Consider the following 72,089-nt stretch of genomic DNA (forward strand, 5'->3'; position numbering starts at 1 on the left):
TGCCTTCAGGGTAGGTTTACACGACAGCGGTCTACTACATTTTACACACAGATGACGGATCATCAAGATATCCCGGCTTAATCCCCTATCCCAGTTCTGTGCAATAGGCCCCAGGACTCATCAAACATGTGAAGTTTGGGGCAGAGCGGAAATTATATGAGTTACAACAACTTCCTGTTTCATGGCGAAACATTGAATTTTGTGCGGCCGCAACGGACACGCCCTCCAGCGAAAACTCGAGAGCTTTGCAATTTAACTTCACGAAAGCCTTTAGATTAGACTGACCAAATATGACATAGATCTGGTTAAAACTCTAGGTGGAGTTCATTAAAGTACAACATCTGGAAATTTGCAGAGAAAATTCTAAATATTTTTGTAGTTATTGCGCTGTTATATGTGTGATCTGTGTATGTTTATGACCTCAAAAATGTGATTAATTTGAGAGAAGAAGAAGAATATACTGAGCAATCACACCGTCGGTGCTCGGGCCCTTTTGAAAGACTCATTTATCTCTATATTTATATTGTAATCATTATGTTCACGATTTGTAATAATTACTTCAACAAACGGGTTGTTTTTGCTTAAATGAATACACAATATTATCTGACATCTTTCTGTAAAGCTAAGGTGAGAGCATATGTATTGTGAAAAGTGCTCTATAGGAATGATTATGTGAATCCAACAGAAAATAAACACACCCTTTATACCTGTGAATTTAACAGTAGATTCAGTCACACACCACCCCCCCCCACACACACACACACACACATGTTGGTCTATGTGGTTTACAGGGACTCTCCATAGGCGTAATGGTTTTTATACTGTACAAACCGTATTTTCTATCCCCTTACACTGCCCCTAAACCTACCCATCACACACACACACACACACACACACACACACACACACACACACACACACACACACACACACACACACTGTGAGTTCTGATGACGGCTGTGTTTTATTGAGGTCATAAACTAATGGCAAAGTGAAAGTAAACAGGGAAAAACGGGAGCACATTTGCTTCTTGCTGTTTTTTTAATTATATTTAAATATTAGTTACTGTGATTTAACGGACGAGTCTTCATCTCTGGTGAGTTTCTGTTCCCTCATTGAATACGATTATTATAACTCTCATATTAATCATGTGATAAAATCCCTCAGAGTCTGTTTAATTTGAGTCTGTGTGTGTTTCCTCAGGAATGATGTCGATTATCATCATCACTTTACTGATGAATCTCCTCATAGAGACTTCTGGTAAGAACAGGTTTGGATATAAGGCTTAAATATTACACACAAGCCCGATGAAATCAACAAATGTTCAGTTTGTATATGTGAACACTTTCTGCTGGTTATTACCATGTGGCATGGTTCACAAAACCGACGGTTCGGTTCGTATCACGATTTTAGGGTCACGATTTTCAGTTCTGTATGGTTCTTGTTGTTTTTTCTTTTAATGGTTAACTCTCCAGAAATTTACTTTAGCATATGATATATAGTTTAATTATCCACAATTTAAGATACAGTATTTAAAAAAAAGTTTCCTAACTGGCTGTCTCCTACTTACATTGTCCAACACATTGGAGTAACATTTTTCATGTAATCATGTCAATTTTGATCAGAACAAAGCATGTGTGTTTGGGACAGAGGGGAACACGATCACATTTGCAGTAGAAATAACTAATGCTGCCCATCATAAAGCCCATTATAAATTAAAGCAGGAGAATGACAGATTTCAGAGGAGAACACCAGAAAAGGTGACAGAATGGACGATATTTGTCTATATTTGCAATACACAAGCCACGGTTCAGCTGCGCGAGACAAACGCTCACCCTCCAACTCCGGCCAGCCCTTCTTATCTCTCCCACCTGCCATTTCTACATGTGACATGACTTGCAGACTCCACTTTTACTGTCTTTTACTTCTTTTACTGTATGTACACACACATCTCTTATTTCACACAAAAAGGACACCCACTGTTTGAGGTAACTTACACTAGGCTATATTGTGCATGTGTCGAACCGTGAGATGCACATGCTCCAAACCGAGACAAGTGAACCGAACGGTTCGTGTTTTTTTTTCATGTAATGTGCGTCCTCTAGTTATTACTGCACTGGATTAAATATTACACAGGCATGGGAGGTTACTTAGAGTAGGATCTTTGAGACACCATCTCAGTTTCACAGAGTCTAAAGTGCAAAAATATCCCTGTTTAAACATTCACTGTTTACAATCCTTGCATGTATGTCTAATGTGTGCAAAACTACAGCAGATTTAGAACCACTATAACAATTAAATATTATATAGGCAGTATATAGGCATACCAGGATCAGGGTCAGAACTGAACTTTTCCACTGATTTTGTAATGCTGTCGATAAACAGAATATATTACAAACGTTTGTGTTTGCGGAGTGTTAGGGGTTACAGTTTTGACCCATAGACCAGATATGCGAAATGAAGACCAGGAGTCAGGATGTTCAATCATCGGAGAGAATTTTACTGAAGAATAGTTTGCAGTTTCATCAGTAGAGTCAGCTTCAGAGTCTCTCAGGGCGGTGTCAGGCCAGACTCTACTCTACACAAAATTACCACACCAGTTATACCAATTTCAAGGGCATGATTTATATCATTACAAACACGTGGAATATTACTGATTGGCATAAAGTCTAAACAATGTGTCACACGAGAATAGATAGGAGATCTTGTTGTTGTTAATCAGGATGTATACATCAGACAATCCCAAGATTGGGGTAGTGTTGACTTCAGGGGAGTCCTAGAAAGACGCCAAGAGGTCTAGGGTGTGAGAAAAGCGGTCCAATCCATAGACCTGCACAGAACATGTAACACACACACACACAAGACTCTAGGGCACATCTCTCCTCCAAGGTTAGCGCAGCAGTGAGCTTATCAACAGGACAAGATATCAACACCACATGACAAACACATCTCCAGAAAGAAAAGTATGACTAATATCATCTACTTATTCTATAAAGAAATATAAAGACAAAAATGTATTTCTATCAATGGGAAAAATCCCACTATATAAATGGGAAGAAATCAAAATTGGGAGACTCAAATCCTCCCACCCCTTCCTGTCCTGGGGTTACTAACAACAGGCAGGATTCACCTCTTGGAAGTTCTAACTTTCTCTCCAAGGCCCTGTTGGTCAGGACCCAGAGATAGAGGTCAGGCTATCTATGTCAGGGCACATAGATAGGGGTCAGACTGTCTTTGTCAGACCGTCTCTGGAAAGGAAATTAGACACCATACAGCAGACATAGAGTCAAAATCATATTAAATAATAGTTAAATGTATTAATGATCACATAAAATTGATTGTCAAAATAATTCATTATTTTGAAAGGATAATAACTGATTATTTAATTCATGAGGTTATTAAAAATCATTCAAAAGGATAAGATGCATATGATGAAGATGCATATGATGAAGAGGCAAGGGTGTCGGCCCACTCCCCCCTTCAATCCCCCGTTTTAAGACCAATGTGGGGTCCAATACCGCCACGTCTGGTCTACAAGTGAGGTCTCTATGGAAGGTTGAGTGGTGACTCATGCTTCCCTGACGGGTCACACTTGTCTCTTCACCTCATCACGGACATGCTGGCCACTAAAAAGACCATTCCCCATTCCGAGGCTCTCACACCTTCCACTCACATTAGGGGTACAACATGTTTCTTTGCCAGTTTGCTTCTCAGATTGTTCGTTAGTGTCAGCATCCTCCTGTCCTCCTCGGCAGGATTCAGTTTGCTCCTCGGCAAGAGGACCTGCACAGATAGAAAAGACTAAAACGAACACACACATCCAAACAGTTATGTCAACGGTTAGTTTGAGCATGTGCAGATACATCAAGGCAGTTGCATCTGCAGTGCAGTTCTTCAACTGGAAAGCCTTTACCCATCTGGAGAACAAATCAACAATCATTAAGATGTATGAAAAGCCCCCACTAGGGGGTAGAGTGAAGTCAATCTGAAGATGGGTCCACGGACGCTGGGGACATGGGGCGTGACCTAAGGGGATATTTAGCTTAGCTGAAGAATTAACCTTAAAGCAAACTAAACATCTGCAAAAATCCCTGCAAGAAGCTCTCATCTCCGGCCACCACCATGTTTTAGAAATCATTGCATATAGTTTCTCAGGCCCAGCATGTGCCAACCCTTGATATAACGACATGAGCTCGGTTCGAGCAGAAACAGGGCAGACAAAACGTTCATTGAGTTTCCAAAGTCCATCTGAGTTCATCAGTGCACCAAGTTTTGTCCATTGCTCTGTTACTTCAGGATCTTTATCCTGTGCATAAATGTCTCGGGGTGGCTCACTCTCCTGGGGAGAGATAGCCATTACACTCACGCATGTCTCTGTCTGTTGTGCAGCCAGCCTGGCAGCAGCATCAGCAGCTTGGTTGCCCTTGGATTCTGGGGCGTTATCAGTAGAGTGTCCTGTTCTTTTGATAACAGCTCCTTCTGCAGAAAAATCACAGGCAGACATGAGTTTCTGTACCTGCTTTTGATGAGAGATGGGTAGGCCAGGGGTGGTAGGGAACCCCTGTCGTTTCCACACAGGTCCGAAATCATTGACCGTCCCGAAGGCCTTGCCGTATTGAAGTGTACGCATGAGAGTGACCAGATCTGCCACCTGAGCCCCTCCCCCTGAAAGAGAGTCACATTCAACAGTCTCATAATGTTCGTTTACCACAGCCCAGCCTGTGGAGTGTTGTCCTTGTTCATGAAAACTGGACCTGTCAACAGACAAGTTCATGGCATCAGATAATGGTTCGGCATGGAGAGGGCTCTGGCTGTCGTTCTCGATCAGATGGACACAGTTGTGGGCAGTTCCTTCTTCTGGAAGCAAGGAGGCAGGGTTTACAGCATTTTCATTGTCAATTTGAATTTCCACATTCTTACTCAGAAGAGTGGTTTCCCCCTTTGCCCGTCTTTGATTTAAAATAGAGCTCAAGCAAGTGTTTGTCAATAACTTCAAAATCTGATGTATTGTGTGCAGTATCACCTTTTGATGTGTCACAGTGTCCTCCGTGGTTTTCACAGCCCATTCTGCACAGTCACATGTCAGCAGGCAGGGGTGCTGACCTGCCATAGAAACAGGAATAGGAGCAGAATAATATCCTACCATTCCATAGGAATTTCGGCCTGGAACTCTCTGGCCGAGGGCAGCAGAGTATGATCGGGTTGCCACCCATGTCCAGAGGTGAAAAGTTTGGCTGCTGTCAGCATGTCTCAGTGCTGGGGAGGAAGTGAGAGTTTCATTGATACTCACGAACACCTCCTCCATCTTCTCCGTCCAGTCGATCAGGTCGGATCCAGGTGTGCCCCCTTTAAGAGATTCTGTGAGGGGTTTGGAAAGTTCAGTTTATTCAGGAACATACTGGTGGCAGTAATTCAGAAGATCCATTACCTGCCTTAGACCAGTAACCATGTTTGGCTTTGGAAGTTCGACGATGGCTTTGACTCTTTCTGGAGTGATTCGTCGGTTGTGCACCCCGACAATCTGCACTAAATAAGTCACTTCGGGCAGTGCCAGCTGTGCCTTTTTCATGTTGGCTCTGAATCCCCCGTTTTCCAGGGCATTCAAAACAGTTCGTACAGCAGTTAAATGTTTGAATTTGCTTGGGCTGGCAATCAGAATGTCATCCACATATTGTAGGACAAATGATCCATCATTTTCAAAAGTCTTTCTTACCGGATCAATGAAGGATGCCAGTACCTAATGAAACAGGGTTGGAGAGTTGCAGAATCCTTGTGGCAAGCGGCACCATGTCCATTGGCGACCCCTGCAGGTGAAAGCAAACTTTCCTGGGTCCTCATTGGCTAGAGGGCAAGTCCAGAAAGGGTTAGACATATCCAATGCAGTGAAATAACAGTGTTCAGACCCTATTTCATAAAGGATCATGGCGGGGTTCGTGACAAGGGGGTACATCTTTTCGGAAGCTGCATTTAACGCGGTGAAGTCTGTTGTGAGACCCCAAGAGTTGTCGCTCTTTTTCACGGACCATATCGGTGAATTTGTCGGAGAGGTGCATGGTATTATGATACCCTGTTTGCATAATTTGTCTACCACACTCTTCGCACCCTCTCGAGCCTCATTTCTTAAAGGGTATTGTCGTTTGGCTACATGCATGGGTCCTGGGATGCTCAGTGGCTGAACTTGGGCAAGTTCACAATCAAATGTATCTTTTGCTCAAACATCAGGAAATTTAGAAATCAAAAACTTCCACTCAGGTTGAGTTTCAGTCTCTTTGTCAACATCAGTCACTGCGCATCTCTGTTTACAATGGTGGCCAGATTGAGATAAGGGAAGCACGTTCAGGCTGCCTGTGCCTGATTCAAGGACAATGGAACAATCACAATCTTCAGGCTTACAGTTTACAGCACAGTAAGTTTCATAGGCTATGCGAAAATGGTCAGCATTTTCTAAAGGGCTTTCCCCTACTCTCTGTTTGACCTGGGTTACACTGGTCCAGGGGTATGACCCCTGACCTAACATTTCTTCAACCTCATACTTGTAAGTGGTGTAGGCCTCGCAGTACTCAGTCCAGTCTGAAGGAACGAAGGGGTGGGGCCTAATTGTTTGTACAGCTTTCAGTTTACTGGTAGGGATTAATCCTTCCACCAGTGCTTGTATGTCAGCAATGCCCAGATTTTGTTGTCTGGCAATGGCTTCTATCTTATCCCATAAAACTTTATTTGGGCTGTACAGTTTGAAAGGTTCTATCCCCACAAGCAAACTATTTTTCTCAGCTGGGGTTAGTCTGGTCAATGACCTATATTCATGCCCAGCCCCCATTTCAGTGTTCTGGTCGTCCCACTCCGAATGTCGGATTGGGGCGGCAAAGACTGTTTTTCTGGGTTCATATGCCTCAACAGAGGACAATCTGATATTCTTGACCTCTGTGGTTCATTTACTTTTTGCTTGTGCGGAAAGAACCTCTGGGTTGTACGGGGGAGGGATTTCAACCTGTGCATTCAATATTGGGCGTTCCTTTTCATGCGGTCCCTCCTCTCTGTTATCAGGAAGTGGGGCGGATCCCTGAGTGGGGGCCACCTGCACTTCCTGGTAAGAGTCAGTCGGGATAGAGGGAGGAAGAGACCTGGCAGCATTTTCTACTTTGTCACAAGACTTTCCCAGCCCCTTATTAAAACCTCCCAGATCATGGCCCACCTGCACTTCCTTTAATTTTGCTATTCTGTCACGTGCATCCAGGTCATGCCACTCATTAGCCCCATTAGGGATTGATTTCATTGGTACGCCTCCCATTTTACAGTGCGCGTAAACGGCTATAAATTTGGGTTTATCTGACGCCTATTTTGTTTCTAAACAATCTTTTCTTGATCACAAAAAAGGTTTTTAGCAACGTAAGGCAATGAATCTTATTTTTATCCTCAAATTAGTTTTTAATAGAATAGAAGTCAGTTCTACTCATGAAACCTCAAAGTAACTTTTTACTCCTGGTCACATATCCTGGTCCTTACCAATTTGGGTCTTATTTTATTCTATTTGGTATCGTTCCAGATGCACCCCTGGCAAACAACTCCTGAATCTATTTTACTTGTTTAAACAAGGGGATCCCTTTATCTGAATGGAAGAGACTGGCGCAGGTTTGCGATGCCTACTGGACTCACACACCGTTCCAGGGACGTACTCCTGTAGGGGTAGTGACTGCACTCAATGCCCACCGGGGACCCCTTTCTTAAGTACGCTTCAATGCACTGCCTTCTACCGTTAACCGTAACGATGCCATCAGCGACTTTTTTTTATACTATCACACAAGTATAATTAACTCCTCACTCCTATCGAAGTGAAGCTCTCTCGTTCCCCTTTACCAATCTTCCATTCAGATAACCTTATCCAAACAATAAAATAAATAAATACTACCTTATTTGTTGTTTTGTCAGAGGTGTCACCAAGGAATTATTGCCCGCATCCTCCACCAAAAACTGTTAGGGGTTACAGTTTTGACCCATAGACCAGATATGCGAAATAAAGACCAGGAGTCAGGATGTTCAATCATTGGTGAGAATTTTACTGAAGAATAGTTTGCAGTTTCATCAGTAGAGTCAGCTTCAGAGTCTCTCAGGGCGGTGTCAGGCCAGACTCTACTCTACACAAAATTACCACACCAGTTATACCAATTTCAAGGGCATGATTTACATCATTACAAACACGTGGAATATTACTGATTGGCATAAAGTCTAAACAATGTGTCACGCGAGAATAGATAGGAGATGTTGTTGTTGTTAATCAGGATGTATACATCAGACAATCCCAAGATTGGGGTAGTGTTGACTTCAGGGGAGTCCTAGAAAGACGCCAAGAGGTCTAGGGTGTGAGAAAAGCGGTCCAATCCAGTCCATAGACCTGCACAGAACATGTAACACACACACACACAAGACTCTAGGGCACATCTCTCCTCCAAGGTTAGCGCAGCAGTGAGCTTATCAACAGAACAAGATATCAACACCACATGACAAACACATCTCCAGAAAGAAAAGTATGACTAATGACTAATATCATGTATTAATGATCACATAAAATTGATTGTCAAAATAATTCATTATTTTGAAAGGATAATAACTGATTATTTAATTCATGAGGTTATTAAAAATCATTCAAAAGGATAAGATGCATATGATGAAGATGCATATGATGAAGAGGCAAGGGTGTCGGCCCACTCCCCCCTTCAGGAGAAACTGCATTTTCTTTTAGTCTGACTATGAATTAGTTTATTGATTGTTTACGCATTAGAAAATCATGTCTTCACATTGCTTATCTTCGTAGCATGAACAACCAAAGCTTTATTTAAATTGGGAATAAATTGTAACCTGCTGAAATTGAGCAAAGAAGGTTCCAATGTTCAGAATGTAAAACTGTTCAGGTAAAGCTTGGGAAAAGAGCACTTTTATTTGCTCATAAACGGCCGCATCACGTACCGTTCCACTGAGCTGGCGAACGATCTCAGCTTCAGCGCGGATAAGGAGCTCCGTGGTCTCAACTTGTGTCCAGTTTGAACACTCACTGCGTTTAAAACACAGACTAGCTCTTCTGGCACTGCAGGGTTGTATTATTTTATTGGGGACACTAAAAATATGATTAAAGTTATTCAACTTATTATACAAATAAAATATATGAATTAGGTCTTATTTAATTCTATAAACTATAATACTGATCTGCCAACATTGTCGCTATATGATAAATTAAAATAAGCTGATAACATTACTGTTTACTCCAGTACGACTGTACAGCCAAATCTAATTTTGTCGCAATATTATCCTGTTTGACACTGTGAAGCTGCTTTGACACAATCGTGATTGTAAAAGCGCTATATAAATAAAGTTGATTGATTGATTGATATTATTTTAATCGGAATGACAAAAAAGTGCAGATGTAAACATGGCTATCGTCAATAAAAGAGCCGCACTTGATCCAGATCAAGTTGATAGATTAGTGTTGCTCGTAGATATTCAAATATATTTGAATACATTGCTTGATATTTGATATCGGTTCGAATTAGATTTCTCTAAAAATGACAGCCCTACTTTACAGTGACTGATTCTAAACACAGCTGCCAGAATTGACTCAAAACGAGCCGGAGACAATTGTGCCCACATCGTAACCGAATCCTAACAAGTCCCAGAAAATTGTCCTTTGTAGAAGCATACACTTCTTGGCATTTAGTCTGAACCCCAACCGCTTTATGTGGGTGAGGATGACATCTCGATGCCGAAATGCCATCTCCTGAGACTCTGCTAGAATCAGCCAGTCGATGATACTGTATAAGAGGAGCCAGTGCTGCATCCATGTAGTTTATAAATGTGGGAGGGGATAATGTTAAGTCAAATGGAAGAACCCGATAGATACTGGTATACTTCTGAGCCGCAGCAATGCTTATGTGCCGGCATCAGAGTCCTGCAGCTGGTGTCAGGACGGCTTTCCCAAAGCCTTCCTGAAAAGAATGAGGTCTTCATTTGGGGAGGCTTTGAGCAAGAGTGTTGCTTTGACCCCCAAGTGGCTCGGAAGCCTGAAATTAAAACATATCTATAGCATGTTACAATCTGTGTTTCTCTCAGTGTTTTTCAGTAACATTTAAAGATGATGTAATAAACACCAAAGGTGCAATTACATTTTTTGTTGCTTTGCAAAATTTTGCGGGTGAAATCCAGTCAGTCCAATGGGAATCCATGTGATCAGGAAATATGGTTGAGGGCAAATTTTGCTCGTATTCAAGTTGGTCGCTTACATAGAAAAGAAAGCTGCTTGGTTTGAAAGTGGCTTAAGTTTGATCTATGCTTCCTACGTCACTATGTTATTGACAATAGACAATGGAATTGCTTTGCATGTGAAGTATTATAAAATATGCTGCAGATTTAGAATCACTGTGACTAGTCAGTAAAGTAAATAAAACAGTATAAACACTGCGGTTCGGCTGTGTGTGGGGTGTGGAAGGAAGAAGACGGGGTTGGCTTGACTGGGACTCGTAAATTTTTATTCAACTCTTTCAAGTTGTTACAAAACAGGCGCACATGGGCGCACAAACTCAAAACACTCGATGTGGCTCGCTCCAGTTCACTCTTGTTTCTTTCCGATTCTCTCTCTGTCTCTTGCTCCCAAGCAGTCGTTACGAGATCCCAGTCCAACTGTCTCTCCTCTCTCTCTCCGGTCCGCTTTATGCAGTCTCTCCACGCCAATTACTGCAATTAGACACAGGTTTTATTCATCTGCACTTGACTTACGCTCGGCTCTGCACTCTCTCCTTCCACAGACTCCGCAAACCCCCCCCCCCCCCCCCCCGCCACAAACACATGTTAAATACTAATGTAAAGTATATTTCACTGGGTGTGTCTTTCTCTGTCTCTCAGAGTCGTTCAGTGTTGTAGTTCCTGGTGATCAGATAGTGGCTCATGTCGGGTCTACAGTCATTCTGCCCTGCTGGATCTCTCCTCCGGAGAACGCTGAAGCTCTGGAGATCCGCTGGTACCGTCATGACCAGTTCAGCAACCCTATTCTCTTCTATAAGCATGGCAAGATCCAGGATCTCCAGGAGGAATCATTCAGGAACCGAAGCTCACTGACTCCGCGCTCAGATCTGTCTGGAGGACTGAAGGATGGAGACGTCTCTCTACGGCTGGAGAAACTCAGGATTCAGGATGAAGGCTCATTTAATTGCTATGTGAGTGGAGATAGTGCATATGACAGTGGAGAGATGGTTCTCAAAATCTATGGTGAGTCAAAAACTTAAATTCATGTTTTTATGGATCCTTAAAGGGGACATTTTATTGCAATGGGAAAACATAATTACATAAATGTGGTGTCGCAAGCAGCGGGGCGAGGGACTGCGAGAGCGGGCCGGTGATTAACGTTCAACAACATTTATTAAAAATAAATAAACAAAATGAAAGTAAAACCGCGGACAGCCCCTCACGGACGACTGCCCGCAAACACACACAAAATAAAACGTGGGCAGCCCCTCACGGACGACTGCCCACAAACATAAACAAAACTAAACATAAAATTCCAGGCCTGGTCCTCTCTCGTCTTCCGCTGTCCTTGCTCCTCCTTATATGCTCCCGTCACATGGCCGCGAGACGAGACCGGTGTGCCACGCAGCTGGCACTCGTGAACGTTAATCACCGGCCCGCTCTCGCGGTCCCTCGCCCCGCTGCTTGCCACACCACATACCCCCATCGCCCCTCGCAGGCCGGGGGGCACTCCCGAGACGGCGCTCTACTCCCCCTCCCCCCCTCTCCCGGGGGGGCCGATCACGGCGGCCGCGGCACCTGGGGGTAAGGACAGAGAGGCGAGAGAAATGTAGACGGGAGCACGAGGAGCCCACGGAGCCCGCGGACGAGAGAGGGGAGAGAGGGAAAAAAGAAAGAAGGGGGAAAAAAAAAATTCTGGTCCGGTTCCCAGACACACTGCCATTCGGCCCTCCGCCCGCCGAGAGGCTCTTCCTCGCGGTGCTGTGCGATGGCACTGGACGCCTGGTGGGCCGCTCGATCCTCCTCCGCCCCCTGGCGGCCGGCGGTGACTCCTCCTTTCGAGGGACCCGGCAGCGAGCCCCGCGCTCCCTGCTCCTCCCCTATCAGGCGGATGGCAGCAGGCTCCGGCCCCCGGCAAGCGCGGCGACTCCTCCGCTCCCTCTCGGACGGCAGCCACCCCACCTCGACCCAGGGGCACGGGAGCGAGGTCTCTGTCCCACCTTTCCCGCTCCAGCACCATAGCCTCGGGCAGCCCTCGCGGTCTTTCCTCATCCGCGCTGCCCGAACTCCTCAGCACCGCGATCCCCCTCAGCAGCGAGGGCTCTCCGACAGCGCGTCCCTCCTTCCTCCCGGGCTTCGGCACCAATGTAATAAAGTTCGTAGATGGGAAGGAAGGAGGCGGGAACCGGCGAACGTTTCAACAACATTTATTAAAAATAAATAAACAAAATGAAAGTAAAACCGCGGACAGCCCCTCACGGACGACTGCCCGCAAACACACACAAAATAAAACGTGGGCAGCCCCTCACGGACGACTGCCCACAAACATAAACAAAACTAAACATAAAATTCCAGGCCTGGTCCTCTCTCGTCTTCCGCTGTCCTTGCTCCTCCTTATATGCTCCCGTCACATGGCCGCGAGACGAGACCGGTGTGCCACGCAGCTGGCACTCGTGAACGTTAATCACCGGCCCGCTCTCGCGGTCCCTCGCCCCGCTGCTTGCCACACCACAATAAACTTCCAAAAGAATGAAAGAATCAGTGGTTAAAATGATTTGTAACATTATTCCTCATTAGTACAACCATAATTGTTTGTTGTGTTTTTTTCCTGAACCATACAGTTGTGCATTTCCCAAAAGCATTGTTCCTTTCGAAGTGAAACTTAGATGGCACATCTTTGTGTTGACGCTGGAACTGAATACACCATGCTGAAGTCATGCCTGTTCTACTAGGCTGTGAATATGCATAAACTAAGAGGGCATATCACTTAATTTACTCTATGGAACTAAGAAAGAGTCAAGAGTGCATCAATACCAAAGAGTGCATCCTTTGTGAAATATTGCACATTGGTATTACACCCTAAGCCAATGTCCACAGATGATTGAGCATTCCCCTACCTACACCCTGTTCTGAAAAGGTCTCAGCATAGAGCTCCAAAAGCAGCGCTATAATGGGTATACACAGCAAGGGGGATACACACCTCAGCAAAGGTTACATCATTGGCTTCTAAGGAGCATCTGATCTAAGGGAATATGTGAGGTGTTAAAGACCATCACCTCTTTTCTTAGGCTGAGAGTACTTAGAAAGACCTCTATGAATTTTCCCAGCACCATCCTAACAGAGGTGCAAAAGAGTCCAGAGGGTGAGGTCACAGCATCAAGGAGGATTTATTTTCCTGATCTGGGGAATTTGTAGGCCAAGTTAACGCCTCAAACTGGTTGTTGTGCTCCTCAAACCATTCCTGAAGCATTTGTGCTTTGTGTCAGGAGCATTATCCTGCTGGAAGAGTCACAGCCACCAGAATACCGTTTCCATGAAAGGTTGAACATGGTCTCAGCAATGCTTAGGTAGGTGGAGCGTGTCAAAGTAACATCCACATGGATGGAGGACCCAAGGTTTCCCAGCAGAACATTGCCCACAGCATCACACTGCCTCCACTGGCTCGCCATAGTGCATCCTGGGGCCATGTGTTCCCCAGGTAAACCACGCACACACACCCGGCCATCCACGTGATGTAAAAGAACACGTGATTCCTCAGACCAGGCCACCTTCTTCCATTGCTCCATGGTCCAATTCTGATGCTCCCTAAAGGTCAGTGGCTATGCTGCCCCATACGCAGCAAACTGAGATGCTCTGTGTATTCTGACAGCTTTCTATCAGAACCAGCATTAACTTCTGGAGCAGTTTGAGCTCCAGTAGCTCGTCTGTTTAATCGGACCCCACGGGCCAGCCTTCGCTCCCCACGTGCATCAATGAGCCTTGGCCGCCCATGACCCTGTGGCCGGTTCTCCACTGTTCCTTCCTTGGAGCACTTTTGATAGATACTGACCACTGCAGACCGGGATCAGCCCACAAGAGCTGCAGTTTTGGAGATGCTCTGACCCAGTCGTCTTGCCATCACAATTTGGCCAAACTCGCTCAAATCCTGCTTCAAACACATCAACTTTGAGGACAACATGTTCACTTGCTGTCTAATATATCCCATCCACTAACAGGTTATTTACTTCTCCTCTCATAATGTCATAATATTTTCCACAGATCTATCAGACACATCAAATCCATGGAAGGCTCTTTTCTTCACCCTTCTCATTTGTGCTCTTTTGGGTTTGGTTGGGCTGATCCTGTACAAATACAGACACAAACTTACAGGTACAATCAGGAAGAAAGATTTCAAAAGAGTTCAGGAGGTTTCAATGTTTTATTCATCTAATGTGTTTATCTGTTTTTCTTGCAGAAAAGAAGCCTGCAGATCAAAGTAAGTAACATGAACTCACACCATTAACATCTAAACACAGTCATGAATAGTTTTTGAGACCATTTGGTGCACAAGAAAGACAGAGGAGTCCGCTAGGTGGAAATACACACAGTACTGTGTACAGTCGAAGAAGAGTGTGGAAAGAGCTATTCGAAAACGTTCTTTATTCCAAAATGGATTAAATTAATTATTTTCAGCAAATTCTACAAACAGTGGCAATGTGAAAGAAGTTTGTTTAGAATCTTTGCAAATGTGTTAAAAATTTAAAAAAAACTCACACTCACAAATCCACAGCCTTTGCTTAATACTTTGTTAAAGCACATTTGGCACAGATTACAGCCTCCAGTCCTCTTGAGTTTGATGCTCAAGCTTGGCACACATATTTTTGGGCAGTTTCTTCCATTCTTCTTTGCAGGACCTCTCAAGCGCAACCAGTTGATGAGCTGTGTCTGGTTTCCTTCTTTCAGGCCAAAGAGTTCAATTTTTGTTTCATCAGGCCAGATAATTTAGTTTCTCATGGTCTGAGAGTCCTTCAGGTGCCTTTTGACAAACTCCAGATGGGATATCATGTGCCTTTTCCTGAGGCATGGCTTCTGTCTCTCCCACACAGGTCTGATTGGTGGAGAGCTGCAGAGATGGCTGTTCTTCTGGAAGCTTCTCCTCTCTCCACAGAGAAACACTGGAGCTCTGTCAGACTGACAATCGGGTTCTTGGTCTCCTTCCTGACTAAGGCCCTTCTCCCCAGATCGCTCAGTTTGGCCGACAGCGGCTCTAGGAAGAGTCCTGGTGGTTCCAAACTTCTTCCAGGTACAGAAGAAGGAGGCCACTGAGCTCATTGGGACCTTCAGCTGCAGAAATTTTTCTGTACCCTTCTCCAGATCTATGTCTACAGATAATTCCTTGGACTTCATGTCTTGGTTTGTGCTCTTATATGCACTGTTAACTGTTGGACCTTATACAGACAGGCGCGTGCTTTTCAAAATCATGTCCAATCCACTGAATTGACCACTGGTGGACTCCAGCCAAGCTCTAGAAACATCTCAAGGATGATTGGTGGAAACTGAAGCAGCTGAGCTCAATGTTGGGTGGCATGGAAAAGGCTGGGAATACTTGAACAAAAAACTTTTTTTTAAATAAATTTGCAAAGATTTCAAACAAACTTCTTTCACATTGTCATTATGAGGTATTGTTTGTAGATTTTTGAGGAAAATAATGCTGTAATAAGCACTGGAATAAGGCTTATAACAAAATGTGGAAAAAGTGAAGCGCTATGTGATAAAGTTCGTATTGTGAGGAAGGAAGAGGACACGGGGGTCGGCTGGACTGTTGACGCTTCTTTTATTATCTTTCTCAGAACACAGCAACACACTCAGGCGTGTGACTTTTCTCAAACTCATAAACAGTAACACTTCCGGGTAACAGCACTTCCGGCTTCCGGGTCAAATTAGTCTCTTGTGTGGGTGCGCGTCAACAGTCCCTCTCTCTCTCCCTGGTCTCTGGTTCCGCTGGCGTTTTATCCCCTCTCCGCGCTCATTACTGGAACAAGATACAGGTGTTATTAATCTGCGTCCAACCCACTCACTTACCGCTCGTCCCGCGGCTCTCTCTCCCGCTGCAGACCTCGCTGAACCACGCCCCCCTTGCCACATACCCCCACCGCCCAACTCAGGCCGGGGAGCCGTCCGGCCTGCAGCCCCCCCCCCCCCCATTTCTGGAGAGGAAATCGGCCACAGCCATCTGAGCACCCGGCCTGTGGACCACCTTGAGCTTAAACGGCTGAAGAGCTAGATACCAACGGGTGATCCGCGCGTTGGTATCCTTCATGCGGTGGAGCCATTGGAGAGGAGCGTGGTCCGAACAGAGGGTGAACTCCCGCCCAAAAAAGGTAGTAGCGGAGGGTGAGAACGGCCCACCTGATGGCAAGGCACTCTATTTTGATGGTGCTGTACTTAGCTTCTCTCTTGGAGAGCTTACGGCTAATGTACAGCACCGGCCACTCTCCCCCCTCCACCTCCTGGGCCAGGACCGCGCCCAGCCCCCTGTCCGACGCGTCAGTCTGCAACAAAAAGGGGAGAGAAAAGTCAGGGGAGTGTAATAGCGGCCCGCCACAGAGAGCAGCCTTAACTCGGGTAAAAGCCTGCTGACACGGCTCCGTCCACTGGACCGTATCTGGTAGCCCCTTTCTAGTAAGATCAGTCAAAGGGCTGGTGAGGTCCGAATAATTTGGTATAAATCGTCTGTAATATCCCGCCAGCCCCAAGAACTGCCTTACCTCCTTTTTGGTCTTGGGTCTCGCCTCGGACAGGTTGCAATCGCGGCAGTCTTATCAATTTGGGGACGCACCTGTCCATGACCCAAGTGGAAGCCCAGATACCTTACTTCCACCCGCCCAATCGCACACTTCTTTGGGTTGGCCGTGAGCCCCGCTCCCCTCAGCGACCTCAGGACTGCCCTAACATGCTGCATATGGCGCTGCCAATCGTGACTGTAAATCACGATGTCATCCAGATACGCAGCAGCATATGCGGCATGGGGACGCAAAATCCTATCCATGAGTCGCTGGAAGGTAGCAGGTGCCCCGAACAAGCCGAAAGGAAGCGTGACAAATTGGTGTAATCCAAACGGCGTGGTGAAAGCTGTCTTTTCTTTGGACAATGGAGACAAGGGGATCTGCCAATAGCCCTTTGTATAGCCCTTCGACACTGCGTTCACATTGCGATAGTCCACACAGAACCTGACCGAGCCGTCGGTTTTGGGGACCAAAACTATCGGGCTCGCCCAGTCACTGTTGGACTCCTCGATTACTCCCATGTCGAGCATTGCCCCTAATTCCTCCTGAACCACCTTTTTCTTGTGTTCAGGCAAACGATACGGCCGGCTGCGAACTACCACGCCCGGCTCGGTCTCGATATGGTGCTGAATCAAGTCGGTACGTCCCGGTAGGGGCGAGAACACGTCGGCGAACTCCGCCTGTAGTTTTGATAAATCAGTGAGTTGTAACGGTGAGAGGTGATCTCCACCAGGGGCCAGCGTGACCGATTGTGCTTTAATGCTCGCCTCTGGCCCGAGATCATCCTCTCCCCCAATCACCGTTGCCAACAACACTGATTCCACCTCATCCACTTCTTAAGCAGGTTGAGGTGATATATTTGACGTACCCGTTCCTATCGGATCGTATCACTTCATATTCGAGCTCTCCTATCTGTCGTGCGACCTCAAACGGCCCCTGCCACTTTGACATTAATTTCGAACTCGACGTAGGGAGTAATACGAGCACTTTCTCTCCCGGTGTGAATTTGCGTAGCTTCGTACCCCTGTTATATGACCGGCTTTGGCGGTCCTGGGCTTGTAACAAATTCTCCCTGGATAGCCGCCGCAGTGTGTGGAGTTTTGTTCGCAAGTCCAGCACGTACTGAATTTCGTTCTTGGCCAAAGAAGGTCCCTCCTCCCAAGTTTTTCGTAGGACGTCCAGCCTTTTGGGGTGGCCAGTGGATTCACCAACTGACATTCCGGACAAGACGCGCACCACCTGCGCACATTGTCATGAATGCCTGGCCAAAAAAATCGGGTCATGAGGCGATTCAGCGTGGCCGCCTGTCCCAGGTGGCCTGCCATTGGATTAGAGTGAGCCGCCTGGAAAAGCATTTCCCGGCGGCTCTTTGGTACTAACAACTGGGTTGTATCTACCTTTGTCTGAGTGTCTTGGGTCACTCCATACAACCGATCCTTTATTATGGCAAAATACGGATACGAGACAGGCAAGGCAGGTTGGAGAGACTGGCCGTCAATCGATCGGACCTGCTGGAAGGCATTTTTGAGGGTCTCATCTTATGACTGCTCCAGAGGACAGTCATCGCGGTCCGAGAGAATCAGTCTCTCAATCCCTTTCGTTTCCTCTGCAGCCGTCCCCAAGGGTCCCGTCTCAGTCTCCCCAAGCTGCACTCGCGCCGCCCCCCTCCTCGCCTTTTTCTCCCAAGCGGAGGTGTGGACTAACCGCGACCTCTACATTATGCTTTTTCCCCCGAAACTGTATCGTGACTGGGACAACCGGATATTCCACCACATCCCCGTGCACACACCGCACCTTAACCATGCGGCTTGTATCCAATGCCCCAGGCTGCATCAGGCTTTGATGGATCAAGGTTTGGTTACATCCTGAATCCACCAAGGCCTGATATGTACCCCCCTTGATACTCACAGGAATTTGGTACTCTCCCGCTTGATCGGGGGTGGTCCGCTGGATGTTCGGGATCCGGATCATTGTTCCGATGTCCATCATTGGACATCGGTCCACAAAATGATCCGGATCACCGCACCGCCAGCAGGCCAGCCCAGGCCTACCCGCCGCCCCTGCGGCGGGGAGTGGGTTGGAGAATGAGCGCGGGGAGGGGGTGGAACCAGAGCCATTGTCACCACCCGCCCCCAGCGGCCCCGCCCCCCTGGGCGGAGCCCGCGAACTCCCGGACGGTCCTAGGCCCATCCCACCCCGGCCTCTGGGGGGGACGCGAGGAGGGCCTGGAGGGCGGGACCTGGGGAGAGGGACAGGGCGAGAGGGAGAGACAGAGGGGGGAGAGAGAGAGTGAGAGGTTAGCGGGGGCTCGCCGACCCCCGGGCACGCCACCAGGTGGTCCTCCGCCAGGTGGATGGCCGTCTCCAGCGACGTGGGCCGGTGGCACTGGACCCACTTGGCGGTCTTCCTTGGGAGCCGAGCGATAAACTGCTCCAGCACCACCAGATCGATGACATGGTCCACGTCGCTTCCGCCGGCCAAGAGCCATCTGCGGCACGAGTCCCGGAGCTGTTGGGCCATTGCGAAGGGTCGGCCGGCCTCGCCCCATTCCATGGAGTGGAACCTTTGTCGGTGCTGCTCCGGGGTCCGGCTGACCCGCTGAAGGATGGCCCTCTTCAGGTCGTCGTATTTCAGGAGGTTCGCCACCGGCAGCTGTTGTGCGGCCGCCTGGGCTTCTCCTGATAGCAGTGGAATGAGGCGCACCGGCCACTGTGCCCGGGGCCACCCGCAGGCCTCCGCGGCCTTCTGAAACAAGTCTATGAAGGCCTCCGGGTCGTCTTCTGGCCCCATTTTGTGGAGGGGCACGTGTACCGGTGCGCTGGCCAGCCCGGCGGCCTCGGCGCGAACCTCCCGATCCATCCAGCTCCGGAACCTCTCGCGGTCCTCTTGCTGGCCTCGGACAATCGCCTCAAAGCGGCGCTCCTGATCTGCCCGAAGGTCCAGCATCGCCTGGTGTTGGTCTTGGTGGAGGGCCGCGAGGGAGGTGATAATGTCCGCAAATGGCGTGGCGGAGGGCGTCTGCATGGCAGCGGCGCGGTCCTACTTCCTTCCCGGGTTTCGGCACCAGTGTGATAAAATTCGTATTGTGAGGAAGGAAGAGGACACGGGGGTTGGCTGTACTGTTGACGATTCTTTTATTATCTTTCTCAGAACACAGCAACACACTCAGGCGTGTGACTTTTCTCAAACTCATAAACAGTAACACTTCCGGGTAACAGCACTTCCGGCTTCCGGGTCAAATCAGTCTCTTGTGTGGGTGCGCGTCAACAGTCCCTCTCTCTCTCCCTGGTCTCCGGTTCCACCGGTGTTTTATACCCTCTCCGCGCTCATTACTGGAACAAGATACAGGTGTTATTAATCTGCGTCCAACCCACTCACTTACCGCTCGTCCCGTGGCTCTCTCTCCCGCTGCAGACCTCGCTGAACCACGCCCCCCTTGCCACACGCTATGAATACTCTCCGGATCTAACTGTAGATGTCTTCAAATGCAAACTGTAGTTTCTTCAAAACATCACATTGCTTGATTTTTTATTTTAGGTGTGGGAGGTGTGGGAGAGATAAATATAGAAGAACTGAGGAAACATGCAGGTATGATAATCTCATTTACACATATTTCATAATGCATATTGGAGCTGCATGATTCTGGATAAATTGAGACTTTTTGTTTTAAATAGAGATCAGATTCTCCTATGATTAAGAAAAATAAACAAAACAACATGTAATTTACTACAGTTTCTGATAAACTCTTATCCCAGGTCTTCTGTGATCATCTGAATGATTGTAAAACAGGGATAATGATGCTGTGTGTCTATCTATACACCACATTGGCTCTCTCTGGGTCAGAACACAGATCTGAATGTTTGCTGTGATCGGACTCCTCAAAGGTTTAATAGATGCTGGAGAATCGCTGTCATGTAGGAATGAGATCGCGTGGGAGTTTGACTCGAGATTGTGATTTTTCATTAGGGGGGGGGGGGTATGGGCTGTACCGAGTCTTTCCTGAAAAAAACAAGCGGCTGGAGGCGTATCGTGTGGGAGGAGCTAAAGAATGACGAGGCGTATCGTGTGGGCGGAGCTAAAGAATGACGAGCACGCAGCTACTGCACGAGAGCTTCTGAAAACCGACATCTTCATGCGTGGAAAAGAAAACGTTACTCTAATAAACCATGGCTATCAATCAGATTCAATTAATACAGATATGATCCAGAATCAGATCTGGAGGCTGAAATAAACTGAACAGGAGAAGCAGCAGCAGCAGGACGTCCGTCTCTGTGGTATGGACTGTATTTAGTGGCCTGTCAACATTTGTGTGTGTTTACTCGCAGTTTATGAGGACATGATTCGGTTTATGGACTATTGTATGAGACTAAACCTTAGCAGTAGCAAGCAAAACGGTTTTGCACGTCAGACTGTGTTAAAGCATTACATAGAAAAAACAATGGAGTAGCGCATTTGAATGTGTTTTGTGAGAACGCTAGGTTTATGTTTGGGTGGTTTTACAATAAACAAACTGACACCTATAGTGGTCAGCTAAACAAATGTATTTAAACACACACCATAAGTTACATTGCATGCTCCATTGATAAATTAACTATAATCGTGTTGTTTACTGATGTTTACTCACGCGACGATAGCCAACATAATAGACACCGCCTGTTTCCAAAGCAGGACCGCACAACCTTTATTGTCACCGCTCCATCAAAAACACATTTCTTTGGAAATGTTGTTGATATGGTGAAGTCGTGAGACAGCAGTGAGTTTATTGTTTATGGGTGCTGTGCATTTGCTTTCTCGCTCTAGTCACGCGTGTGTGCGCGCGCACTCTTCCGGGAGAAGAGCTGTCCCCTGGAAGGGGTATTTTTGACACAGAAATACTCCATCAAACGTCCAACATTAGTTTTTGAAACTTTGTCTATATTTAGGATGGGAATCCAAGTCTTTAACAGTGGAAAGCTCAATGCATGAAACAGCATTTCACCCCCCCCCCCCCCTAATTAATCATGCAGCTCTAATTCATATGAGAGTAAATATAATCTTACACACACGTTTGAGGATTAATTGATGCTTTGTTTTTTCCTCACAGTTCAGATCACTATTGACCAGCATTATGTATCTCCAGATTTGATTGTTTCTAAGGACCGTAAAACTATGAAGGAGAGTGACAAATATAATCACACTGGAGAGGGATTCCCCTTGAAATTATGTGCATTTGGAGCTCAGAAATTTACTTCTGGACGTCACTATTGGGAGGTTTCATTGGCACGAGAAGATAAATCTCCTAAAGACTACTGGATAATTGGTGTGACGAAATATGAAAATTTTAGTTCAAGAGTCAGATCTGCTGTAACTCCATCAGACGGTTTCTGGTTCTTGTGTTCAGACGGTCCTAAAGGCTTTCACACCAACACTGATCCACCAGTTAAACTCTCACTGACGCCGAGACCTGAACGACTGGGAGTTTTGTTAGATTATGATGACGGTCAGCTGTCATTTTACAATGTCAAAGAGAGGAAACATCTGCTGACCATGAGCTCCAGATTCACTGGGTCAGTCATAGCTCCGCTCTTTAATCCAGGAGTAGACGATCAGAGTCCGATAAAAATTCTGGATTGTCCAAAACCTGTAGAATCTCCTGTAGAGTCCAGTCAACCTTTACTGGGTAACAGCTCAGAAGTCCCACCGACCAATCCAGAGAGTAGACAGAATGAAACACAGAGTCTACACCGGATGAAAAGCGTCGAAGGCAAACGGAAACCAGTATAATCAGTGATGCTGTCTACACTGGATGATGAACGACAGTAAACTGAAGCTCTTCTCTACTTCTGATGTACTCCACACACACACACACACACACACACACACACACACACACACACACACACACACACACACACACACACACACACACACACACAATAAGGTCCATTGTCTCTTTTAGCGTAGTGATGTATGAAAGCTCACACAACTTTCAAACAAAAGCTCATGTGTGTCAGTGCACCGATTTCATCTTAAACTTAAATAACGAGCAAAATCATTTAACAACAAATGTGAAATTACGTTTAGATAGATAATTTTACACAGATGGACACTTTGTAATACATGTCTTTTATAGACTATACTGTAAATTATATTGAAGTACTCTTTAATTGTTGATCTTTGATTATTATAATAAAAGACTACAATAAATAAATACATCTTTTTCAAAGTGTTTTTCTTTAAGATTAGCGATCTAGAGGAGAAAAATCACCAAATTGGTTTGGGTTGGAGCCGTCAGCTGATTGGCTGGTGATGGTTTGGGTTGGAGCCGTCAGCTGATTGGCTGGTGATGGTTTGGGTTGGAGTCGTCAGCTGATTGGCTGGTGATGGTTTGGGTTGGAGCCGTCAGCTGATTGGCTGGTGATGGTTTGGGTTGGAGTCGTCAGCTGATTGGCTGGTGATGGTTTGGGTTGGAGTCGTCAGCTGATTGGCTGGTGATGGTTTGGGTTGGAGTCGTCAGCTGATTGGCTGGTGATGGTTTGGGTTGGAGCCGTCAGCTGAATGGCTGGTGATGGTTTGGGTTGGAGCCGTCAGCTGATTGGCTGGTGATGGTTTGGGTTGGAGTCGTCAGCTGATTGGCTGGTGATGGTTTGGGTTGGAGTCGTCAGCTGATTGGCTAGTGATGGTTTGGGTTGGAGTCGTCAGCTGATTGGCTGGTGATGGTTTGGGTTGGAGTCATCAGCTGATTGGCTGGTGATGGTTTGGGTTGGAGCCGTCAGCTGATTGGCTGGTGATGGTTTGGGTTGGAGCCGTCAGCTGATTGACTGGTGATGGTTTGGGTTGGAGCCGTCAGCTGATTGGCTAGTGATGGTTTGGGTTGGAGCCGTCAGCTGATTGACTGGTGATGGTTTGGGTTGGAGCCGTCAGCTGATTGACTGGTGATGGTTTGGGTTGGAGCCGTCAGCTGAATGGCTGGTGATGGTTTGGGTTGGAGCCGTCAGCTGATTGGCTAGTGATGGTTTGGGTTGGAGCCGTCAGCTGATTGACTGGTGATGGTTTGGGTTGGAGCCGTCAGCTGATTGGCTAGTGATGGTTTGGGTTGGAGCCGTCAGCTGAATGGCTGGTGATGGTTTGGGTTGGAGCCGTCAGCTGATTGACTGGTGATGGTTTGGGTTGGAGCCGTCAGCTGATTGACTGGTGATGGTTTGGGTTGGAGTCGTCAGCTGATTGGCTAGTGATGGTTTGGGTTGGAGTCGTCAGCTGATTGGCTGGTGATGGTTTGGGTTGGAGCCGTCAGCTGATTGGCTGGTGATGGTTTGGGTTGGAGCCGTCAGCTGATTGGCTGGTGATGGTTTGGGTTGGAGCCGTCAGCTGATTGACTGGTGATGGTTTGGGTTGGAGCTGTCAGCTGATTGCTGGTGCACTGGTGCTTCCTGTTTATGTACTTATGAAAGAGAACTTACGCCAACATATACGCATATACATATACATAACTGTACCCAGGTTTTCAGTCTCAAGTGCAGCACATCCTATGAGACGCTGATGCTCTCCAGAGCAAGACAGAACATCAAAGACTCAGTTTCGTGTGCCACCTTCCAAGCTGGAAAGAGAAAGTTTCCTTCTTAACTTACCCATCATTGAGTCGAGCCGAATCTACCGACTCAAAGACATTGTCAATGTGGGCTTTTGGAAGGGTAACACACACCTTAAGGTGCACACTCCCGAGGTGGTCGCTTACCATGACAGCAATACACAGCTGTACTTAGCCCCGAACCTGCACGTGTACCCGGACTAAGGACATTCATTCTCTCTGCCCTAGCAAGCCTTTCCTCAGAGACAACACCGAGGGAATCTGCAGACTGCAACCTTTGATGAGTGACACCCGCTGCCCTACCGACGCCATGCCTTGTATCCAAGTCGCAGAGAAGCAGGCAGAGATCGTAGATGACAGTTGGCTCGTCAACACTTCATCTACGACCAGCATAACACCGCCACCTGCATTAACCTGCTTGACCAGAGTATGTGGATCCAAGTACCTCGAGGGGCCATCCTCCACCTGGATGATTTGGCCTTGTACCATCTTCCGAGTGAAGAGTATAAGTCAGAACTAGAAATCGCAGCCTTTTTCAAGGACCACAACCTCCCCCCTGACCCAGAATTAGAATGGTGGATTGAAAAGGGGGGGTCCCAGCTCATTGACATTGCTCCCCTCGACACAGCCCTCCAAGCGTTGTCCTGATTACCTATCCTGAATACCTCACCTGTGGTCCAAACCTGGACCGCCGCTGACACTGCCCTATGCATCTCTATGATCATCAGCGATACCCTCACCTTGGGCATAGCCTTCCTCCTGTACAGGAAATTCAACGAGATGAGGACCTCCACAGCCAAACTCACGACAGCTGTGTCGGAAGGTCTCTGATGGAAACCCCGGATGTGTGTGTGTGTGTGTGTGTGTGTGTTGATTTAATGTCTTTATATGATGTATTAAATTAGCTAGGATGATTCACTGCATGTAAATCAAAGTCTGTATGCTATTAACTGTGTACGTCCTGTATCTCTGTACTCTCAATACTATCATGCACGGTATTGTTACAATCACAAAAACCCAACGGTACTGAATCTCGTGGGCAAATTACCACTAGATGTCTAGAACTGAAGTACAGCTCTGTGTGAAGAAACTCATGTGCTTGAACCCATAAACCATTTTGATTAAGTCATAAGCTCGGATGGAGCTCAATAGACAAAGCAAGCCTTGTGACCCCTCCTTCTGCTGATTGAATCATCTTAGCCCATCTCAGACCTATAAAGGCTGAGCCTGACCACGGACATTTTGCATTTTCATCAAACTTGAGAAATGAACATCTGAACACGAGAGGCGCTTTCCGCCGAGAGGGAAAACCCCCGGTGCGCCTTCTTCACGAGAGAGAGACCCCTTTCATCCATCCAGAGAGAAGAACAGCAATTGCGCCCGAAAACTCCTCCAAGAACCCCATCTGAGCTTCACTGCCCTGAAGAGACTCTGAGAACCACAACCATACACACACCTAAAACCAACTTAAAGCAAGTATTTTATTTCGCAATCAAACTGCGTCTAAAGGTTGTCATCCTGTTCATTCCTGTTTACGGGAATAGGAATTTTATTGGGGTCGCTTGTAAAGAACTGTGCGATAAAATTCTCTCTCTCTCTCTCTCTCTCTCTCTCTCTCTCTCTCTCTCTCTCTCTCTCTCTCTCTCTCTCTCTCTCTCTCTCTCTCACTTTTTTATTATTCGTTAAGTTTTGATTTTTCCCTGTATGTTATGTATATTACCTACATGTATGGATTACATGAATCGTAGTTTATATACTCTAGTTGTTCATTAAAACCCAATAATTTCATTGAAGTGAATCCTTGTTGTTTTGTTCATAGATAATTGTTATTTGTTCATAGCCCCTATGGTTTATAAATGACAAACAACTAATATAACCGTGGCACACACGCCACTAAAGTAACCAAAAACGCGGGATAACAAGGAGAGGGAGTAACTTAAAAGAAAGAACAACACCAATGGCTCACTCAATAGTAATTCACCTACACAATTTCACAACTTGAGTTTTACAACACTGTACAGGACTAAAATTACGCGGATCAGTCTCTAGTTCTCTCCCTCTCCCGATGACGTGCTTCTGCTCCTCTTTTAAAGGGCCGCCGCACCGCCGTGACCAACCAGCGGTCTCTGACGTCACGTCCAATTTGGGCGAAACAGCCTATCAGAAACAGAATAGGAGGGGAGACAGTCACAGATGTAACATCCTCACGATGGCTCCCTGTAAACATGTGACTATGGTGGCTGGTGTCTCTATTTTCACGTTGCATGTAATGGAATCGCCAATAACTAGGGCACTTTCAACAGGATCCTCAGTGGGTGCGTCACTGAGTGGGAAGAACCTGTTTACCTAAAGCTGTTACATTCTCACTACTCTCACATAAAGCCTGGATGCGTGTCTCTAAATCTGAAATCTTCTCCGTCAGCCAGATTAATTCCTTACATTTATCACATGTGAAGCCCTGTTCGCCAATGGAGATAGATATGCTAAACATGTAGCATGCAGTGCAGGTGACAATGACAGGAGAAGAAGACATGGCTTACTGTATTTGTTGATGAATCCAAAACTTATCACAGTTGTCTGATGGAGTCTATTTAATAATCCAACTCACCACAGTTGTCTAAAGAACTCAGAAAACAGGAGAGCAATTGATCAGGAGCAATCAATTAGCAAATCGTCATTGGCTTTTTTTTAACAAATAATGATGTTTCTCATTTTAAGTAACTGGATACATGTATCTGCTAAACTTAACCTGGCTCTTACTGTAATAGTAATTTTTCAATCTCAAACAATCGACTGCATACATCAGATAAGATGTACATCAGATAAAATGTTTGTGTGTTTGACAGCCCACAACCCATGACAGGTTGTGATTATTCAAAGAGTTTCTCTCATTGTCTTTTGAAACCAGTTTCCCTTGTCTTTCAAGAGATGAGTTTTAGAGCTTTGCCTAAAGAAGCCAATACAGAGGTCAGATAAGATGTAGACATCAGATCATATGTAATGTGTGTTTTCATGACAAGCTGTAATTTTCCATAGAGTTGCTCTAATGTCTTTTGAAACTGGCTTCCCTTGTTTCCCAGAGATGAGTTTCATAGCTTTTAGAACAACAATCCTTCAAATGTCCTAAGACATTTGTCTGATCACTGTTTTGGGTCATCTTCTCCAAAACTACAGGCAGAAACTTAAATCTGCTGAGCCTGTAGTAAGAACTATAAAAAGATGGACCAACAAAACAGAGCAGGATTTGCAAACCTGCTTCGACTGCACTGGTTGGAGTGTTTTTGAGCTGCAGCCACTGATCTGGATGAGTTCACTGACACTGTGACATCCTTCATTTGCTTCTGTGAGGACATGCATGTCCCCCATTTGTAACAGTTCATAAAAGAAAACTTTAGGATGATTATGACACTCTTTAAGAGAGTGTCACAGCAATACTGTTAAATCTCAATTGTGCAATTGTTATTCTGAGCCAAGTTTTCAGTCTCTAATAATAATAATACATTTATTTGTAATGCATTTTACATTTGGAACAAATCTCAAAGTGCTACAGTTAAGATCACTTAAGGATGGTAAAATACTAATAGATTTAATAGTTGAATTTCCATAGATGCACTGGTGGGTTAGAAGGGAGACCTTATATTCAATCCTGGCGGAAACAGGAAGCCAGTGAAGTGAATGGAGAATGGGTGTGATGTGATCGAATTTTCAAACTCTCATCAGGATCCTTGCACTATTCTAAACATATTGCAGTCTATGCAAGCTTTTGTTAGGGATCCAGATGAGAAGTGCATTACAGTAATCTAGTTGGGCCAATTTTTCAGCATCTGCTAAGGTTAGCTCTGGACGGAGTTTTGCAATATTTCTGAGATGGTAGAAAGATGTCTTGCAGAGGTTTTTGATATGGGCTTTGAAGCTGAGTCGGGGGTCAAATCTTACACCAAAATTGGGGACAGTTGTGGAGAGGGGAATGTCATGAACAGAGATAGTTCTACCAGTTATGGAAGAAGACTGGGTTTGTGGTGTGCAAACAAGAATTGCATCAGTTTTAGAGCTGTTCAACTTGAGGAAGTTGCTTCATCCACACCCTTATCTCCTCCAGACAGGCAGTGAGTGTTGAAGATGGAGATGATGTTGGTGAAATTGCAGAGGTGTGTGTTTCTAATTTTATGTACAGTTGTGTGTCATCGGCATAGGGGTGAAATGGGACTCCATAGCGGCTAATGACATGGCCAAGGGGGATGATGTAAATGATGAAGAGAATGGGGCCAAGACTGACCCCTGAGGGACCCCGCAGGTGGTCTGTGTGTTGTCGTGACCTTGCATTTCTAAGTGAAATTTACTCTGTTCTGTTAGTGAGGTACGATTTAAACCAGTTTAGAGCAGTGTCAGTGAATCCAGTGGTTTGATGCAGCCGGTTAAGGAGTATGCCATGATCCACTGTATTGAAAGTAGCTGACAGATTGAGGAGTATGAGGAGGGATGGTGAGCCTGCATCAGCTGTCATCCGTAGTTCATTTGTGACTCTAACCAGGGCTGTTTCCATACTGTGTGCAGAACGGAAATCAAACTGGTATTTTTCTAAAAGATTGTTGTATTTGAGATGATACAGCCTGAGCGAAGGCTACTGGTGGGGGTGTAGACTCGTTAGCTGAGCGAAGGCTTCTGGAGGGGGTGTAGACACGTTAGCTGAGTGAAGGCTTCTGGTGGAGGTGTAGACTCGTTAGCTGAGTGAAGGCTTCTGGAGGGGGTGTAGACATGTTAGCTGAGTGAAGGCATCTGGTGGGGGTGTGGACTCGTTAGCTGAGTGAAGGCTTCTGGTGGGGGTGTAGACTCGTTAGCTGAGTGAAGGCTTCTGGTGGGGGTGTGGACTCGTTAGCTGAGCGAAGGCTTCTGGTGGGGGTGTAGACTTGTTAGCTGAGCGAAGGCTTCTGGTGCGGGTGTGGACTCGTTAGCTGAGCGAAGGCTTCTGGTGGGGGTGTAGACTTGTTAGCTGAGCGAAGGCATCTAGTGGGGGTGTAGACTCGTTAGCTGAGTGAAGGCTTCTGGTGGGGGTGTGGACTCGTTAGCTGAGCGAAGGCTTCTGCTGGGGGTGTGGACTCGTTAGCTGAGTGAAGGCTTCTGGTGCGGGTGTGGACTCGTTAGCTGAGCGAAGGCTTCTGGTGGGGGTAGGGACTCGTTGGCTGAGTGAAGGCTTCTGGTGCGGGTGTGGACTCGTTAGCTGAGCGAAGGCTTCTGGTGGGGGTGTAGATTCGTTAGCTGAGCGAAGGCTTCTGGTGCGGGTGTAGACTCGTTAGCTGAGTGAAGGCTTCTGGTGGGGGTGTGGACTTGTTAGCTGAGCAAAGGCTTCTGGTGGGGGTGTAGACTCGTTAGCTGAACGAATGCTTCTGGTGCGGGTGTGGAATCGTTAGCTGAGCGAAGGCTTCTGGTGGGGGTGTAGACTCGTTAGCTGAGCGAAGGCATCTAGTGGGGGTGTAGACTCGTTAGCTGAGCGAAGGCTTCTGGTGGGGGTGTGGACTCGTTAGCTGAGCGAAGGCTTCTGGTGGGGTGTAGACTCGTTAGCTGAGCGAAGGCATCTAGTGGGGGTGTAGACTCGTTAGCTGAGCGAAGGCTTCTGGTGGGGGTGTAAACTTGTTAGCTGAGAGAAGGCTTCTGGTGGGGGTGTAGACTCGTTTGCTGAGTGAAGGCTTCTGGTGGGGGTGTGGACTCGTTAGCTGAGCGAAGGCTTCTGGTGGGGGTGTGGACTCGTTAGCTGAGCGAAGGCTTCTGGTGGGGGTGTGGACTCGTTAGCTGAGCGAAGGCTTCTGGTGGGGGTGTAGACTCGTTAGCTGAGCGAAGGCTTCTGGTGGGGGTGTGGACTCGTTAGCTGAGCGAAGGCTTCTGGTGGGGGTGTGGACTCGTTAGCTGAGCGAAGGCTTCTGGTGGGGGTGTGGACTCGTTAGCTGAGCGAAGGCTTCTGGTGGGGGTGTAGACTCGTTAGCTGAGCGAAGGCTTCTGGCGGGGGTGTGGACTCGTTAGCTGAGAGAAGGCTTCTGGTGGGGGTGTGGACTCGTTAGCTGAGCGAAGGCTTCTGGTGGGGGTGTGGACTCGTTAGCTGAGCGAAGGCTTCTGGTGGGGGTGTGGACTCGTTAGCTGAGCGAAGGCTTCTGGTGGAGGTGTGGACTTGTTAGCTGAGCAGAGGCTTCTGGTGGGGGTGTGGACTCGATAGCTGAGCGAAGGCTTCTGGTGGGGTTGTTGACTCGTTAGCTGAGCGAAGGCTTCTGGTGGGGTTGTTGACTCGTTAGCTGAGCGAAGGCTTCTGGTGGAGGTGTGGACTCGTTAGCTGAGCGGATGCTTCTAGTGGGGGTGTGGACTCGTTAGCTGAGCGGATGCTTCTAGTGGGGGTGTGGACTCGTTAGCTGAGCGAAGGCTTCTGGTGGGGGTGTGGACTCGTTAGCTGAGCGAAGGCTTCTGGTGGGGGTGTGGACTCGTTAGCTGAGCGAAGGCTTCTGGTGGGGGTGTGGACTCGTTAGCTGAGCGAAGGCTTCTGGTGGGGGTGTGGACTCGTTAGCTGAGCGAAGGCTTCTGGTGGGGGTGTGGACTCGTTAGCTGAGCGAAGGCTTCTGGTGGAGGTGTGGACTCGTTAGCTGAGCGAAGGCTTCTGGTGGGGGTGTGGACTCGTTAGCTGAGCGAAGGCTTCTGGTGGGGTTGTTGACTTGTTAGCTGAGCGAAGGCTTCTGGTGGAGGTGTGGACTCGTTAGCTGAGCGGATGCTTCTAGTGGGGGTGTGGACTCGTTAGCTGAGCGAAGGCTTCTGGTGGGGGTGTGGACTCGTTAGCTGAGTGAAGGCTTCTGGTGGGGGTGTGGACTCGTTAGCTGAGCGGAGGCATCTGGTGGGGGTGTAGACTCGTTAGCTGAGCGAAGGCTTCTGGTGGGGTTGTTGACTCGTTAGCTGAGCGAAGGCTTCTGGTGGAGGTGTGGACTCGTTAGCTGAGCGGATGCTTCTAGTGGGGGTGTGGACTCGTTAGCTGAGCGGATGCTTCTAGTGGGGGTGTGGACTCGTTAGCTGTGCGAAGGCTTCTGGTGGGGGTGTAGACTCGTTAGCTGAGCGAAGGCTTCTGGTGGGGGTGTGGACTCGTTAGCTGAGTGAAGGCTTCTGGTGGGGGTGTGGACTCGTTAGCTGAGCGGAGGCATCTGGTGGGGGTGTAGACTCGTTAGCTGAGCGAAGGCTTCTGATAGGGCTGTAGACTTGTTAGATGAACAAAGGCTTCTGGTGGGGGTGTGGACTCGTTAGCAGAGTGAAGGCTTCTGGTGGGGGTGTGGACTCGTTAGCTGAGCGAAAGCTTCTGGTGGGGGTGTGGACTCTATGCTGAGTGAAGGCTTCTGGTGGGGGTGTAGACTCGTTAGCTGAGCGAAGGCTTCTGGTGGGGAAGGCTTCTGGTGGGGGTGTGGACTCGTTAGCTGAGCGGAGGCTTCTGGTGGGGGTGTGGACTCGTTAGCTGAGCGAAGGCTTCTGGTAGGGGTGTGGACTCGTTAGCTGAGCGAAGGCTTCTGGTGGGGGTGTGGACTCGTTAGCTGAGCGAAGGCTTCTGGTAGGGGTGTGGACTCGTTAGCTGAGCGAAGGCTTCTGGTGGGGGTGTGGACTCGTTAGCTGAGCGAAGGCTTCTGGTGGGGGTCTGGACTCATTAGCTGAGCAAAGGCTTCTTGTGGGGGTGTGGGCTTGTTTGCTGAGCGATGGCTTCTGGTGGGGGTGTAGACTCATTAGCTGAGCGGAGGCTTCTGGTGGGGGTGTGGACTCGTTAGCTGAGTGAAGGCTTCTGGTGCGGGTGTGGACTCGTTAGCTGAGCGAAGGCTTCTGGTGGCGGTGTGGACTCGTTAGCTGAGCGAAGGCTTCTGGTGGGGGTGTGGACTCGTTAGCTGAGCGAAGGCTTCAGGTGGGGGTGTGGACTCATAGGAGTGAGTCAAAGTATGCGGGTGGAAGATCCATAAGCAAGAGTCAGGGCTTTGAATTTGATCCGGGCAGCGAGTGGTAGCCAATGCAGAGAGATGAATAGAGGTGTGACATGAGCCATTTTGGGCTCATTGAATACAAGACGTACCGCAGCGTTCTGGATCATTTGCAGTGGTTTGATTGCACATGATGGAAGTCCAGCCAGAAGCGCATTGCAATAGTCAAGTCTAGAAATGACCAGGGCTTGGACAAGAAGCTGTGTTGCTTGCTCTGTAAGGAACGGTCTGATTTTCCTGATGTTGTGCAACGCAAACCTGCATGACCGATCTGTCTTTGAGATGTGGTCTTTGAAGGACAGCTGGTCATCAAAGGTTACTCCAAAATGTCTGACCCACCCCTTAAGGAGTAATCAGAGATGAACCTAGCTGGATGGTAAAATCGTGTTGTATGGTCGGATTAGCAGGGAAGACGAGCAGCTCAGTCTTTGCTAGATTGAGCTGCAGGTGATGTTTTTTCATCCATGCCGAGATGTCAGCCAGACAGCTTGAGATTCGTGCAGCTACTGTGGGATCATCTGGTTGAAATGAGAGGTAGAGCTGTGTGTCATCAGCATAGCAGTGATATGAGAGGCCATGTGCCTGAATGATGGATCCCAGTGATGTAGTGTAAATGGAGAAGAGGAGAGGCCCAAGCACTGAGCCCTGAGGAACCCCCGTGGTCAGTTGATGTGTTTTGGATACCTCTTCTCTCCAGGCAACCTTAAAAGACCCTCCTGTGAGATAGGACTCAAACCAGTGGAGTGGAGTCCCTGTGATGCCCAGTGATGAGAGGGTGGACAGAAGAATCTGATGATTAACAGTGTCAAAGGCAGCAGACAGATCAAGGAGGATGAGGACTGATGATTTGGATGCAGCTTTAGCCAGCCGCAAGGCTTCAGTAACTGACAATAATGCCGTCTCAGTTGAGTGGCCCTTTTTGAAGCCTGACTGGTTTACGTCCAGTTGATTAGTCTGTGAGAGGAAAGATGAGACCTGGTTGAACACAACTCTTTCAAGTGTTTTTGTAATGAATAGTAGGAGAGAAACAGGTCTGTAGTTCTCTACAAGTGATGTGTCTAATGTGGGTTTGTTACCCGAGCCTGCTTACATTAGCTTTGAAGCAGCCTCTATTGGACCACTAGAGATGTATTTACCCAAATAAATCAGAAATATACCTGCAGTGATTGTAGAGCATCTGTCTCTTCTGCTCCAGCTGTAGGATCCGCTCCTGTCCTGTTTCCACAGCCTCTGGATGATGGCCGTATGAACATCAGCTGTAGATCCAGCGGCTGGTACCCAGAGCCGAACATCACCTGGATGTCAGATGAGCGAAAGGTTCTCCGTCCTGGAGGAACATCTGGCAGTCATGGAGCAGATGCATTCATATATCATTAATGAGTGACTATTCATCATTTGTAAATGTTTTACACATCATTTGTAGATATTTCTCACCCATTACAAATGCGTCCATTGATTGCTACAACAAATGTAACATTAAATGTGAAAATTAAATTCTGCTATTCCTCACCTGTTGCAATAGAAATGTGTAAATAGGTAATTCATCTAAATACTGAAAGCATTTAACTCCAATTCTTCACAACCAATCCCTTCCCTAAACCTACCCGTTTGTGTTTTAAAATAAAAAAACAGGCAGATACGACTGCAGGAAAAATTTATTCAAAATACAAATATTCCAAGTGTCCCGAGGCCAAACGATTGGTTTGTGTGAAGTAAATCCACAGAAGCGATCAGCAGCGTCGAGTCCATCCACCGGCCAATGATCAAAACATTTCAAAATCTGCCGCCAGAAGAAACGTCACGTCACCTTTGACAGCATTGGCTGTCGTGTGTCTCGTGACCAATTGCGTCATTACTTCAGCTTTGATTGTAAAATGCCATTGGCTCTCGTGTGTCATGTGACCGATTGCGTCCTTCTAAAGAGTCAGGACAGGAGTATTATTTGAATGATAAATAGGATAAATATGCGTTCATAAAGGGATCATTTCAATGATTAAAACATTAAGATCAACTCTGTTCTTCACATAAAGATATTGTATGACTTCAGAAAACGTTGAATACAACATGAGCTAATACTTTTATACTGCTTTTGGTCAGTTTTTGCAATAAAAAGTAGCCTATTTATATTTATAAAATCATGTCTACTTTTACAAATGCGTGTTGATCTGATGCATTGGGATATGCAACAATACATTATATGGGCTACTCATCATTTACTAATGGTTTGATCATCATTTGTTCATGATTAACAATTTATTGAGATAATGGTACACTGACATTTCAGTGATTAATATTATATTAACCAGTAACTTAACCATTTACTAAGGATCTGTTTGATTGTTTTATGATATGATATTTTTTTTAAAGATAACCTAACCTAACCTAACCTAACCCATCCTAACCCTAACCCAACCTAACCCTAACCCAAATGTTAAATAAATGTGTCAAGTGGTGTCTCCTCTGAATTTGCCTCACTAGCACTTGTGAAACAACTTTTTGAGCTGTGCGGTGTCCAGAATAATAATCCTCCGCTGTGTGTTAATAGGCCAGAGGAGAACTGAGTCTGGTTTCTCTAAGGTTTATTTTTCTCCATCATGCCCTGATGGAGTTTCGGTTCCTTTGGTCGCCTTTGGCTTGGCTTGCTCAGTTGGGGACACTAAAAATATGATTTAAGTTATTCAACTAAATATACAAATAAAATGTATGAATGAGGTCTTATTTAATTCTATAAACTATAATACTGATCTGCCAACATTGTCTCTCTATGATAAATTAAAATAAGCTGATAACATCACTGTTTACTCCAGAACGACTGTACAGCCAAATCTAATTCTGCTGCAGTATTGTCCTGTTTAACACTGAAGCTGCTCTGACACAATCGGCGTTGGAGAAGAGCGATATCAATAAAGATGATTGATTGATTAATCTTGATTTATCTTGCATTATTCTGAAATCATTATTCTAGTATGGAGTCCTAGTGGAGTCCTTTATTTCTGCAAATTTGTTGCCAGGATAGATCAACCTGAGGACTTTTTTGAGATAATCTGATTTCTGACTATCACTGTATTACCAAATTGCAGGTTTTCGTGACTATTATTAAAATTACACTTTTTGTTGAGTGAGCAGGTGCAACCACTTAAAGGTAAAATATTCACTCTGTAACCATCTGACTAATATCAGAACTGGCCAGTTTGTGTCCGTGAGCTAAAGTAATTCATTTTGCGAGCATTCAGTGCGAAATCGGGTTACTTGATGAGCGGATATTTGAAAATAAGAGATACTAAGAAAAATCAACAATCTAAATGAAATCACAAATAATCTTATGATCAGCTGTTAAATTACAAACGTAACAAACTGAACGAAGTCACATATAATTGGAGTCAAATAAAATTATTCATTGATTCAGATTTAAAAATAGATATCAATAAATTAAGTACATTTAACAGGAATGCTGAATATGTGAATTAGGGTGTACTCACGCCTGGCGCTCTGAACCGTGCCCGAGCGCGTTTGACCCCCCAAAGCCCGGTCCATTTGACATTCGTTGTGAGCGCTCCACTTGAAAGAGGTGAGCCAGAGCGCAGTTCGGTTGGATATAATTAGATAATACTAAAGTTTAAAGTAATAAAAAGTTTAACTCAAACAAGGGCTGTTGTTTCATTTAGTTCAGTCTCTGGTGTCAAAGGTCACCTTAGCAATTAAAGAACAAACACTTAAGCAAAACATGCTCAGCTCAAAGTATCTGGTTAACTTTGGTCCCAAATTGTTATCAATTTTACTTCTAATCTCTGTATGAAGAATTTTTGGGTATACGTTAACATTATTTTGCCATTCTCACTTAAATAACTCACAAATTAACTACAGTGTCCTACACATACTAGTGAAACATAATTGTTCCTAAGCCGATTATACCTAATAAGCTGACAATAAAAATGGTCATGTAAACGCGGTAACCTGTTTTCTTTTATTGGAGTAAGGTCATGAACGGCTTAAGCATAAATTGGTTTGGACAGGTAATTTTTGCCTCTTACCCTGATTTCATGCTACAGGTAAACACATTAACCTGCTTTTTGTCAGCTTATTGAAGTGCGCATGTGTGATCGGTGACAAAAAACACAAAGTTAGAGCAGATTTAAATGCATCCAGACAGAGCGAGCTAGCATTTGCATGAAAGGACATATATTAAACGCAGACCCTTTTAAGACCCAGAAAACTGTAAAGATGTGTTCTCATCTCATGCAGCAGAAGTAGAAGAGGTTCAGTCAAAACCTTCATGAGGGATAATATGAGCCGTAAATCTCCCACTGATACGGCGCACGCTTTATTTGACATCACAACTGACGTAACATTTGAAATACTCTGAGTCAGATACAGACATAATTAATTTTGACGTCATTACAAGGAAATAACCCAGGTTATTAATAAAGTCATGCACACGTGGTTTACTTGCGTTGCCGGTTTACTGGTTTGCATGCAAGCGCACTCATTATATCTGCTGTCTGAATATTTGTTTGGCTTGACTGAGATTATCAGCATCTCTCCACCACCCCATCACCCTATCTCTGTTTTTCAACGTCAAGCACTGACAAACCAAATCAAAACACAGGAGGGAGTGTTTTAGACTAAAAAATGTATAGATGGTCATCAGAGCCAGGTATTTACACTCTTGTTGAGCGATACACCGTCTAAAAGATACATTCCTTTTTCTTCTACCAATGAAAATACTTTAGGGAAACATTTCCTGAACATTAGCACTATAAATATGACCAAAGAAACCCAGTTGGCTTTAGACTTCAACTGAAGACATTACCAGACCACTGCATTCATCAACATACTGAATACACGCAAGGACCCCAGGTTAGACACCACTTTAAAATGATATGAACAGGTAGTGTTATGACTATACAAATATAGTAGAACAAATATATATCTTCAAACTAATGAGATGCATGGGTCATTTCACTGAAGGCAATGTTTAGAAATTATTGTTGCATTCAGTGAAGGAAGGATTTATGCCATTATTTGTTTATGGATTTGTTAAACACTGAATTAGATTACATTTTAAGGAATGTTAAAACAATATGAGAACTAATGCAATCAGTAGCAAGTAAAAAATAACTTCAGAATGATAAAGTAGTCATTATTAAACTTCAAATGTATAAACACCGCCATTGTTCACTGTTATTAACTCCAGCCATGGCATCAGAGCACATTGAAGTGGCAGCTCTAGGAAGACCTCTGTATCCTGGGATGCTGTATGACTGCCGCGAGGATTCCTTCATTCCAGGTGCTGTACTGAACCTACTAAAACGCTTTTTATTCCCCTTCTCACCCAAATGTACAGTGTTAATTTCATCACCTTAATTGTTTTTAGTTTTAGCCGACTAAAATCGAATGAGTCTAGATAAATTGTAATGCATTCATTAAGCATTTAAATGGATAGTTCATACAAAAATGAACATAATCCCATGATTTACTCTTCGTCAAGTCATTATAGCTGTGTATGACATTCTTCTTTCAGACAAACACAATCAGAGTTATATTAATAAATGTCCTGGCTCTTCCAAACTTTATAATAGCAGAGACTGTTGCTCGGTTTTTGAAGTCCATAAAAGTGCATCCATCATATAACTGCTCCACACGGCTCCAGGGGTTAATAAAGTCCTTCTTAAGTGAATCAATGTGTTTGTGTAAGAAAAATATTAATATGTAAAGCTTTATTAAGTAAATGATCTAGCTTTCACCAGATCGGCTTTCATATTCAACTTATGGAAAGGTGTAACGCCTCTCACAGTTGCTTACGCCACGTCTGATGACATTGCACACCAGTAACACAAGATCCGCAGTCTCTCGTCTTTCTCGTCCTCGTTGGCGTCTTTATCCGTCAACTCCGTCAATCAATATCAAATTACGAACAGGTGGATACACGCTCCAAAAGAGTAGAGCGATGCCAAGAAAAACAAGGGAGGGACGAAACAAAGAAGACAAGGACAAAGACCAACCCACTGACCGTAACAGAGCTCAATTCACTGTTTGAATTTGGTTTTTAAAAACATCTATATAGCTTTAAAATGCTGTATTTCTGTTTTAATTACCCAGGGCGAAAATAAATATATTTAAATTGTGTTTTTTTTTTTGGACATATTTAATATATTTAAATTAAACTAAATCCATTTTTAACAATTAATTGAATGGACTTTAAGAACATTTTAATAGCGTTTCAGTACATTACAAATGCATTAATATTACACTACTATTATGTTATATGCTATTTTTTCAGTATTCAAATTGGTATAAAAAGTGCAAAATTATTAAATATAAATGTTAAGACATGTACACACTTTGAAATATAGAAAACTTTAATGTACTATACATTACAAAATAAATTCCTTGAGTACATTAAAAAAGTACAGCAGCATACATATTCTCTTGACAAATACATTATAATAAATGAAAGATCCATGAAGTGCTATGACAGAGCTATTTTCATACACTTTCAGTTTACCTGTAATACTAAAAAGCACACTCTCTCACGAAAATGCATATAAATAATACAAGTGTGCAATGTCGTGGAATGTGTACAGCAAAATTAGTTTTGGCATACATATGGTACGCAGCAAACTCCGACTATTGATACGCATTCTCATGTGATTGTGTTGGAATATGTATAAGATCACTGAATAAAAGTTACTGGAGAACAAAGCCCAGGTGAAAAGAACATACTATTAAATGTATTAAAAGTCAATTATCAATCAATCAACTTTATTTATATCGCGCTTTTACAAAGACAATTGTTTCAAAGCAGCTTCACAGTGTCAAACAGGATAATACTGCAGCAGAATTAGATTAGGCTAGTTTGATTTGGATAGTTTATAGAATTAAATAAGACCTAATTAATTAATGTTATTTGTATATTTAGTTGAATAACTCTGATCATAATGTTAGTGTCTCCAACTGAGCAAGCCAAGCCAAAGGCGACCAAAGGAACCGAAACTCCATCAGGGCATGATGGAGGAAAATAAACCTTAGAGAAACCAGACTCAGTTCTCCTCTGGCCTATTAACACACCGTGGAGGATTATTATTCTGGACACCGCACAGCTCAGAGGTCATATTAGAGCCGAATATTCAACATTTCAGGGTATCACAGAAGAGACGGGATAGGATGGGGCGTCGATTACACAAGAGTATGAATACATGAAAGATCAGAGTTATTACGGCGGAGACGGGTTTTGAGCATGTCGTGCCAGTGAGGCAAATTCAGAGGAGACACCATTTGACACGGCTCAGCAGACACTCCAGGATGAGCTGGTCATGTCCAGGCAGGTCCACTGTCCGATCCGGTGCACAATTCAAGTCGTATGTTTATATTATATTTGAATTGTACTAAAAACATACTGCACTTTTAATACATTTACAGTTTTTTTTTGATTGCTTACATACTAAAATTAAAAGTAGAACACTATTAGAAAAACCTTACACTCAAGAAGCAAAACATCAGCCCATATTTGCACAACTATAAGCACATTGTCAACCTCACATCTGTTGCAAAACTCTACACACAGGGATTTGCAAAACACTAAACACACTTAACATACATCACACACAAAAAAAAAAAATCAGGGTTGCCAACTGGGGAGAGGGGGGTCTATTTCGAACTTAATTTAGTATCAATTCATATGTAGTAATAAGGAAAACATTGTTTTTTTAGCACTATTTTAAACGTTTCCTGGGTCAAATTAAATGTGCTCATGTTCATTAATATTCACCTGTGTGTGCTTATAAGTATCATTATTCATTAAAAATATTAGGATACTAAGTCCTAATATGATGCATAAGTTATTAACGTTTTAAAATTTCACATTTAAAGAAATCTAGTGTTTGATCATATCTAAATATTTATTCAAATGGAAGACTGTTTTTGAGCAACTAGATTAGATACATGTATATTTATTAAAGAGCCATAAGGCACCTAATGGGTAATGGCATTACAAATTAACATTATTATTTTTTAAGCAACAAAATGACTCTAATTTACCTCTTTGAATTGGAATTCTCTATTTTAACCTCACAAATTGAAATATAAATAATAAAAATATTAGAAGAAATATATTTTAAGTGGTCATTAATTGACAATAATTATTGCACAAGTAGTTGTTAGTAGCCTACCAAAAGATCTCTTCAAAATATCCAATAAACATTATTGAACTAAAATATAGAACACTTATTTAATTAAAAAATTGTTACGGTGTATGGTAACGTTCTATCAATCTCCATAATAAAACGATCCTGTGAATATGGCTGACTTAATAATTGATGCACACTAAGCTGTACTGTTTAACTTGCAGCAAACATCTGTATAGTGAAGCTGTTGTGTATCCGCTTAAGCCATTCAAATGCATTGACACAGCGCTAGAAGTTTTGAGCGCTCCATGAGCCACGTGACTGCGTGCGCCGCCGGTAGATGAGAGCATGTTGCAACTCCACTTTTCAACGCCTCTGGCTTTAACATTAGCGCCAAAACGCTATTTATTGTTTGAATTTTGCATTAAAACTTAATAATAATAATTGTAAAATATAACAAGCAGGTTTGGCAATTTGGTGTGAGATTAAGTTGGGCAGCGTGAGTGCGTGACACAGAGCCTGAAAGCGTGTGTGTCACGCCAAATGGGTGAGAGTGTACTGGTAATTTTCTGCCAGTACATTATCCAGTAATTTTACAGAAATTTCTGTTAACCCTTAAAACAATCTAATGCAATATTCAAAACAGGGCGCGTTTTCAAAACACTACACGCAATTAGCACAACCACACACACAATTAGCAAAACACTACAGATCCTTAGCATAATCACAGTTTTTGCCCATATCTGACAGCTGATTGGTGGAGAGGAGACGTGATTAGGCCAATCATTATATGGGGATTATTAGGAGGCCATGATGGGCAAATTTGTCCAGGATGCCGGGGTTACACCCCTAGTCTTTATCGACGGACATCCTGGGATTTTTAACGCCCACAGAGAGTCAGGACCTCGGTTTAACGTCTCATCCCAAAGACTGAGTTTTTATTATTTGATAAAAGTGACAGAAGATTTTTATTTTTGATTTGGTTATCATCTTGTTTTCTTGTGTGAAAAAAAGGTTGTTGACAACAATTATTTGTCAACGAAATTAACATTGCAAATGTGAATCAACAAGACAGTACATTTGTGTTCCTGATGAGACATAAGTTGATTAATATTAAATTAGTAGTCTTATAGATACAATATTGGCATTTCTTCAACAGAACATTGTGTCCTCATACTTGACTGTTAAAGTGATTTCTCATTTCAGGTGTTACTCTGTGGGATAAGGAGTCACTGAACAAAGATTTGGACACCCATCCACAGCCCAAGACAGATTTGAAGTACAGTAGCTCAGACTCTCTCTCTAGTAAGGCCAGTCTCCTGGATGTAAGTGCTTCCCTGAAGACCAGCTTCTTAGGAGGGCTGGTGAAGGTGGAAGGATCTGGCAAGTTTCTGCGTGACACCAAATCATCAAACCAACAGTCCAGAGTAACAATTAATTATATAGAAACCACCAGATTTGATCAGCTCACTATGAGCCATCTGGGAAAAATCACCTACCCTCAGGTGTTTGAGCAGAAAACTGCAACTCATGTGGTCACGGCTGTACTGTACGGAGCTCAGGCCGTTATGGTGTTTGATCGGACATTTTCAGAAGAGGAAGAAAAGAAGAGGATTGAGGGAGAACTGAATGTTATGGTCAAGAAGATCCCTTCATTTTCTATTGAGGGAAAAGGAGCTGCAGAAATTACAGATAGTGATAAGAAAAAGGCTGAGAGCATTGATTGCACATTTCATGGTGACTTCCGTCTTGATCAGAACCCTACCACTTACACAGAGGCCGTAGAGGTGTTCAAGAAGCTTCCTACTATCCTAAAGAAGAATCCACAGAATGCAGTTCCAATCAAAGTATGGCTCTATCCTCTTTCTCTACTGGAGCCAAAAGCTGCTCAGCTCGAGAGAGAAATCACCACACATCTGGTTTCCAAAACTGAAGATATAATAGAGGAGCTGGGTAAAGTAGAGAGGACATGCAACGACCTGTCCAGAAATACAATGGTAAATGTTTTCAATGATATCAAAGAGAGGCTGCAGTCATTTCAGAGCTCATTTAGCATTTACAAGACAATGCTCCTGAAAGCAGTGACCAGGGTATTGCCTGCTATAAGAGGAGGAGAGAAGGAGGAGAAGTCACTGGAAGATGTCCTGAAGATCCACTACAGCTCCCCTTTTAATGCTGACAGTGTTAACCAGTGGTTAGATGATGTACAGGCTGAACTTGCCCTCTTGAGTTCTCACACCAAGATGCTGGAGGGAATCAAAACTGAAAACTCAGTCCAGCTCAACTCCATCCTCCTTACTCCTAATATTGATGTTGTGGTGTGCTTGAACTTTACATCTCTAAAGTATGAAGACCCATATCTTTCAACCCTGAAGCGGTTTTTAGAATCTGAAGATTTTAAAGAGCTAGATGTGGTAAAGAAACTATGTTCTAGAATGCTAGAATCAGAAGAGTGGTTCAACAATCATGCTGTCATCTTAAAGATGAGAGAGAACTTGTCTCTTTTCATAAGTTTTTCAGAGGCTTATAAAGATGAAAAAAGATACAAATTCATTATGTCTGCCATCCCCGATCCATCCAGTCCAGGCTCCTCCATCCGTCTGTATGAAAAAGGGAAGCTGACAGACACTCAGTTCCAGCCCGTGTCGAAGCCTCCTCCACCAGAATTGAAGGATGTCCAGAAGCGCAGTGCGTCCCTGAAACTGCAGAAGTCCCCGACTGGAGAAACTGTGCAGTTCAGGGTGGAATACCAGAAGGTGAATGAGGAACAGTGGCATGCCATAAACACACCTGATGAAGACTTTACTCTGACTGGATTGGAGTTTGAAAAGCAGTACATGATCCGCTGCAGGATAGTGGGTAAAGTGGGAGTGAGTGAAGCCAGCGACACTATCGGCCCCATACTATCTTCAGGTAATTTCCATATGCATATTTCTTTGCATTGAACTTTATATATTTCCTTACAAATGTAAAAATTGAAATTGATAAAAGTCAATAGGCAAGTCAAGTCACCTTTATTTATATAGTGCTTTTTACAATGCTGATTGTTTCAAAGCAGCTTCACAGTGTTAACAAGAAAAAAATGCAACAGAATTTGATTCGGCTGTACAGTCGCTCTGGAGAAAACAATGATGTGACCAGCTCGTTTACCCATAGCTCATCATCAGAAAATTTAGTTGATATAGTTAATTAAGTTTGTTAATTCAATTTATTTGGATATTTAGTTGAAAATTTTGTTTCCCCAACTGAGCAAGCCAAAAGCTACTGTAGCAAGGAACCAAAACTCCTTCAGGGCCAGAATGGAAAAAAATAAACCTTGGGAGAAACCAGGCTCAGTCGGGGTGGAGGTCTCCTCTGGCCTATTAACACACCGTGGAGGATTATTATTCTGGCAACCTTACAGATCAGAAATATTCATATCAGATCATAATATTCGAAAGATCGGCGGTATCACGGCGGAGACGGGTATATTGAGGATGACGGGTCGATGGGACATTTACATGGGGAGTTTAATAGTCCAAGCGGAGGTCCACCATCTGATCTGGATACGGCCCAGATCTGGCTGAGTGCAGTAAACCTCGGGATAAACAGATAGACTAACTTTTTTTTAAATGAGTACATCAGGTGTTTCACTAGTTCGCACTTATATCAAATTAATTAGATGAGCTGCAGCTGTCTAATGGTCTTTTTGGGAAGGCCGGTGAGAAGGCCATTACAATAGTCCACCCTACTGGTGATGAAACCATAAACAAATTTCTCTAAGTCTTACACTGCATTAAAAGTGGGATTTTTGTCAGTAAGCAGCACTGTATATTGTCGTGGAAGTTCAGGTTTATGCCTGCACATGGCAATGGTACATACATAACCGAGACGTTCCTTTTCATAGGTTAACTCAACACTGCGAACCATTCTATGGGAATTAAATACTATTACGCCTTCACGAACCTGAGAGTAGAAACCGTGGAAAGCGTCAAGCAGATAAAACCTGGGAGCAATTTTTACATCTAGACCGTAGAACTTGACAAAGGTGTTTGGAGAAGACCAACCTGCTGCAACACAGATATCATCCAAAGAAGAGCTGTTAAAGAGAACCTGGGAAGAGCCATTCCTTTGGCTGAATGAGCATGTTTCCCTCAAGGTGAAGTGAGCCCATGCGCCCCATAGGCCGCTGAAATAGCCTCAACCACCCAATGAGACATTCTGTACTTGGTGACGGCAGCTCCTCTGTTTTTACCACTAAAGCACACAAATAATTGTTCCGATCTACACCACTGGGATGTACGGTCGACATAGATCTTCAAAGCCTGTGCCGGACAAAGAGTAGGGGGTTGCACGTCAATTTAGCAGTGACATTGTCAGGCTTTGTCATTTACAACAAAGTAAGCTAGCATTGTAATATAACAATTAGTCCAATATATAATGATACAGTTTACAGTGGCTTCATAAATTAATTAAAAACGTAAAGGATTAAAGCTCACCTGATGCAGATTCTTTGTTCTTCATTGAGTTAACAAACTTTGCTGTATTTTCATGAAATTCATTAAAAAAGATACACCGCCATCTTGCTCCGACCAAATTGACTTGAAAGCACCATTAAATACATAGAGTGATTGGGGTTATTAATGAGGTACAGGTGAAAGACATGACTAATTAGACTGGAACAGGACCTCAATGAAAACACAATGAACACAACAGACATGTGACATATGTGTCTATGTGTTCCCTATCATAGGAACTTGAGCTGCGTCACCACTTTGGGAATGCCTCTGCGTGATTGCGTCTTGAAGCATGTATGTCATCAGTCCAATAGGAAGATGGAACGTCATAGGCGGGTGACGTCACGGACCCGGAAACTATAAAGCACACCGGCAAACGCACACCGTTAGCTTCTGTTGTCTTCAACAAGCGCTCTGTGTCATTTGTCTGTCCTAATATCTGTTAATGTCACTCAATCAATCAACTTTATTTATATAGCGCTTTTACAATCACGATTGTGTCAAAGCAGCTTCACAGTGTCAAACAGGATAATATTGCGACAAAATTAGATTTGGCTGTACAGTCGTACTGGAGAAAACAGTGATGTTATCAGCTTATTTTAATTTATCATATAGCAACAATGTCTGAGTTCAGCTGTCTTCCTCCGAGGAGCTGGATGTCTGCAGCGTCTATGCAGGGGTTGAGGACTCGCCACTTCAATCCCCTGCCAGTGAGGAGCATCAAGAGCGAGTCTGTGTAAAAAGCAGGCTTGACGAGCACGTTCTCCCCGCACGCTCTGCTCAGCCTCAGACTTTGGTCTATAGTAACACAAGCATCGATGTACATGTGCTACTGTTTGGTGCGAGGCATGCATTCAGCTCCTGAGGGTGCTGGCTGTGTTCATTGCGAAATATCTTGACACGTATAGAAAAAATGAGTGCGCTTATCGGGAGCTTCATCCTCACCCCTGTGGTCTTTCATCTCGAGGGATGAAAGCCAAATATGCTGTAAACGGATTGTATCTCACGTTTGCTGAGGCAGCGTGTAGATGACGATTCCGTATGAATAAATATAATATTAAAACAGTATCGTCTGTTGATTATGGCTGATTTAATTCTGAGGAATTAAAATTAAAAATTATCTGACTTTGAGGAGTTAGATATGTTCTTTCAGTCTATCATTCGTGTGGCTTTAATTCTGAGGATTTAAATAGGATTTATCTGAATTTGAGAAGCTAGATATTTTCAGCCTATCCTCCATATGGTAAAGACATTGTGGTTCGATGCCACGGGTTTTAAAAAAAGGAAATAAAACACTATGGCAAGACCTGGTCGCCACAGAGAGGCATTTTTTTGTTACGAGCTCCTCGCACATGGCGCAACAAAACAGAGTGTCGCCATTCGCACCCCCCCGCAGAAAGGGTGGGCTAATAGTCGGCAATCTCAGGTGCAGCCTTCTAAGGGTAAAACTGATCTGAGGACAGTTATTATTTCAAGGAAGGCTGCGTCAAAAAATCCTTACGCTACAGCGTTCAGGGCTGTGAGGGTTATCCCCTCCGCGGGCAGGTGGTGTTTACCTCTGTACACGGTAACCAATCTACCAACCCTGCCCAAGCGCCGGGGCGTGGAGAGCCCTCGCGGGTCATCCGAGGATAGCTCGCACCCTTCGAGGAGGTAGGTGGCGTTGTCGAGTCAGTTGTTCCCTGCCGGTCAGCCGTTTCAGGGCGCTGCACTCGCGGTGCAGAGTACATCAGAGGCCAGGCTTTAGGGCCGGTACTTCATCGTGCCAAAGAAGGATGGAGGGTTGCGCCCGATCTTAGATCTTTGCGTTCTGAACCACTGTGTAGCAAAGCTCAAGTTCAGGATGCTTTTACGCAAACAGATCGTGTCTCAGATCAGGTCCGAGGACTGGTTTGTCACGATAGATCACAAAGATGCATACTTTCATATCTCCATCCTTCCACAGCACAGGAAATACCAGAGGTTTGCTTCAGGGGAGAAGCTTACCAATATCGGGTGCTTCCCTTCGGTCTAGGACGTTCACCCTGCATGTTCACCAGAGTGTGGACATGCATTAAATTGAGGACTGGCTGATTCTAGCACAGTCAGCTTGTCTCGCAGTTCAACATCGAGATGTTATTCTTGCGCACATGAGGGAGTTAGGGCTGAGGCTCAACTCCAAGAAGAGCGTTCTTTCTGTAATGCAGAGATAACGTATCTAGGCGTGAGTTGGGATTCGGTCTCTATGCAGGCCCGGTTTTCAGAGCTTCGCATAGGGTTGACCAGGTTCGGCCTAAAGTGGGGTGAAACTAGGCCAGTCGCTCACTGTAAGACAGTTTCACAGGCTGTTGGGTCTTATGGCAGCAGCGTCCAATATCATTCCATGCGGCTTGTTGTACATGAGACCGCAACAGTGGTGATTTCAAACCAAGGGCTTTTCCCTGAGGAGAAATCCTTTCCGTGTTGAGTGGTCGCTCAGCCCAGGGCCTATGGCAGGAACACCATCCTTCGTGGCATAATTGTCTAAAATGCTGGCAGTGTTTCAGGCGCTGAAACACTTCCTGCCGTATCTCAGGGGCCATCATGTGCTCGTTCACACAGACAGCACATCGGTGGTCTCTTATATCAACCATCAGGGAGGTCTGAGGTCACGCCAGCTATACAAGCTGGCGCGCCTTATTCCCCTCTGGTCCCAGTGGAACTACTCTCAGTGAGGGCTATGTACATTCCTGGGCGGATGAATGTGGAATCTGGAGCTGGGCATGGCTCCTTTGGGAGAGATTTGACAGGCTCAAGTGGACCTTCTTGCCACTCACGAGAATATGCATTGTCATCTGTGGTTCTCCCTAGTGTCTCCAGTAACTCTCTGACTGGATGCTATGGTACAGGAGTGGCCAAGGCTGCCTTTGTACACTTTCCCCTGATTGCTCTGCGTTCAGGAGTTCTAGAGAGTGTGCGTCGGGACGGGGCCCGTCTTCTGTTAGTAGCCCAGTTCTCGCTGGGCCGAGTATGGTTCTCTGACCTTGTGTCTCTCCTCGATGGCTCTCCCCTGGAGATTCCGATCAGGAGGGACCTTCTCTCTCGCCAGGAGTTGTGGAAACAATGGGCTTGGCCTCTAAGGGGCTCATAAAGCTCATAAACTCTGGTCTCTCAACCGAGGTTGTTGTGACCATTCTACAAGCTAGAGCTCCATCCACGAGGAAACTGTACACACTGAAGTGGAGGCTCTTCACCTTATGGTGCAGAGATCCCCTGTGGGATCCAGTTAACTGCCCTGCGAGCGTGGAGCTGGAGTTCCTGCAGGAGAGAGTTCTCCGCTGGGTTAGCTCCCTCCACATTAAAGGTGTTTGTGGCAGCCTCAGGTGCTTACCACACTCCTTTGGGTGGTGTTTCTTGGGGTGACTCCCTCTGGTTACTCGTTTCCTTCGTGGCGCTTTGAGGCTGAGGCCTGCAGTACGCACCAGGGTGCCGACATGGGATCTCTTGGTCCTTCAAGGTCTTTCCGAGGCTCCCTTTGAGCCGCTCGAGGAAGTTTCCATGAAGTTTTTTGTTCTAAAGACGCTATTTTCTCCCTAAGAGTATAGGAGATTAACAAGCTGTCTCGGTGGCACCCTCGTGTTTGGAATCTGCGCGTGGTATGGCCAAGGCCTTCTTGTACCCTAGGCCGGGCGGGCTATGTTCCTAAGGCTCCTCGAACCCTATGATACCTTTGTGCTGCAAGTCTTTTGTCCTCCGCCTCTTGTGACGTCAGACCAGGACATCTTTATTTGCTTGTGCACTGTTTGTGCCTAGACACTTATGTCCACATAGCTGCCCTGTGGAAGAGAACAGTACAGTTGTTACTCTGTTATGGACCTTCCTCGAGGGGGCAGTTTCAAAGCAGAGGATGGTAGGCATCCGGCTCCTATGGGGGTGTGGGTATTCTCGTTCCCAAAGCTGTGACTTAGCTTGAGTTCCTATGATAGGGAACATATCGGTTATGTCTCTAACCTTAGTTCCCTGAATTGGGAACAAGATGCTGCGTCACCGTGCCATACCCGCATATGCGCCCGCAAGCCCCTTTTTTCATCCTTTTCAGAAGCTAACAGCCTGTGTTTGCCAGTGTGCTTTATAGTTTCTGGGTCCGTGACGTCACCCGCCTATGAAGTTCCGTCTTCCTATTGGACTGCTGACATACATGCTTCACAACGCAATCATGCAGAGGCATTCCCAAAGCGGTGAGGCAGCGTCTCTTTCCCAATTCAGGGAACTAAGGTTACAGATGTAACCGAGACGTTTTCATATGTTTTAAGATTATAATTTTTTTTTCTTCCAGGGAAAAAAGGTCATTAAACGACACGTTACCCAAAACACATATTTATCCGCTGAACAGCTAAGTGCTAATTCTGGAGTATTTGTGGAAACAATTAATAAATACATCTTCCAAATGAAATGTTCTCTTATTTTAGTTTGTGCCGATAAATCTTTGGAGAGATTAACAAAAAAAGGTATCTGAAGAAGATTGATCATTACACTATCAGCAATGCTCATGTTCATGTCGTAGCAGAAATCTTTATCAGAACATAATGTGAATACAATCCAAAGTATAACTTTAATCTGGGAAATTGACAGTGTAGAATTGTAGTAAAATCATTTGCTTGATACTCCCGTCCCACCACACAGAACTGAAGAAAGACACAGGTTATGATTTGATCTCAGTTATATATAAGTTTTATCAGCAAAGCAAAGAGCATATATATATATATATATATATATATATATATATATATATATATATATATGCTCTTCTGCTTCGCTCCACTCTCAGACTGATTACTGAATAAATAAACAATAATATTAATAACACTGCTGCCCCTGTTCCTCTCCAGCCCTGATCTAATCCTCCTTCATGAACTCTGGATCATTCAGACAGTGTGTGTGTGGAGCTGGAGCTGAACTCGGCATGAAGAATTGAAGATCTCCAGGGAATGAGCTCTCTAGATCTCTCATTTACAATGTGTTGTGTAGAAACCGTCCAAAAATTGATCTTGTGATCTTTTCTCAAATTTGCTTTCAAAAGATAGATTTTCTTTTACAGTTTTTGCCCGTTGCTTGAACACATTTTGCAAACTTGGCTCATTGTGCCAAAACTCTACAAACAAGTAAACAAGACACAACACTGGGAAATATACCGTTCACATCTGTGTCAAATTGAAACTCTACTATCAAAACCTAACATTTCTTTGTCAAAATGTAACTCTGATGACAAAACGATACACACTTGCATCATATGAATACCCTTTCAGATCAGGGGGAACACACTCGTCTACTTTATATAAAACACTGTAGTCTTTAATTGTCACATTTTTTTTATTCAGTTCATCGGTTTGCATTCTGTGAAGCAATGCACTTTCTGTTCTTTTTTTTCCAGCAAAGGTTTTCACAACAACAACCAAATATGAAAGTACTGAAATGTTACAAATGACACAATACTGTACATCACAGTATTATACTTCACACTACAGTACAATCCCAATGGTACAGTGCTATCTACTGTATGTTACACAAAACTACCATTTTTTTTTTGTGACTAATGGAGCACTAGCCAATGTGCTCGGTACAGTATGTAGATACAGATACAGTCTGGAATGGAGAATCGCTGTTTTACAATCTGAATGTCCTCATAATGGATGTAACTGTGAACCGGCTTAGATGTAATGGATGTAACTGTGAACCGGCTTAGATGTAATGGATGTAACTGTGAACCGGCTTAGATGTGTGTGGACTCTCTGACCAGCTTCCACTGTCAGGCCAAGACTTACCACATGATCCACCAAAGTTGCTTTAATATCTCAAAATGGCTTAACTGTGGCTTAACTGTGTACTTCTTGAGACATAACCAGAGCCTGCACCGGGGCCCACCACCGTGGGCAGAACCCCGTTGAAACTGGGTGGACAACATCGAAACTGAATGGCGTACTCTTCTTATAAACTGCATTTGTGGTTGGCTGATTGGTGTTCAGTTTTGCAAGTAAGTGCCTTCAGGTGTGTGTTTGAGTGGTTGCAATTGCACAATCTGTATTGTATTTTGGATACATGTGTTTTCCTAATGGCACCCTGAGATTTCATTATTGAACAAAGTGTGTTATGTATGAAATAGAGTGTAGTATGCAGGACCAAGTATGTTGCATAAAGGCGTATGTGTGTTGCAGAGTTGCAACTAGAGTGCAAAGCAACGCTTTTGTTTAAGGAATGGGTACATGTGTTTGAGGTATGGGAACAAAAGCTTCAAGTTGTGTTACTTTAGTCTAAGCATGGGTCTATAGTGTTCAATCAACGGGCAAAAACTGTAATATGGTTATAACATAATCAAATATACACTTTTATTATGAAAGATATTGAAAGATAGATAACATAAAATAGATAAAACTAATACTTTCCGATATATTGATGATAACTTTAGATGTTCTCAGTTAAAGCTGTAGATTTCTTTCTCTAAAGTCTCAAATTGTTTGTCATTTTAGCTGTGGGAGACACAAATATAGAAGAAGTTAGGAAACATGCAGGTATGACATCCTCTGTCATAAATGCATTTCATACACTCCCCTAAAGGATTATTAGGAACACACACTAATGCTGTGTTTGACCCTTTCGCCTTCAGAACTGCCTTAATTGTCCGTGGCATTGATCAACAAGCTGCTGAAAGCATTCTTTAGAAATGTCGGCCCATATTGATAGGAGAGCATCTTGCAGTTGATGGAGATTTGTGGGAGATCACCATGAAGCGCGTCTTCTCACTGGGCGCATCTCTGCAATCGTGGCGACAGTATTGTGGTGGAGACTTTATCTAACACCATTGGGTATGTTAGAAGAGGTCGAAGTATTCATATGCAAGTTCGAGGGAAACGTGGAGGCAGGGTGGGGAGTCAAAATGACAATAACAGTGGCTGTGGCGGTGCACACTCGGCAGCCGCGCGAGGCAGATCTGGACGCGAGCAGACGCGGTGTGACACGGGGCAGAGGGGCTATTATGCATAATATATAATATTTAATATATATATATATATATATATATATATGCCCTATATATGGAATCAGAGTGCTTACTGTATGTAGTAAATGCAAAATCTCTACAGCAAAAGGCAAATCGCTACATGCATTCGGTTTGTTTCTACCATTTATTAGTAATGATTTACACAGTTTGTTAACTATTTACTATTTACCTGAACATTTAGCATCGTGCAAAAAACCTCTGGCGCCTAAAGAGTTAAATCACCTTTCTTTCCCATTCTGACATTCAGTTTGGAGTTCAGGAGATTGTCTTGACCAGGACCACACCCCTAAATGCACTGAAGCAACTGCCATGTGATTGGCTGATTAGATAATTGCATTAATGAGAAATTGAACAGCTGTTCCTAATAATCCTTTAGGGGAGTGTATATGCACATATTGTAAATATTGCACACACACAAGTTGAAGTATATGAATAATTCCGGCCAGGGGCGATTCTAGGGTCAGAGCTTTAGGGGTGCTGAGCACCCAATGAGCCCCACTGCCACTAACCTAGAGACACACGTACCCTAGAGAAGAGAAGAGGATGACACCATTTGCTATGCGGGGATGTTTTCATTTTCCTCCTTAACACATACATTTTAAACCACAAACTACGGAGTGTGTTTTGGACATTATTTAACCGTGTAAAAGACTAAAAATTTAAATAACCCAATTTCTTACTCCAAGTTTTAGGGGTGCTGAGCACCCCTAAAATGGAGCTAGCCTCGCCCATGATTCCGGCATTATTTTCCCCTCTCAGTTCAGATCACTATTGACCGAGAGAGTTCACATCCAGATCTGATGATCTCTAAGGACTGTAAAGTCTTGAGGGACAGAGCAGAATATAAACACACTGGAGAGGGATTTCCATATGAATTATGTGCATCTGGAGCTCAAACATTCACATCTGGACGTCACTATTGGGAGGTAGAGCTGGCAGCTCCACCTAACCCTCCTAAAGAGCACTGGATGATTGGTGTGATGAAACATGGAAAATTTCATTCAAAAGACAGATCTGCTTTAACTGCATCAAGCGGATTCTGGTTCTTGTGTTCAGACGGTCCTAAAGGCTTTCTTTCAAAAGACAAATCTGCCGAGACCTGAACGACTGGGAGTTCTGTTAGATTATGATGACGGTCAGCTGTCATTTTACAATGTCAAAGAGAGGAAACATCTGCTGACCATGAGCTCCAGATTCACTGGGTCAGTCGCTCCGCTCTTTAATCCAGGAGTAGGAGATACAAGTGTGATTAAAATTATAGATTGTCCAGAACCTGTAGAATCCCCTGAAGAGTCCAGTCAACCTTTACTGACTCCTGACTGACCAATCCAGAGTTTAGCCAGAATGAAGCTCAGAGACGAACACAGATACCTTTCCCACTCATGCCAAAGACTCCAGACTCTCTCCCACATGCATCTGGTGTCTGAGAACTAAATTTAGAGCCGATAGAATGTGTGCTGTCCTTCTTCCTATCCTCTAAAGCTCTCTATTACAGCTAGGTGGTCTAAGGATCTTGTTAAAGTCGGTACATTAATCAAAACTATGGAGATATCTATAATAACCAGTCTTGTTTGAGCGTTCCGGGCCCTGGAGTCTGATCTCAAGGGTGAAAGGTTCTTCTTTTGTGTTTAATCATGTTAATGAAGAAAACACCCTTAACATTTTGAACCAATCTCAATGTTAACCATTTTCCAATGTATACTGGCTTATCTTCCATTCTTCATTAAATAAAGCTAGTGTCATAATTCATTTCCAGAGCTTCCATTTCCCCAATTGTCATGTTATAATTTACCATATATTGTTTAAATTCGGACTCAATAACATGAGGAGCAATAGAAGCACATGACAACAGGAAAGATGACTGAGAGAATGACAAAATAAAAGACATTAAAACATAAACATGAAACAAATCCCAAAAGTCTGAAGCAACACACACCTATGCTACATTTATCTGTATATTGTAATCATTACATTCATGTAATAATTACTTAAACAAGCTCATTGTTTCTGTTTAAATATCTGACTGCATGTTTATTATCTTAGAACTGAACATTTCTGGACATATTGGCCTTCATTTATCAATCTTGCGTGGAAACTGGTGTATATGTTGGCGTAAGATTATGCTTACACTCCTCTCACCGCCTGATTTATGAAACTGTGCGCACCTCTGCAATCCAGGTGTACGCAATACCTGCCCTTGATAAATGCGGCGGCTGAAAACGATCGTCATTAGAATAACACGCCCCTATATATTCAAGTCTCCGCCTCCCCCACGCCCTTATTTTACGCCATGGACAAACAGAAGACGGCAAAGAAGCGAAACTTCTCCGACGTGGAGATCGGGCGCGCTCAATCATCTCACTAGTCCACTAGTCAGGGCACTGATTAGGACATAAGTCAATGGGCTGACTCCCTGATCAGTGCTCTGACTAGTGGACTAGTGAGATGATTGAGACGCACCCATCGAGACCATCACCAGGGAAGAGGAAAAAAACCTGAAATTGTTTTATTTGGGAGTTTAAAGAGTGGGATTAAAGGCACAAAAACAAAATATGGACCCAAATTACGAGTAGGCTAACTTCTGTTAGTGTGGGGGTTGAGAAGCGCACTCCAGCAGTTTAGAGCTGTTTGGATGAGAAATTACCATCACAGTGCATTATTTTACAGAACGTGTTTCGAAAGAATTAGCATTTAATTTCGTATCATGGCACATGTATTTGGGTGTACGATATGATGATGATGTGATGTGGAGTAAGATTCATTCACATTAATAATTACATGACGATTTGTAAGATTCTTCTTCTTATTATTATTATGATTATTATTCTTAATGACGCTTGTTATTTAGAAGAAGAGTGTCGTTTTTATTGATTTTATTATTAATTAAAAGAAGAAGGTCATTTTTATTATTTTGTCAGTCTGAATTATTTTAGTCCCAGTGCGTGCGCAGCTGCTGGGCCAGACGGGCCTGAACCGTCAGATAAAGCGCACAGGCTCGCGACTGGAGGAATACATATGCCTACAAATCAAACGCTTTGGTAAAGTCACACAAATTAAACATTGACGTTCATGTTGCACAAAAATAAACACTGAATGTTGTTGTTGTGGTTTTTTACAGTGGGTCATATAGCATATCTTGTCAGTGCGTTTTGTGATGTTAGGAATTGTTTTTCTGCGCATTTTCACACTAACTCAAACGTGCGTACACCACCTCCTGAGCTGGCGGAGGATTTGAGCGTGTGTGTGTGTGTGTGTGTGTGTGTGTGTGTGTGCGTACACCACCTCCTGAGCTGGCGGAGGATTTGAGCGTGTGTGTGTGTGTGTGTGTGTGTGTGTGTGTGTGTGCGTACACCACCTCCTGAGCTGGCGGAGGATTTGAGCGTGTGTGTGTGTGTGTGTGTGTGTGTGTGTGTGTGCGTACACCACCTCCTGAGCTGGCGGAGGATTTGAGCGTGTGTGTGTGTGTGTGTGTGTGTGTGTGTGTGTGTGTGTGTGTGTGTGTGTGTGTGTGTGCGTACACCACCTCCTGAGCTGGCGGAGGATTTGAGCGTGTGTGTGTGTGTGTGTGTGTGTGTGTGTGTGTGCGTACACCACCTCCTGAGCTGGCGTAGGATTAGAGTGTGAGTGTGTGTGTGTGTGTGTGTGCGTACACCACCTCCTGAGCTGGCGTAGGATTAGAGTGTGAGTGTGTGTGTGTGTGTGTGTGCGTACACCACCTCCTGAGCTGGCGTAGGATTAGAGTGTGAGTGTGTGTGTGTGTGTGTGTGTGTGTGCGTACACCACCTCCTGAGCTGGCGTAGGATTAGAGTGTGAGTGTGTGTGTGTGTGTGTGTGCGTACACCACCTCCTGAGCTGGCGGAGGATTTGAGCGTGCCGTACGCCAACGTCCATATTGATAAATCTCAAAGTCACCTTGGGTTTGGGTGTACGCAAGGTGTACGCTGGAAATTTGGTGTACGCACTTTTGATAAATGAGGGCCTGTGTGTGTGTGTGTGTGTGTTTGTGTGTGTTTGTGTGCGTACACCACCTCCTGAGCTGGCGGAGGATTTGAGCGTGTGTGTGTGTGTGTGTGTGTGTGCGTACACCACCTCCTGAGCTGGCGTAGGATTTGAGTGCGAGTGTGTGTGTGTGTGTGTGTGTGCGTACACCACCTCCTGAGCTGCCGTAGGATTTGAGTGTGAGTGTGTGTGGGGGGGTGTGTGTGTGTGCGTACACCACCTCCTGAGCTGGCGGAGGATTTGAGCGTGTGTGTGTGTGTGTGTACACCACCTCCTGAGCTGGCGTAGGATTTGAGCGTGTGTGTGTGTGTGTGTACACCACCTCCTGAGCTGGCGGAGGATTTGAGCGTGTGTGTGTGTGTGTGTACACCACCTCCTGAGCTGGCGTAGGATTTGAGCGTGCCGTACGCCAACGTCCATATTGATAAATCTCAAAGTCACCGTGGGTTTGGGTGTACGCAAGGTGTATGCTGGAAATTTGGTGTACGCACTTTTGATAAATGAGGGCCAATGACACTGATAACAAATAACTCTAAACTGTAATATACAAACACTTTTTTTCTGTAAAGCTACTTTGAAATCAGATGTATTGTGAAAAATGCTATGAATGATATTATTATTATTTTCTTCAGTGAATCCAACAGAAAATAAACAAATCCTTTGAAACCTGTGAATTTAACAAGATTCAGTCACACACACACACACACACACACACACACATGTTTGTTTTTGTGAATTGTGGGGACATTCCATAGGCGTAATGGGTTTTATACTGTACAAACCGTATTGTCTATCCCCTTACACAGCCCCTAAACCTACCCATCTCAGGAAACATTCTGCATTTTTACTTTTTCATAAAAACTCCTCCTGTGTGATTTATAAGCATTTTGAAAAGTGGGGACATGGGGTAATGTCCTGATATGTCACCATTTTCTGTAATACCTGTGTCATACACATGTTATTATACACATTTTTGTCCTGATATGTCACAAAAACAAGCGCACACACACACACACACACACACACACACACACACACACACACACACACACACACACACACACACACACACACACACACACACACACACTGTGAGTTCTGATGACGGCTGTGTTTTATTGAGGTCATAAACTAATGGCAAAGTGAAAGTAAACAGGGAAAAACGGGAGCACATTTGCTTCTTGCTGTTTTTTTAATTATATTTAAATATTAGTTACTGTGATTTAACGGACGAGTCTTCATCTCTGGTGAGTTTCTGTTCCCTCATTGAATACGATTATTATAACTCTCATATTAATCATGTGATAAAATCCCTCAGAGTCTGTTTAATTTGAGTCTGTGTGTGTTTCCTCAGGAATGATGTCGATTATCATCATCACTTTACTGATGAATCTCCTCATAGAGACTTCTGGTAAGAATAGGTTTGGATATAAGGCTTAAATATTACACACAAGCCCGATGAAATCAACAAATGTTCAGTTTGTATATCTGAACACTTTCTGTTGGTTATTACTGCACTGGATTAAATATTACACAGCCATGGGAGGTTTTATTACAGTATTCAACACAGAGTCTAAAGTGCAAAAATATCCCTGTTCAAACATTCACTGTTTACAATCCATGCATGCATGTCTGATGTGTGCAAAACTACAGCAGATTTAGAACCACTATAACAATTAAATATAACAGATTAATACAGGATATAGGCATACATTAGGGTCAGAAATCAACTTTTTCTTTTTTTCCATAGAGGAACAATATTTTGCCCCCTGGGACTGATTTTGTAAAGATGTTGATAAACAGAACATTACAAATGTTTGTGTTTGCATAGCTATAGAAATTGCTTCCAAAATCCACCTGCTGCCTGCTCTTTGGGGAGGGACAAAGAATACCAGCAACTGGTTAGTCTTTTTTTTTACACTGAGGAGTCTTACAAATATATTACTCGAGGACCCTAACAGGCCAGAGTAAGTGTAACTTCTCCTGGTCCTCCAACACATGAGGAGGAGAGGCCTGTAGGACTATAGACGGGGCCACATTGTGGGTACCTTAGGCACATAACCCAGCCTCAGATAGAGAATAACTCTCACCCTACCTGGGGCAAACTCTAGCCAGGAGGAGGCAACTGACAGGGCCTGCAATTCTCTTTCTCTTTTAAGGGAGATTATCGCCAGCAAAAGTGGCATCTTTAAAGCGATCCGAGTCCAAAGGCTCGAGGAATGCCAGGCTGAACCCTTCTAAAGCCATGGCTAGATCTCATGCCAGGACTCTGACATGAGCAGCAAGCCTCATCCTCAGAGCACCATGAAGGAAACAAGTTATCAAGTGATGATTTCTCAGCGGCCCACTGATTAATGGTTAATTGAAGGCAGCTACGGCCACCATATTAACCACCTAAAGTTTTCACATTCCTGGCCAGGGGTGATATATTGTGCCCTGGCTTGTGATAGAAGGTCCCTCCTGACTGGGATCTCCCACAAAGGGCCATTCAGGAGGGCTATAAGGTCAAGTCAACTTTATTATATTGCGCTTTTACAATGACAATTGTTTTAAAGCAGCTTCAGTGTTAAACAGGACAATATTTGAACAAAATTACTTTTGGCTGTACAGTCGATCTGAAGAAAACAGTGATGTTATCAGCTTATTTTCATTTATCATAGAGCCACAATGTGGGCAGATCACTAATATAATTGATACATTTATTTGATACATTATTTGGATATTTAGTTGAAATTTTAGTGCCCCAACTGAGCAAGTCAAGCCAAAGGCGACCAAAGGAATGGTTTTATCAGGGCATGATGGAGAAAAATAAACCTTGGGAGAAACCAGACTCAGTCGGGGTGCCAGTTCTCCTCTGGGCCGGGTTTCCCAATAACGATGTATCTTAGCTATAAAGAGCGCGTTCTATGAGCGAAGTTACGATCACGTGCAGCAATTCCCCGTATCTTTCCCAAAAATGTACTTAACATGAACGTGCGAGAACGCGTTCTAAGAGCTACTTCAGAGTCGCTGTCCATTTGTGAAGTGCTGAAATATAACCTTATGGAATCGTTTCCTCTGAACGGTTCACCAAATAATTGTCATCTGATGTGGATTAGCAATCAAAACACGTCTATATAAAGCAACTACATACAGGCTGGGGCACTGACATAATAGCTAAACATAAAAAACAAGAAAAGAGACCATTCAAAAAGACGAAATAAATATCCTTCTAGAGGAGGTGGAGTGGGAAAATATTATTTTCAACAGATTTAAAGGCTATCGTACAAACAAAGAGAAACAAAACATCTGGGAGGACATTGCTACCAAATGAACAGCAACCGGGGGGTTAAAAGGTCAGGTAAAGAGTTCTTCAAGAAATGGCAGGATTTTGCAAACCTGACAAAAAAGAAGAGGGCACTGCAGAGGGATGTCCAATACATGGCTGGTTTTCATGCACGACAGCAAGTCATTGACAGAATTTTTTGAATTTATCTCTATTTTTCCCAGTCTTTGAAGTACAGGTCCTTCTAAAAAAAAAAATAGCATATTGTGATAAAGCATATTGTGATTACATTATTTTCCATAATGTAATGATAAAAATTAAACTTTCATATATTTTAGATTCATTGCACTCCAACTGAAATATTTCAGGTCTTTTATTGTTTTAATACTGATGATTTTGGCATACAGCTCATGAAAATCTCTAAAAAGTAGCATATCATGAAGCGGTTCTCTAAACGAGCTATTAACCTAATCATCTGAATCAACTAATTAACTCTAAACACCTGCAAAAGATTCCTGAGGCTTTTAAAAACTCCCAGCCTGGTTCATTACTCAAAACCGCAATCATGGGTCAGACTGCCGACCTGACTGCTGTCCAGAAGGCCATCATTGACACCCTCAAGCGAGAGGGGAAGACACAGAAAGACATTTCTGAACGAATAGGCTGTTCCCAGAGTGCTGTATCAAGGCACCTCAGTGGGAAGGAAAGTGTGGCAAAAAACGAGAAGAGGTGAGCGGACCCTGAGGAAGATTGTGGAGAAGGACCGATTCCAGACCTTGGGGGACCTGCGGAAGCAGTGGACTGAGTCTGGAGGAGAAACATCCAGAGCCGCCGTGCACAGGCGTGTGCAGGAAATGGGCTACAGGTGCCGCATTCCCCAGGTCAAGACACTTCTGGGCTACAGAGAAGCAGCACTGGACTGGTGCTCAGGGGTCCAAAGTACTTTTTTTGGATGAAAGCAAATTTTGCATGTCATTCGGAAATCAAGGTGCCAGAGTCTGGAGGAAGACTGGGGAGAAGGAAATGCCCAAATGCCTGAAGTCCAGTGTCAAGTCCCCACAGTCAGTGATGGTCTGGGGTGCCATGTCAGCTGCTGGTGTTGGTCCGCTGTGTTTTATCAAGGGCAGGGTCAATGCAGCTCGCTATCAGGAGATTTTGGAGACCTTCATGCTTACATCTTACGGCTATGAAAATTATAGGAAGGAGAGACTATGAGCCTATTCAGACCCTGTATGATCAGACAATTATGAAACAGGCTATGAAAATTAAATCTGATCTTAAACATCCCCTCTTCCTTGAATACGAAACCCTGCCATCAGGAAGAAGACTCCGTGTACCAAAATGTAAAACGAATCGCTTAAAATTATCATTTGTGCCAGCCTCCATTAAGCTGCTGAACAATGTAAAATAGAGCTGTGTCCAAAGGGAAAGAGGAAGAAAGGAAAATAAAGAAGTTTATCTATGATTCCGGTGCTATTAGGGAAACGTGCAATAAACATATAAGCACTTTAGCACATGCACTTTCATTCATGGACCTGAGTTGTCAATAATGTGTTTTTTTTTTTTTTTTTTTTTTTTTTTAATGAATTACCTTTGCCTTATGCCCAAGCAGTATTTGTGTGATCTGTGATGTCTGTGGTGTTTTTTATGTTTGTGATGTTCTTTTAAGAAGCAACTATGCACTGTGCCCAAGCAGAATTTACCCTCGAGGACAATAAAGTAACCAAACCAAAATCTGCTGAAAAGCTTTATGGAGATGAAGATTTGGTTTTTCAGCACGACCTGGCACCTGCTCACAGTGCCAAAACCACTGGTAAATGGTTTACTGACCATGGTATTACTGTGCTCAACTCTCCTGACCTGAACCCCTATAGAGAATCTGTGGGATATTGTGAAGAGAAAGTTGAGAGACGCAAGACCCGACACTCTGGATGAGCTTAAGGCCGCTATCGAAGCATCCTGGGCCTCCAGAACACCTCAGCAGAGCCACAGGCTGATCGCCTCCATGCCACGCCGCACTGAAGCAGTCATTTCTGCTAAAGGATTCCCCACCAAGGATTGAGTGCAGAACTGAACATAATTATTTGAAGGTTGACTTTTTTTTTGTATTAAAAACACTTTTCTTTTATTGGTCGGATGAAATATGGTAATTTTTAAAAAAACATTTTTTAGGTTTTTATGAGCTGTATGCCAAAATCAGTATTAAAACAATAAAAGACCTGAAATATTTCAGTTGGTGTGCAATGAATCTAAAATATATGAAAGTTTAATTTGTATCATTACATTATGGAAAATAATGAACTTTATCACAATATGCACATTTTTGAGAAGGACCTGTATATTTTTCTACATTAGGTGACTTATTCTTTTTTTTCTTTTTTTTTGCTGTCCTTTAATTCAGATGTGTATTTATAATTTTTTTGTTTGTTACCTGCCCTCATTAAAAAAAAAAAAAAAAACCTTATAGTATTATCACAATGCACTTGAATAAAGTTAAAGATGTAATCTGCCGGTTATCCTGTAGGTGACCTCATAACTCTGTCTTCTTATGATACACTTAGAGCTTTATGATTACTCCAGAGCACTCGTAGATCTACGATCATTTTCAAGTGCTACTTAAGTTACAATGATTTTGGGAAACAGACCTTAATATTAAGGTCCTCGTACGATCGTTTTTGCGATCAACTTAGACTTACGATGCTTTTGGGAAACGCAGCCCAGGCCTATTAAAACACAGTGTATGATTATTATTCTGGCAACCTTACAGGTCAGAGAACATTCGGAATATTTGAAAGTTTGGGTTATCACGCAAGAGATGGTTTATTGAAAATGGAGCTCCGATTACACCAAATATGAATATTTGAAGGATCGGAGTCATCACGCCGGAGACGGGTTTTTTGAGGATGACTTGTCGAGTAAACAATTATTGAATATGAATATTTCGAATGATCGGAGTCATCACACCGGAGACGGGTTTTTTGAGGATGACGTGTCGAGTACACAATTATTGAATATGAATATTTCGAATGATCGGAGTCATCACACCGGAGATGGGTTTATTGAGGATGACGTGTCGAGTACACAATTATTGAATATGAATATTTCGAATGATCGGAGTCATCACACCGGAGATGGGTTTATTGAAGATGACGTGTCGAGTACACAATTATTGAATATGAATATGCGAATGATCGGAGTCATCACACCGGAGACGGGTTTATTGAGGATGACGTGTCGAGTACACAATTATTGAATATGAATATTCGAATGATCGGAGTCATCACGCCGGAGACGGGTTTATTGAGGATGACGTGTCGAGTACACAATTATTGAATATGAATATTTCGAATGATCGGAGTCATCACGCCGGAGACGGGTTTATTGAGGATGACGTGTCGAGTACACAATTATTGAATATGAATATTTTGAATGATCGGAGTCATCACACCGGAGATGGGTTTATTGAAGATGACGTGTCGAGTACACAATTATTGAATATGAATATTTCGAATGATCGGAGTCATCACGCCGGAGACGGGTTTATTGAGGATGACGTGTCGAGTACACAATTATTGAATATGAATATTTCGAATGATCGGAGTCATCACACCGGAGATGGGTTTATTGAAGATGACGTGTCGAGTACACAATTATTGAATATGAATATTTCGAATGATCGGAGTCATCACACCGGAGATGGGTTTATTGAGGATGACGTGTCGAGTACACAATTATTGAATATGAATATTTTGAATGATCGGAGTCATCACGCCGGAGACGGGTTTATTGAGGATGACGTGTCGAGTACACAATTATTGAATATGAATATTTCGAATGATCGGAGTCATCAAACCGGAGACGGGTTTATTGAGGATGACGTGTCGAGTACACAATTATTGAATATGAATATTTCGAATGATCGGAGTCATCACGCCGGAGACGGGTTTATTGAGGATGACGTGTCGAGTACACAATTATTGAATATGAATATTTCGAATGATCGGAGTCATCACACCGGAGACGGGTTTATTGAGGATGACGTGTCGAGTACACAATTATTGAATATGAATATTTCGAATGATCGGAGTCATCACACCGGAGATGGGTTTATTGAAGATGACGTGTCGAGTACACAATTATTGAATATGAATATTCGAATGATCGGAGTCATCACACCGGAGACGGGTTTATTGAGGATGACGTGTCGAGTACACAATTATTGAATATGAATATTCGAATGATCGGAGTCATCACGCCGGAGACGGGTTTATTGAGGATGACGTGTCGAGTACACAATTATTGAATATGAATATTTCGAATGATCGGAGTCATCACGCCGGAGACGGGTTTATTGAGGATGACGTGTCGAGTACACAATTATTGAATATGAATATTTCGAATGATCGGAGTCATCACACCGGAGATGGGTTTATTGAAGATGACGTGTCGAGTACACAATTATTGAATATGAATATTTTGAATGATCGGAGTCATCACACCGGAGACGGGTTTATTGAGGATGACGTGTCGAGTACACAATTATTGAATATGAATATTTCGAATGATCGGAGTCATCAAACCGGAGACGGGTTTATTGAGGATGACGTGTCGAGTACACAATTATTGAATATGAATATTTCGAATGATCGGAGTCATCACGCCGGAGACGGGTTTATTGAGGATGACGTGTCGAGTACACAATTATTGAATATGAATATTTCGAATGATCGGAGTCATCACACCGGAGACGGGTTTATTGAGGATGACGTGTCGAGTACACAATTATTGAATATGAATATTTTGAATGATCGGATGTCATCACGCCGGAGATGGGTTTATTGAGGATGACGTGTCGAGTACACAATTATTGAATATGAATATTTTGAATGATCGGAGTCATCACGCCGGAGACGGGTTTATTGAGGATGACGTGTCGAGTACACAATTATTGAATATGAATATTTCGAATGATCGGAGTCATCACACCGGAGACGGGTTTATTGAGGATGACGTGTCGAGTACACAATTATTGAATATGAATATTTCGAATGATCGGAGTCATCACGCCGGAGACGGGTTTATTGAGGATGACGTGTCGAGTACACAATTATTGAATATGAATATTTCGAATGATCGGAGTCATCACACCGGAGACGGGTTTATTGAGGATGACGTGTCGAGTACACAATTATTGAATATGAATATTTCGAATGATCGGAGTCATCACGCCGGAGACGGGTTTATTGAGGATGACGTGTCGAGTACACAATTATTGAATATGAATATTCGAATGATCGGAGTCATCACACCGGAGACGGGTTTATTGAGGATGACGTGTCGAGTACACAATTATTGAATATGAATATTCGAATGATCGGAGTCATCATGCCGAAGACGGGTTTATTTAGGATGACGTGCCAGTGAGGCAAATTCAGAGGAGACACTAATGGACACGGTCTCAGCAGACACTCCAGGATGTGTTGGTCATGTTCAGGTCCACCATCTGATCCAGACACGGCCCGGATCCGGCTGACTGCAGTAAACCTCTGGATAAACAGAGAGACTAACATTAGTGTAGATGCCATTCTTGTGATGATGTAACGAGTACATCAGGTGTTATTGGAAGTGTTCCCGGTTCCGGCTGACCTAGTTAATGGAGCCTAACAATCAGTCAATTGATTTAAATAATGAGAGTTAAAAATGTTCTATGTGTATGCAGTAGTAAAGAGATGCATTTTTAGTTTAGATTTAAACTGACAAACTGTAGGTTGGAATACCAAACTTGGGCTGAAGAGAGGCAAAATTAAGGGTAGACTGATCCTGTCCTGGAAAACTCTGGAGATGGGAATCTCCTGGGAAAACTATACAGACATAGTCTTGGGAGATGAATGCATAAGGGAGAACCAGAGCGGACAGTGATCCACTCCCTGGGCCTCAGCCCCTGCCTCGACAGGATGTCAGCTCCCATTATGTGGTGTCTAGGAATATAGGCTGCTCTGTGAAATAAGTTTGCCCTGGGACCACATGAGGATCTGATGTGCCAGGAATCAGGAACTTTGGGTGGTACTGTGACGGTCACGGAAGGACCGCATCGCTAATATGGACTGAAAATGTGGAAATGAACTCTCTCTCTCACGTGCACACACACACACACACACAGATTGTTTATTGATATGAGTTTATTATGATTGCCTATTGGAAGGCGCGAATGAAATACCTGTGATTGTGTGATATGTGTCCCATGATTTTAGAGTTCCGGTAGGGAAACAGTGGCGGGAATCTTCGGTTCCGCTTATGTGGGGACTGTACCATTTAATCATTGAGCGTGGGGGTTTCGGGGACAACGCGGCCGAGTTGTTTCTGTTAGTATTTCCTGTTCAATGTATGTGAAATGACATGTGAGATAACATAAGAGCAGATGTATTGGTTTTTCATGCTATGTCAACCTGTTTCTCCTAGAATCTATATTTATGGGAAAATGTGTAAAGTGTTGTATGTGAGTTCGTCCCTCCCCATGGGGTAATGGTGCTGGCCGCCAGTATAAATGTGTGTATTTGTTTGAATGGCGTTTAGTCTGTGCAGGGGCTGCAGTGGAGAGTGTGGCTTGAGGGCTGCAGGTATTTTCTATGTTTTCTTTGTTTTTCGTTTCTTTTGTATTCTTTGAGGAACTTCATTTTGGAAAGAATTATATTTTGTACTTTTTGTTTGGATTCTAATTTGGATTTATTTGAATGCTTATTTTTCCAGTTCATTTCTTATTGTCTGGTAATGATATTTTGGGGGTTGGGTTATTTCTATTTTGATGTCTAAATAAATATTCATTTGATAATTTAAACTTCTTGTAGTCACTCTGCCTCTGTTTAATTTGGCCAAACCATTCCTTCTTGGTTGCCCGTGGTGGGTGACCGTTACAACTGGTCTCAGAAGTGGGATTGCCAGAAGAGAGCAGTAGTGACTTAGTTACAATTTACCCCCCCCCCCATTAGTCGTTTTTCTTTTTTTTTTCTTTTTTTCTCCTCTCTTGCTTTATCACTCTCCACTGCAGACAAAGTGTCAGCCCATAATGGCTCCTAAAAAAGTGCGGGCGGTGCAAGCCGAGGTTGAGGAACCTGTGGGAACTGTGACAGGAGGAGACGATGAGGGTGACTCGGAAGCGGAACTGGGGAGCCTTGCTGAGGATGTCTCACTGGCGGAGCTGAGAGACATGTTCCGATCACATTTCACACTGCAGAAGGCCAGAGACCGCCGCATGGAGCAAGAGGCTGGGAGACAGGAGGCTCGATCGAGAGCAATGCAGCATCAGTTCTCCCTGCTACAACAAGAGGTGCATGTGAGAACTACCCCCGATCCAAGACCCAGTAGTGGCAACCAATTTGGCCTTCCATCGCAACCAACAGTCCAGCGAGTACCCTCAGTCTTACAGGATGGTCCAAGTAGCGGGCACTCGGCATCAGCAGTAGCATCGCCAGGGGAAAGCCAAGGCCAGAGACACCTGAGAATGGAGAGGGAGCCCCATCTGCAGCGTCTGAGTGAGTCGGATGATGTAGAGCATTATTTAGCTACATTTGAAAGAATAGCTGTGGCGTGTCGGTGGCAGCCATTCTTGCAAAGTATGATGTAAATTCAGAGACTTATCGCCTTCATTTCCGAGCTACAGAAGTGAGGGAGGATGAAACCCCAAAAGAGTTGTATGCCAGACTTAAAGAAAATTATTCTAAATGGGTGCAGCCACAGCATCACACTAAGGAGGAGATTGGAGAGATCATTGTTCTGGAGCAGTTTCTGCGCATGCTGGCACCTGATCTCCAAGTCTGGATAAAGGAGCGGGATCCTGGCTCGGCTGCGCAAGCGGCAAGTTTAGCAGACACCTTTGTGGCAGCGCGACGCAAGACTCAGCCATGGACATTCAAGCGGTGGAAGGGAAGCAAAGATTCAACCAAGCTCCAGCCTGCCTTTCCGACTGCAGTCAGGACCATCAATGAGGGTAAGTCTGTGAGTGATAAGGTTGGTTCTTTCAAACAAAGCCCTGGGTTTAAGGTTGGGGTGCGTAGGAATCTTATATGTTATCAGTGTGGACAGGAAGGCCACAAACAGTCAAGATGTCCTAGTAATGCTCCTACTCAGGCCAATGTTTGTACTGTTCCAAGACCTAGCTGTTTAGCAGCTCGAGTAGTGTTGCCTTATGTGGAGGTAGTCCTTAATGGGCAAAAGGTTAGGGCACTGGTAGACACAGGAAGTATGCAATCACTGGTGCATTCTGACTTGGTACCTGTTGAGGCCAGGAGTTATACCTCCGTCGCACAGATTTGTTGTGTTCACGGCGAAGAGAGGCAGTACCCTACAGCAAGTGTCCAAGTAAATATACAGGGCCAGGCTTACTGGTTAGAGGTAGGTGTAGTGGATGGGTTTCCTTATCCAATGATTTTAGGTCGAGACTTGCCTGTTTTGTTAGACTTGCTTATGAATAGCCCTGACTGCGGTAATAAGGAATGTAGTGTAGCTCTGACCCGGGCTCAAGCTCAGAAATCAAATGCAGATGATCAGTCCCTTAGTCTGTTACCTTATTTTAGAGCAGAGTTGGAAGTTCAGCCAGGTAAATCTAGGAAATCGAAAAGGCAAAAGAGACGAGAGAAGCTCAGTTTTGCAGTGACACAGTGTGAGGAACCTTGGTTAGAACAGGGTCTAGTCCCAGTAGATATCCCGCAGGGGATTGGGTTGATGCAGCAAGAAGATTCAGTGATTGGTCCCCTTTATAGGCAGGTTCAAGAAGAAGTACAAGATGATAGTTCAGGGAGTCTGATGTGTATTAAAGAGGGCGTGCTGTATAAGGGGAAGGGAATAGATGCTCGCATTGTGGTCCCTCAGAAGGCGAAGGATATTGTGCTTGAATTGGGCCATTCCATCCCCTGGGCCGGCCATTTACGGAGGCAGAAGACGTCAGCTCGAATTAGCCATCATTTTTTTTGGCCAAATATGAATAAAGAGGTGGCAGAGTTTTGTAGAACTTGTCCTCAGTGCCAGAAGATTGCCAGTAGAGGTCCTCCCAGAGCTCCGTTAGAGCCCCTGCCTGTAATTGGGGTTCCCTTTGAACAGTTAGGGATGGATGTGGTAGGGCCATTAGAACGAAGTAAAGCAGGTAATCGCTTTATGCTGGTAATCACTGATTACGCAACAAGGTACCCGGAGGTTTTCCCCCTCAGGTCAGTCAAGGCTAGGACGGTGGCCATTTGCCTTATGCAGTTGTTTTCACGGGTGGGTTTTCCCAAAACGATATTGACGGATCAAGGCTCAAACTTCATGTCCAAGCTTCTTCGACAAGCATACAGTCTGCTAGGTATTAAGGGTATAAGAACCACACCTTATCACCCGCAGACTGATGGTCTGACGGAAAGATTTAATCAAACATTAAAACAAATGCTGAGAAAATATGTGAGTGAATCTGGAGGTGACTGGGATCAGTGGATTCCGTACTTATTATTTGCCTACAGGGAGGTTCCTCAGTCGTATACTGGCTTCTCACCTTTTGAGTTGCTATATGGCCGGGAGGTGCGAGGCCCTTTGTCCCTACTGAAGGAGAGCTGGATGGGTGGCCAGGAGGCCCCCGTAACGCAACATGTGCTTTCTTATGTTCTCCAGATGCGGGAGAAATTGAAGAGCATGACTCAGCTTGCCCAGTCAAACTTGCTCCAAGCACAGCAACGTCAGCGGCAGTATTATGATCAAAAGGCTAAGGTCAGAAGTTTTGAGGCTGGAGAAAGGGTGTTGGTGATGCTACCCAGCTGGGACCTACTACGTATGAAGTTGCCAATTCAGGAAAGCGGCGCTCAAGTCGGGTATTGCATGTTAATTTGCTTAAGAAATGGCATGAGAGATTGCCCCAAGTGGCTGAGGTGTGTATGATCCGGCAGGTAGTGGATGAAGATGAAGTGGAGGAGCAATACCTACCATTGCCTTCAGCAAACACCATGGACTTCAATCATCTCTCACCCCCTCAACAGTCACAGCTTCAAAGGATTTGCGGCATAGGGGTGTGCCAGGAGGAACCGGGGCGCACCACTCTCATTCATCATAACATCACCTTGCATGAGGGAGCTGCGACCCGACGTAAGAGCTACCGTATTCCGGAACGTCTCTTACCAGCTTTGAAGGAGGAGGTGAATCAAATGCTGGGCATGGGTATCATTGAGCCATCTAGAAGTGAGTGGTGTAGCCCAGTGGTCTTGGTACCTAAAAAAGATGGGAGTCTACACTTTTGTGTGGACTTCAGATATCTGAATTCGGTGTCTAAATTTGACTCCTATCCTACCCCACGAATTGACGACTTGATCAACCAGCTTAGAAGGGCTAGGTGGTTGACCACACTTGATTTATGTAAAGGCTACTGGCAAGTCCCATTGAGTGACAATGCGAAGGAGCTGACAGCCTTTAAGACCCCCTGGGGACTCTTCCATTTCTGCACTATGCCCTTTGGCCTGCATGGGGCGCCAGCGACATTTCAAAGATTAATGGACCAGGTACTGGTTGGGCTGGAAGAATACGCAGCCGCGTATTTAGATGATGTCGTAATTTTTAGTTCATCGTGGGAGGAACATCTTGAGCATCTGGAAGAGGTGTTTAGGCGAATTCAGTCAGCTGGTCTTACGATCAACCCCCGCAAATGTGCCATAGCCAAGAAGGAGACCGAATACTTGGGGTATGTGATCGGTGGTGGGGTAATTAGGCCCCAAATTAAAAAGATACGGGCAATTCAAGACTGTCCCCTTCCTCAGACAAAAACCCAAGTGAGAGCGTTCCTAGGTATGGCTGGGTGGTATAGACGATTTGTGCCTGATTTTTCTGTTCGAGCAGCAGCTTTGACCGACTTGACCCGGAAGAACTGCCCTGTTCAAATTCAGTGGACGGAGATGGCTCAGAATGCCTTTCAGGACATCAAAGAGGCGCTATGTAATGATCCTGTGTTGTCTTGTCCCAATTTTAAAAAACTCTTTGTTTTACAGACTGACGCTTCTAATATCAATCAATCAATCAATCAATCAATCAACTTTATTTATATAGCGCTTTTACAATCACGATTGTGTCAAAGCAGCTTCACAGTGTCAAACAGGATAATATTGCGACAAAATTAGATTTGGCTGTACAGTCGTACTGGAGTAAACAGTGATGTTATCAGCTTATTTTAATTTATCATATAGCGACAATGTTGGCAGATCAGTATTATAGTTTATAGAATTAAATAAGACCTAATTCATATATTTTATTTGTATAATAAGTTGAATAACTTTAATCATATTTTTAGTGTCCCCAACTGAGCAAGCCAAGCCAAAGGCGACAGTGGCAAGGAACCAAAACTCCATCGGGCGTGATGGAGAAAAATAAACCTTGGGAGAAACCAGACTCAGTCGGGGTGCCAGTTCTCCTCTGGCCTATTAACACACCGTGTAAGATTATTATTCTGGCAACCTTACAGGTCGGAAATCATATTAGATCGGATTATTCAAAATTTTCAGGGTATCACGGAAGAGACAGATTTATTTAGGATGGGGCGTCAATTACACAAGAGTATGAATACATGAAAGATCGGAATTATTGCGCCGAAGACGGGTTTTGAGCATGTCGTGCCAGTGAGGCAAATTCGGAGGAGACACCATTTGACACGGCTCAGCAGACACTCCAGGATGCGTTGGTCATGTCCAGGCAGGTCCACCATCCGATCCGGACAGGGCCCAGATCCGGGATAAACCTCGGGATAAACAGAGAGACTAACATTAGCGTAGATGTCACTCTTTTTATGATGTAACGAGTACATCAGGTGTTATGGGAAGTGTTCCCGGTTCCGGCTGACCTAGTTAATGCAGCCTAACAATCAGTTAATTGATCTGAATAATGAAAGTTAAAAATGTTCTATGTGTATGCCATAGTAAAGAGATGTGTTTTTAGTCTAGATTTAAACTGACAGAGTGTGTCTGCTTCCCGAACAATGCTAGGAAGACTATTCCACAATTTAGGAGCTAAATAGGAAAATGATCGACCGCCTGCAGTTGATTTAGATATTCTAGGTATGATCAACTGGCCAGAGTTTTGAGACCGCAATCGACGTGATGGGGTATAATGCGTTAAGAGCTCGCTTAAGTAACGGGGAGCTAAACTATTTAGTGCTTTGTAAGTAATAAGCAAGATTTTAAAATGTATGCGATGTTTAATAGGGAGCCAGTGCAGTGTTGACAGAACTGGAATAATATGATCATACCTCCTGGTTCTAGTAAGAACTCTAGCTGCTGCATTTTGGACTAGCTGGAGTTTGTTTATTAAGCGAGCAGGGCAACCACCCAGTAGAGCATTACAATAATCTAGCCTTGAGCTCATGAACGCATGTACTAACTGTTCAGCATTTTGCATTGAAAGCATGTGCCGTAATTTAGATATATTTTTAAGATGATAGAATGCGGTTTTACAGATAGGTAATACAGGCATAGGAGCAGTGCTGTTACAAGGGGAACTGGGCAATAGGCATCCGGTGGCCTATATAAGTCGGAAACTGTATCCCAGGGAGGTGAAATATTCTACAGTTGAGAAGGAGTGCTTGGCTGTCAAATGGGCCCTGGACACGTTCAGGTACTACCTTCTAGGCCGAGAGTTCCTCCTGGAAACTGATCACCGACCACTGCAGTGGATGGATCGCATGAGAGACTCGAATGCACAAATTACTCGATGGTACTTGTCAATGCAACCATATTGGTTTAAAGTCCAGCATGTGTCAGGGAAGAGCAATGCTACAGCAGACTTTCTTTCTCGCCTCCCGGCTTGAAAATGGGTGTGGGGGAGTGTGACGGTCACGGAAGGACCGCATCGCTAATATGGACTGAAAATGTGGAA

General features: G+C 44.3%; 2 protein-coding genes across 2 annotated transcripts; both read left to right on the forward strand.

The window, feature by feature from the left end:
- Positions 1–980: 980 nt before the first annotated feature.
- On the forward strand, positions 981–22,853 carry LOC137076888 (butyrophilin subfamily 1 member A1-like). The gene is made up of 7 exons (XM_067445203.1): positions 981–1,096; positions 1,204–1,260; positions 10,888–11,250; positions 14,266–14,376; positions 14,459–14,482; positions 20,310–20,360; positions 21,856–22,853. The coding sequence occupies exons 2-7, from the start codon at positions 1,206–1,208 to the stop codon at positions 22,533–22,535; spliced, it is 1,284 nt and encodes a 427-aa protein (XP_067301304.1). The 5' UTR covers positions 981–1,096; positions 1,204–1,205; the 3' UTR covers positions 22,536–22,853.
- Positions 22,854–37,517: 14,664 nt separating this feature from the next.
- LOC137077046 (stonustoxin subunit alpha-like) lies at positions 37,518–45,184 on the forward strand. The gene is made up of 3 exons (XM_067445216.1): positions 37,518–37,608; positions 41,651–43,357; positions 45,177–45,184. The coding sequence occupies exons 1-3, from the start codon at positions 37,518–37,520 to the stop codon at positions 45,182–45,184; spliced, it is 1,806 nt and encodes a 601-aa protein (XP_067301317.1).
- Positions 45,185–72,089: the final 26,905 nt, after the last annotated feature.

This window comes from Pseudorasbora parva, chromosome 1 (assembly GCF_024679245.1).
Source record: "Pseudorasbora parva isolate DD20220531a chromosome 1, ASM2467924v1, whole genome shotgun sequence".
Taxonomy (NCBI): domain Eukaryota; kingdom Metazoa; phylum Chordata; class Actinopteri; order Cypriniformes; family Gobionidae; genus Pseudorasbora; species Pseudorasbora parva.

What these genes read in the sequence shown, in the direction of transcription:
- LOC137076888 (XM_067445203.1), top strand. Translation starts at nt 1,206, where the DNA reads ATGATGTCGATTATCATCATCACTTTACTGATGAATCTCCTCATAGAG. An exon ending in GATGGTTCTCAAAATCTATG is followed by an intron (nt 11,251 to 14,265) that starts GTGAGTCAAAAA and finishes TATTTTCCACAG; the next exon opens with ATCTATCAGACACATCAAAT. An exon ending in ATACAGACACAAACTTACAG is followed by an intron (nt 14,377 to 14,458) that starts GTACAATCAGGA and finishes CTGTTTTTCTTG; the next exon opens with CAGAAAAGAAGCCTGCAGAT.
- LOC137077046 (XM_067445216.1), top strand. Translation starts at nt 37,518, where the DNA reads ATGGCATCAGAGCACATTGAAGTGGCAGCTCTAGGAAGACCTCTGTAT. An exon ending in CGAGGATTCCTTCATTCCAG is followed by an intron (nt 37,609 to 41,650) that starts GTGCTGTACTGA and finishes TTCTCATTTCAG; the next exon opens with GTGTTACTCTGTGGGATAAG.